The sequence below is a fragment of the Saimiri boliviensis genome, chromosome 2 (assembly GCF_048565385.1).
Source record: "Saimiri boliviensis isolate mSaiBol1 chromosome 2, mSaiBol1.pri, whole genome shotgun sequence".
NCBI classification, from domain to species: Eukaryota; Metazoa; Chordata; class Mammalia; order Primates; family Cebidae; genus Saimiri; species Saimiri boliviensis.
Genome location: NC_133450.1, coordinates 59,411,110 through 59,483,198, shown reverse-complemented (window position 1 = coordinate 59,483,198; position 72,089 = coordinate 59,411,110). Strand labels below are relative to the sequence as shown.

Below are 72,089 nucleotides of genomic sequence, written 5' to 3'. Positions count from 1 at the left end.
CTCTTCACTCTAATGGTAGTTTCTTTGGCTGTGCAGAAGCTCCTTAGTTTAATTAGATCCCATTTGTCAATTTTTGCGTTTGTTGCAATTGCTTTTGATGTTTTTGTCATGAAATCTTTGCCCATGCCTATGTACTGAATGGTATTGCCTAGATTTTCTTCTAGGGTTTTTATAGTTTTGGGTTTTACATTTAAGTCTTTAAACCATCTTGAGTTAATTTTTGTATAAGGTGTAAAGTTTCAATTTTCTGCATATGGCTAGCTAGTTTTCCCAGCACCATTTATTAATTAGGGAATCCTTCCTCCATTGCTTGTTTTTGTCAGGTTTGTCAAAGATCAGATGGCTGTGGGTGTGTGGTCTTATTTCTGAGATCTCTATTCTGTTCCATTGGTCTATGTGTCTGTTTTTGCATCAGTGCTATGCTGTTTTGGTTACTGTAGCCTTGTAGTATTCTTTAAAGTCAGGTAGCATGATGTCTCAGGCTCTTTTTTGGCTCCATATGAATTTTAAAGTAGTTTTTTCTAATTCTGTGAAGAATGTCAATGGTAGTTTAAAGAGAAGAACATTGAAACTATGAATTACTTTGGGCAATATGGCCATTTTCACAATATAGATTCTTCCTATCCATGAGCATGTAATGTTTTTCCATTTGTTTTTGCCCTCTCTTGTTTCCTTGAGTAGTGGCTTGAAGATCCCCTTGAATAGGTCCTTAACTTCCCTTATTGGCCGTATTCCTAGGTATTTTCTTCTCTTTGTAGCAATCAACACTTGTTAACTTTTAAAAATTATGGCCAAACTTGTGGGCATGAAGGGGTGTCACATTGGGTTTTGATAGATGACTAACATATTGAGCATCTTTTCATATGCTTGCTAGCTTTTTGTACATCTTAATGAAATGTCTAAAGTCCTCTGCCTTTTTCAAATGGGGTTGTCTTTTTGTTGAGTTATGGGAAATATTTATATATTCTGGATACTAGACCCTTATTACATATATGATTAAACATGGTTTGCAAATATTTTTTTTCCATTTTGTGAGTAGTCTTTTCATTCTCTCATAGTGTCCTTTGATCCACAAAATTTTGATAAAATGCAATGTGTCTTTATTTGTGCTTCTGGTGTCATATCTAAGAAACTGTCTATATGTAAGGTCATGAAGATTTACATCTGTTTTCTTCTAAGAGTTTTCTAGTTTTAGCTCTTTATTTGGGTCTTTGATCCACTTTGAGTTAATTTCTATATGTGGGTAAAGGTCCAACACTGTTATTTTGCATGTGGCTATCCAGTTCTCTCAGCCCCAATTTTTGAAACAACCGAATGTGATTTTTGAGGACATAACAGGATAAGAGTATGATTTGATGTGTCCCTAAATCAGAGGTTACCATATTTTGTTAGTTCATAATGCCCTCAATGTCTCAGTAATTTTTTCATGGTGCTCTGAGGCCAAAAGAAATAACAGTTTCATGTAATATAAATAGTTAAGGTCAAACAACTTAAGAAATATTTATGCTCTAACGACTTAGTCATTTTTTGAAAAATTATTACACATTAATTGAAAAAAAGTGTTTATTTCATTTTTAAATAACCAACAACTACTAAGTGTACATGTTTGGCACTGTACAACTTCTCAAACTCTGGACTCAGATAGGACACTGCCACCTTCATTTCCTGCTCTACATTGATTTTCACATGACACTTGCTTTTTATGAAGCAATCCGAAAACCTAACGGTGCAAAGATATGTCAACAAAAGGAACAGAATGTGATCTAATGCTGAAATTGTAAACCATCTTGAGCCAGTAGTTCTTACCATGTCTGACATATGTTGGTATCCAATCCCTGTATTTTCCTCTGAACTCTGCTGTAGTGTCCAGGGCATCTCAGCACATAGTTTTGGAGCCATGGTCCTATTCTTAAGGAAAACTGATTTTAAAGTATAAAAGGGCAAAAAAGGCATAGTTCTATCACACAAAGCTCTAAAAAGGAAGGTTTCTTAAGAATGTTGAAAATTCTAAGAAATGCAGTTGTTCAGACCCTGACACAGAAGAATAAAGGGGAGTTGACAAAGAAACCCTGGTAAGCCCAGACTTGAAAACATGTACAAATCATAGAAAGTCACCGCAAAGGGAGACATAATATTAAACACAACCTTAAGAGGGTGGCACAGACATGTAATGGCAGGACTGGAAAAGCTGACATTCCCAGTGAGGCAAGTCTGGCAAAAAGTATAGAAGATCACTAAAAGGGAATTTAACTTTTAGAACTAGGAGGAATTTTTGGAGCAAGATATGAGTAAACGCAACAGTTGGGCTGTTGTCATGTTTCTCAAGATCAGAGAGAAATAACAACTTCTAATTGTTTCTGTCTCCCTTGTCAAGGAGAATGATGTTCAGACTGAAGAGGTTCATTTTACAGGAGCATGAAGGCAGGTACCAATCAAGAGAGTCTAGGTGCCAGGTGAGGTGACTCACGCCTGTAAGACCAGCACTTTGAGAGGCCGAGGCAGGTGGATCACAAGTTCGAGAGTTCAAGACCAGCCTGAACAACATGGTCCACCCCCATCTCTACTAAAAATACAAAAATTAGCTGGGCATGGTGGTGGACACACGCAGTCCCAGCTTCTCAGGAGGCTGTGGCAGGAGAATTGCTTGAACCAGGAGGTGGAGGTTATAGTGGGCTGAGATGGCACCACTGTCCTCCAGCCTGTCACAGAGTGAGACTTTTTCTCAAAATACAAAAAACAAGAGAGCCTAGGTATGCTGTAGTAACAGTGTCAGAACATCAGTGGCTTAAACAACAAGGGTTTACTTCTCACTCATGCGAAATCCTTTATGGGTCCCATCACTGCTCTAGTAAGTTGTCCTTTGCATGGTTGCTCAACATTCCACGTTGCTTTGATCTGTGGCCTTGCTGCATTAACATGGTCTCCCATACGAGGGATGAGGGGCACTGAGAATCTCACAGAACTCATGAATGTTTCCACACTGAAGTTATATTCTTCATGGCCTCTCACATTTTACTGGCCTAAGCAAGTCATGTGGTCACTTGACTTGCAGGGGTTAGGAAAGGGCAGTCTTCATAAGCCTTTGGAAGAAGAGGAAACCTGGAAAAATCACAAGTAGCAGTAGTGTCTGCCATAACGTATCTCCATTTCTGCCTCTTTTTTCAAGTCTGCTACAAACTTACATTTCCTGATGCTTGGAACAAGTTTTTAGGTAATGTACAATGCAAAGATACAGTAAACAGAGGGTTCTAATTCCCACTGTACTCTTTTCTGCATGGACAGATTGTGTCCATGGCTTGCTCCTCCAGTCTGTTCTGAAGTCAGCATGGTCTAGTTGAGTAGAATGAAGGATATTCTCCTAAACCATGCCAGGGAAAATGGGGCCGGACTCTGGTAGGGTTGTGGGTAGGACTGGGGCATAAAAGCAGAACACATGGCCAGCCAGAGAGAGAAGGTTCTTGCAAACAGGCTAGGCCACTTGATATTTTCTGTTCCCTGAGGATTTAAAAATATGCCTTGGTTGAAAAATGGAAACTGCTATTATTTGGCTGACCCAGTAGCTGTATTATGGGTAAGTAACAAAAGCCAAATTTATGGGCAGTCCTTATAGAGTTCTAATAAATGCTAATAATCTGTTAAGATTAACCATTGTAAGGTCCTTTTATGACTAGAAACAGTAAAGAACATTTGCAGCTCTGCAAATATCTGATGCTTCCTTCACTTCTTAATGCACTGGTACCTAAAAAACTTTTTGTGGTCTCCACTATACCTGGCTTCTTGCCCTGCAGAGGCCTGACCCAGGAGTGGATTAGACTTTGAATGAGGCTGTAGATTAGGCAAGGAGTCTTGGGCCTCATCTTCAACAGTAACCCTGAAAGGGCCTTTGTGTAAATTCTAGGCATCTTCAAACTGATCTCATTCAGTGTTTGGGTTCATAATAGGTCACTATCAACACTTTCATTTCTGGCATACATTTTCGAAATAGATCACTACTGTTTTACACTGCTGTTTTATCAATAGCAGGAGTCCTCATTAGGGAAAACCCCAATTGAACTGTACTGCTCTTGCCCAAAATGGAGATTTTGCCAGAGTTAAGGAAGATGCAGCTGGCACAAGGCATTTTTGCCACTTTCCTACAAACCGTGCTTTAGATCTAGACCACCAACTAGCAGATTGGACGAATCACAGCTTGGTTGTGGTTCTGCGGTAATTCAGAACTAAAATATAACTCCAAAAGAGAGACTGAAAACATAGCTCCACTGCTCACTAAGCTGTTAAACTTACACTTAGCAGTCCTCTGTTGCTTTGGCAGTTTTGTAGCAGAGTTCTTAGTCTGTCATGGTGAGGGAAGGGAGGGATTTGGTGCACACATTTCTTGGAAGTGACACAAGAAAAGATGCTGGGATTACTTTTTATAAGCATTGGCTCTAGAAATTAGAACAGATAATCCTCCTTAGTGCCACCGTACAACTTAATCAGAGGAAAAACATTTATGGAGTAGAAGATTCTTTAGAAAAATTGGCCCCTTTGTCCAAATAAATGGTGTGGATTTTACTTCAAACAGCTGAAAGCCATAAACAGGAAGAGTTGGGAGAGAACTCTGGAATAAATGACTGAGTTGAACTCAATTGTATCAGAATATGTGTGTGAAGCAAGAATAGAAGGAATGAATAATATACTGCACAAAAAATGTGCCTTGGACTTCAGGGAGCTGCCAGCCTCCAACTCTTAGTAAGGGAGCCTCTCGTTTGGGGATTTTTATATTAAATCCATGCAGTTTTCAGGCAGAGCTCTAGAGGGCAGAAAAGATACATGTTCTTTGATGAAGAAAATCATATTCACAAATTCAGGGTACCAATATTTTTTGCATACCATGCCTTTTTTTTTTTTTAAACTAAGGACTCAGTTTAAATAGACTCTAGTTTATTATAGAATCACAAAATTTGAGGTCTTGGACGCCTTATAGTGTTGACAAGTTAGTTCAGTCCTCTCATTTTATAACAGAGAAAGAGGCTCTAAGGGGTAAGTGATTTTCCTAAGGTCATCCAGTTAGAGAGTAGCAGTTAAGACCAACCCTACTTCCCCAGCCCATCCCACACACTTGAACTCTTGCACATTTGGTCAAGCTTTTAGAATGCCAATGTCTTTTTCATCCTAAAACAAGCCTGTCATAATGGAGACTTGAGTTCAAACTCATATTCTTGTCCTATAAAAAAAGGACTGACTGGATTGGTAAGCCTGAAGCTGGTGGGTTTTAAGTGCTGTAATTAAGCTTGGACAGACATTTCTCCAAAGAAGCAGATCTATTTAAATTTCCTCGGCCAATACTTCCAGGCTTTGGACTCTAGGTGGCGACATAGGACCTCTGTTTGGCTTTCTAGGCAACTTGGACAAACCCTTCAGGAAGAAACCTGATTATTGCGGTTCTTCTTGACCCTAGGTAGAATGACAGCATTTTCTCTTAGCCAAGCTAATGATCAGGGCCCGGATGCTCACTTCTCAGATGCTATAATTATTTTCACTATCATCCTGTTACAATGACTGTTACTTAAGAGGACTTCCAGTTATGTCATATGTTTGGCAGGGTCATATCTGGGGAGAAGAGCATTTTCATTGATTTTTAAACCTCACAACATTCTTGTGACAGCTGCCCCTCCTTTTCACTGGGCCACTTCTGCCTCTTCCCTACTCTCCTCAGCCCAGCCACACTGCATGACCTTACCTGCCTCCAACCTCCACTAAACATATTAATCTAGTGGAACTGGCTTTAAATGAGCATAATGAACCACCCTGTAAGAAAGAAGGATTCAGAGGGTGGTCTGGTAAATTGAGAAGGGGGAGAGTGGCACTTGACACATTTGATCTCTGGCTCTGTGACATCTCTAAAGCAAGGTGCTTCTAGAAATGGTCTAAGAATGACATGGGACATTTCCTTGTAAAAATGCAGAATTTGTGAGAACACTCCAGACATCCTGGGTCCCAGTCTCTAACTGAGGGTAGACCTTGGAATCCATCGGTTTCGTTCCTAAATAGATCGTGTTGTGAATCACAGCTGCAAAGAAGTTCCAGACCTTTTAAGATTAGCTGATGGTTCTGTCTCCCTCATCACCTGATTTACTGGCCTGACGCCTGATTTCCATTGCTGAACTTGGAGCCTTACTGTTTCTGAATAAAGACAACCACCCCATCTCCCAGCCCCTGCTCTCCCCTCCTTTTTCCCTCGCAGTAACCTGACCCCATAGCACCAGTGACTAGATAGGCACTACGGAGTGGAAGGAATGTGAACACTGTAGTCATTTCCAGTACTTTTTCTCCCTTCCTTCTCCCACTCCATATTTTTCAAATGTGATCTTAAATTTCATAATATACAAATATATTCTTATTACAGAAATTCAAATTATACAGAGGACATTATAGCTCCTTTAAACTTTACCCATTCAACATTCCCCCCACATAGGATTGTGCTGTACGTTATTTTGTGCTTTCATGATGTGATGTCAGCTTTTAGGAATCGTCCCATATGAGTAGTTACATTTACTTTATTCCTTTGAACTGCTGCAGAGCAGTCTTTTCTCCAGGACTACCAATCGTTAACAAATTATACGCACAATTTCACACACTACTTTTTTCATTTCATGGTGTCATGAACATTTCCTATCTCATACGTTCTTCAGAAGAACATGGCTTTTAATGATTACATAGTATTGCAGCATATAATTATACTGAAATCAATAATTAATTTAATAATTATCCAACTCCTACATTTTTAGATTGTCTCCTATTTTTTTTTTTTTCTTTCTCGACAGGGTTTCACTCCATTGCCCAGGATGGAATGCAGTGATGCAATCACAGCTCACTGCAGCCTCCATCTCCCCAGGCTCAGGTGAACTCCCTACCTTAGTCTCCCGAGTAGCTGGGGCCACAGGTGCACACCACCACACCTGGCTAATTTTTTTTTTTTTTTTTTTTTTTTGAAATGGAGTTTTGCTCTTGTTGCCCAGGCTGGAGTGCAATGGTGCGATCTCGGCTTACCACAACCTCCGCCTCCTGGGTTCAAGCAATTCTTCTGCCTCAGCCTCCCTAGTAGCTGGGACTACAGGCATGTGCCACCATGCCCAGCTAATTTTTTTTTTTTTGTATTTTTAGTAGAGACGGGGGTTTCACCATGTTGACCAGGATGGTCTCGATCTCTTGACCTCGTGATCCACCCACCTCGGCCTCCCAAAGTGCTGGGATTATAGGCATGAGCCATCGCGCCCAGCCAATTTTTGTATTTTTTGTTTTAAATAGAGTTGTGGTTTTCCCATGTTGCTTGAACATCTGGGCCCATGCAATCTGCCTGCCTCAGCCTCCCAAAGTGTGTCTCTAGTTTTTGATAATCATTCCTTTTATATAATAAGCTCAATGTCTCCTTACACTCACCTTCCCACTACTACCTTACTTAGGGATTGTAACCAAAAACTGAGGTCCCTGAAAATTGGCTGATGCGGACAACATTATTCTGCAGGTTCTATGCTCACCTCAGACACGAATTGCTGTATTTATGACTGTGAATGGGTGCTGAATTTTAACTTCTTAAACTTCTGCTGAAACTCTACTCTCCTCACTTAAATAACTGAAGCAAAATGAAGGTATCTTTCCTAAACTGTTTGCTTTGAGCAGGTGACCATTTTCACAATTAGAAGGGAAGTTTGCAATCAATTTCTTTAATGGGAAAGGTGCTCTTATAGAATTAATCCATGCATGGCTCAGGGGAAGTAAGACTCTCTGCAATTGATTGGATTAAAGGGGCTCCTTAAAATCAGAAATACTTGGGCACTCATCACCTCTGTTGGGTGATTGACAGGGGTCTTCAAACCATCCTCCTTTGTGGGAGGTATGTGACACAGAATTGTGATTTCAGAGCCTTCTGGATTAGAATCAATTAAATCCATAAATAGAAATGAGCTGCCATTATTGTCCCCAAAAGTATACACTAATACTTCCACCCAGCATGTTCCTGTGTCAAGCTGGAGTTTACAAACAGGCCTGCTGCACCTGAAGGGACATAGCCAAATGCAAATTCTGGGAATAGTTGTCACAGGAAGGCATGTGCTGGGTTTTATGTGAAACATAAATTTGGATTTCCATTTTGTCCCTCTAAAAATACAAGGTGAGCCAAAGATGTAGCCTCTGCTCTTGATGACATTTTAATCAAACATCACTGCACTACAACATTTCTAGCACTAAACTAGAAACCTTTACAGGCAAAATAAGGTAGCAAAGGTAGCTGCAAATTAAAATGACATTGAGAAGGAAATGAATAGCATTTCTATCTGTCACACGAGAAAGGGATGTGAATATTCCAAGTACCCAATGTTTCTCTAGAATTTCAATGCTCTTTGACTAGGAAGTATTTAGAGAATTTGCAGTTCGATTTAGGCTGCGGGGTTTCCATTCTATAACATCTGCTGTAGCTGGGAGTGTGAGGAGAGGAACAGGTATCTCAGCAGAGAGGACACTGATCTCTGGTTTTTGTCTCTGCATCTCTCTTTCCCTTCACTGCACTCCCACCAGTTCCACCTGGCTTGAGAAGTAAGAAAAATAGGCCTTTGGACATTGGATTATATAGCACCCTCACTCATGGCATCTGTGGCTCTCCTAACACCCTCCATGATGTAGTGAACAGGCACTGCTGTCACCATTTTACTGAGAGGAAAAGGAGGCTCAAAAGCGTGAATGGCTTGCTGGCCACCCAGCAAGACCATAGCAAAGCCAGGATTAGGACACAGCACTTCCTGAATTCCACAGTGCTCCACTTTTTTCTTTACCCCCTTTTATATTTTGGGCCCAAAGCTTACTTGCTTGCTTTCCAGTTAAAATCATTTCTTTCACTTGTTTTTAAGCACAAGTCAAAAACCTACCCTTTGGCCATGTCCTGGGTGGAACTTTGTTTTAAGTCATTGGTTTCTAACTCTACAGGGTGATAAGACACTGAGTCTCCAGGGAGTCTGTGCTGGGAGCCCGAGGGTGAAAGGTCAGCCCCCCTCTAGCCTCTGTTCTTCTTTGGTGAGTTGTCAGGCAGCCTCTCAACCACTGATCAATCAACCTCCGACCCCGACTGCCTACCATGTGGCCGGAGCTGATTTCTGTCAAAACAAGGGTCTTCCTCCCCAGTCCATGGCCTCTCCCAGCACTGCCATGCCTTTCCCACCATTCTAATTTCTCCTTTCTACTCCCAACTGCACTAAATCTAAGCTTAGGAATTGGTCACTATCTTTCTGCTGATGTGGTGGTTTCTATAAATTCGCACCCAGCACCTCATGAAGTGCTGCCAAATTATCTTTAATGAGGGTTTTATGCATCTGAGATAAATAGTGGATGCATCAATGGATAAAGTCCTCCTGACTTTTTAGAGTCAGAAGGAAACTTGGGAATCATCTGACTTAACCAGTTTGTTTTTACAAATAAAGAAACACAGACAAAGAGAGGTTACATGACTCTCCTGGGTTATACAATTACTAACATAAATATTATTAACCACATCGTCTAACATCTAATATGCACTTTACTCCCTATAAGACAATCTAGTTTCTACTTATTTTAACTGTTTTTATGATACTCATCTAATTCCATTCATTTTTAAATATTAGATAACGGTATTGTTTAATTAAGAAATTACATGCCATCTTTCAGCTTTCTTTATTTATAATATATCTCATACAGCATTTTTAAAACCTAAATTTGTTTCCTAAGTACTTAAACAATATGCATTCAATGTGTAATATTTGGAAAGTAAAGGAACTTATACAGAAAAAAAAAATACTCAATTTCACCAATCAGAGATAATCACTATTAACATCTTAGTACATTTCCTCCTGGTTTTCTTCTCTTTCTTCTTTCTCTCTCCTTCCTTCCTTCCTTTCTTTCTTTCTTTCTTTTTTCCTATCTTTATTTCTTTTTTTGAAAGGGTCTTGCTCTGTCGCCCAGGCTGGAGTGCACTGGTGTGATCTAAACTCACTGCAGCCTTGACCTCCCAGGCACAAGCAATCCTTTCACCTCAGCCTCCCAAGTAGCCAGGACTATATATAGGTGTGCGCCACCACATCCAGCTAATTTTTGTAGATTTTAGAGAGACAAGGTTTTGCCATGTTGCTCAGGCTGGTCTTGAACTCTGAGCTCAAGCGATCTGCCCACCTCAGTCTCAAAGTGCTGGGATAACAGGTGTGAGCCACCACGCCACAGGGATGAGCCACTGCACCTGGCCCTTTCCTCCTAGTTTCCATACACCTTTTACATTGTTGCAGTCATGCTGTTGACAGAATTTTATATTCTAGGTTTTGTTTGTTTACCATATCTTAAGCCTTTGCTGTGTCATTACTAATGCTTTGTACACACATAATGCAAACAGATACAAAGTGTTCTTCATTTGATGGTGACACAGGTATCTTAACCATGCCCTAACCCTGGAATTTAGATTGCTTCCAACTTTCCATTCTTTGAAGTACTGCTGCAGTGATATTTATGCCTACATATTTCTATATATTTCTGATTTTTCCTTGGGAAAAAACCCTAGAAGTAAATGGTTCAAAAGCTATTACATTGTTAAGGCCCTTGGTATATTTTCCTCAATTGCTTTCCAGGAAGTCAATGCTAAGACACACCAATCAACAAGTGCCATAGTACTTTTTAGGGTATTTTTGTACAACCAGTGTCTCATTTCTATAATCAGTTCAGTCTTGACTGGCCTATTGTCTAAAATAGTTGTTGCTAAACACCATTTCTGAATTAAGATTGCACACCAGACCCACAGCCCACTTTGTCTTGCATTTCTTTAGTTTGCTGGTGCTTCCTATGGGTTAGACATGTCCCTTCCACTGAAATTGTAGGTCAGCAGCTTTATTTATTTATTTATTTATTTTGCTTTCTGACTACACAAATTTTGGGGTATTAAATGTTTTGAAGTCCTACTAAGTGGTCCATGCACTAGAAACAAGAGATAGAAAATAGTTTGTAACCTCAAGTTGTTCTCAGCATAGAGGGAGAGGTAGCCAGGAAATCCATGGTAGCTCATGCTCCCCTGACTGGATGCATGGAGTGCTACAAATGCCCAGACTTGGCACATGAGACTCAGCCTCTGGAGGCATTGCCGGCTTTTTAGGAGACACAGTACCAAGCTCTGGCTTCCAATGTGATAAGTACACCAGGCAGAAGACCTCAGGTGATGGTGTTCTGCACAGAGGAAACATCCTGGAGTGAACTGCACACTCCTGGGAAGCCTTGGAGACCTGATTTTGGAAAAGCTATTGAACCTCTCTGTTACCTCAGATTCCTCATCCATAAAAATACCACTAACAGGAACTACTTCATAGGACTGTGAAGAATAACTGAGATAACACAGGCAAAATGCTTAGAAAAGTGTGTGGTACATCCTAAGAGCTCCAAAGATGTTAGCTGTCATCCTCATCATCACTATAGTTGAAGGACCGAGTTCAAGCAAGGACATGGGGGGAATGTGTGTTTGGCAGGAGACAGGGTGAGCTCATGAAGACCCTCTATAACATTCTGAGAAGGACATACTTTCCCCTCACACCCGGAAGTCCCTTAGAAGTATGTTTGGAGTTTTGGAGTTAAGTGTCTAGAGGCAGGAGGCTGAACGGATAATATCCTCAAATTCCTTCCAGCTCTGAGACATGATTCCCACCTGACAGCAAACAAACTCAGTCTCAATCTTGGACACACAGTCTTAAATAATACAACTCCTTCCATTCAGCCTTGGTTCAATAACAAAAGACAAATACCTTCCCTGTCCTCTGGAATTTTTAATGGTTTACACTCACCTTGTGGGAATAATTCTTTTAATAATATTAAACTATTTCACCAGAGAATAAATTCCTGGTTGGGGGTGGGGAATGTATCAAAAAGACACCCAGCCAAAAATTAAAAAAAAAAAAAAAAAAAAAAAAAAAAAAAAAAAAAAAAAAACCTGAAAAGCATCTTGGGAATTTTCATGCATTACAGGGCTGGTTTTCACTGGAAGGGGATGTGAAACCAGATGGGCTGATTTTGTCCAGAGGAGAGACAGTCTGCTCATTTTCCCTCTTTCCTCTTGCAACTTCAAATAAGCAACAGGGAGATAGCCACAGCCCAGCTGCTCATGTCCACAGCGGCCCCCATCCTTCCATTTGGGTTCACCTCTGGCAACCTGGTTAGTATATAAGTCAGCCCAGATACTGTTCCCTGCTCCTTCATTCCTGCCCCTCTGTCTCGATCTGTCTGTGCCCCAACCTTCACACTCGTTGGCTATGCCCATTTCTGTGAAGGCAAATGTCTCCAGAGAGTCATTGTTTTCTCCTTGAGCAAACAGGCTGAGAGATAAGGGAAAGCAGCAGAGAGTAGAATAATCATCTATCCCAGGTGGCACCAGTTGTCCTGGTATAATTATAGCACCTCTTTTCCTTACTAAAAGTGTCCTGGCTGGGTGCAGTAGCTCATGCCTGTAGTCCCAGCACTTTAGGAGGCTGAGGTTGGCAGATCAACTAAGGTCAGGAGTTCAAGACCAGCCTGGGCAACACGGCAAAACCCCATCTAAAAAAAAAAAGTACAAAAATGAGCCAGGCATGGTGACACACACCTGTAATCCCAGCTACTTGGGAGACTGAGACAGGAGAATCACTTGAACCCAAGAAGTGGAAGTTGCAGTGAGCTGAGATCATGCTACCGAACTCCAGCTTGGGCAACAGAGCAAGACTCTGTCTCAACAATAACAGCAAAAAGTGTCCTGTTAGGATACAAAGTTATATGCAAACTCTATAATTACATGCATATTAAACATTTAGCCCCATAAGTCCAGGCCTGGGTCATTTATCATTACTGAGTCTTCAGAACAGTGCCAACAGAAGGCATCTAATAAGCTTCTGCACTCATTCTAGCTTAATCTTGAATGACAGTCCTATCCCCGTAAAGTCTTCGGGATCTGAACCTCAGTTTTTACATCTGTAAAACAGAGATAATCATGCTTACCTTATAGAACTGCAAAAAATAACAAAGAAATTAGTGCATTTTATGTTCTGGAAACTGCAAAACATCAAGCAAATGTCATTTTTCAGAACACATAGCAAGCATGCCACAAATGCTTGTTTATTCAACAAATAGGTAAATAAGCCAGTAATAATAAATTATCAGCCCTCAGTGGATAAATGACTGGTTCTCCTTAAATTGTAATGCCATATCTAGCAACCAAAGCTTTGATTTATCTATAGATGAGCTAGCAAAATAAACCTCTCCCATAGGCTTGCTATGAGGACTAGGAAGGAAATAAATAATTGAAAAATATTAAGGTAAATGGTGCATGCAGCTGAAGCTCAGCTAAAGGTAACAAGAGGAGACAGGTCCCTATAAACTAACCCTTCCTATAACCCCAGAACTGACAGGTGACGAGAGGTGCAGGACCTGTTCTATCTGGTTTTCTGGTAAAGATCATAAGTTTTAGACTCTGCTGAGCCTGGGTGGTGATTCAAGCGGGGTTTCTTAATTCTTGTTTCACTTGGGACAGCTTAGGACCCAGGGGAAGTTCATTGTTATGCCAGGGTGGAAATTCCTCTGCCTGGTGCACTTTTATGACTTGACTGGTCCCCTACTAATAGACACCATAAAATGCTAATTCATCTTTTTTTCTGATTGGAAAAGGAAAGGACAATTAGAAAACAAAGCATTGAAGTAGGTTTGTTTTCAGCCTGGGTTTTAGAATATATGATTTTGGAGTCACAGAAGTCTGACTTCCACATCAGATTCTATTGTCAATACCTAGAACTAAAAAAAGAGAAAAGAAAGAAAGATCCTGACAAAGAAGCAGGAATCTCAACTAAACAGCACTAAATACCAATTCTGCATATATCTCCTAACAATGGAATTGGCCATGAACCAGTCATCTGGCATTTGAGCTTCACATAAATTATAAAGTCTGTGAGATCTTTTATTGAATGACAAGATGTTGGGTGTGAACAAAGCATGTCTTTTCATAGCAAAGCAAAATTTTTAACTTGGATAAAATTACTCACCCAGCTTGTCAATAACAAATTTCCCATTCATTTGTGCTCATCAGATGCAGCCCTCTCTGAGTGTCAAGGACTGGGGATTGAATGAAGAGCTCTACAAGCATCTTTGGCAACACAACAATATAGTAAGAGAAAGACCCTCCTCAATGAGCTTGCTGTCTAGTTGGGCTGACAGGAACATACATAAGATAACCATTCAGCTGCTTTCAGAAAACCAGTGAGAAGCAGAGAAGTCGCATGATAAAGGCAGAGAAGCAAAACCTTACCCAAACAAGCTGAGAAAGGATGCAATACTTTTGGGCCATGACAGCTACAAATTTAGGCATGGGATTTTCAGTGCTTCTTTCCTGCTTAATCAGTATCATCAGCCACCTCCTGGTGTAGGATAGGCCCCTAAACTGCCACTGCATCTTAGTACGATTAACTGTGAACAAGATTTCTGGTCTTGCTCACAGCAGTCTAAAACTAACTCCTATGCCTGTGCGCAGACTCCAGGGCTTGTTTTCTCCTATCTAAACTACTATGGAACCCCTGCTTTGGTTTTCTCAGGGAACCCACTTATAAGGATTTTTTAAGAGATGATGCATTCTGCTCTCTCCTGATCAATGCAGGTTTCCAAGTTCTTAACCGAGTCATGTGGGCAATGCATCTTCCTAGGAACCAGAATTCACTTAGTAGAGGTATAGAAACATGACAAAATCAGCAGAGTTAAAGTGGCACAAAAAGCATTCCTGGACAGGGCAGGGAGTAAGAGAGCCAAGGAAGTAACAGTATGCAGCCAGGCACACTGTGTTTTCTTCCAAAAAGAGGTGCTTTAGCAATAGGCACATGTGGATTCACATTCCGGGTCTACCACTTAATGGCTGTCTGATTTTGGACCCTTTCAGAGTATCAGTATTTTCACCCATAAAATGGGACTATCATAAAACGTAACTCCCAAGGTTATGAGGTCTGAATGAGCTACCTTTTATAAAATGTTTACTATTGTGCTTGACAAACAGTAGTTTCTTTTCTGAAAACATGGAAGAAATTGCATAAAGGAATCAGCAATTGACCCCTAACCTCAATGAAAAGCTGCAGAAAGAGATTGAATTCCCCTGGGAAGACTTGTCCACAATTAGTATACCAAAAATAGCAATTGATCCTTGAAGAAAAGCACTAATATCAAGGAAAGATTATAAACTTTTGCTTGTAAAAAATAATGGAAGAATGAGGTGCTGCTCTGTTTAAATGGATAGTCTGGTTAAGAGAGAGTCCTCTTCACATTGTTTTCATATAATAGAAATTGAATAAATATTTCTTGAATATACCACACAATAATGTTGTATATACCTTTCTCACAAAGGAATTCTCAATTTTTAAAATTATGTAATATAATATTGTCTGTAATATAAAAATTATGTAAAACACAAATTACTCTTGGAGGAAGGGCAATTCAGGTATTTCAGAATTCTTTAGTAGTCAGGAACCGTACTTTGATTATTAGTTCTCACTGGGTGTAGTGGGATGAACTGTGTCCCCCCAAAATATATATTCAAGTACTAATGGTGTGTACTAATGATGTGAGGGCAATCTGGCTGCGACATCTGTGACCCCATTGATCGCCAGGGTTGATTTGGCTGATCTGGCTGGCTAGGCGGGTGTTCCTTTCCTCCCTCACTGCTCCATGTGTGTCCCTCCCGAAGCTTTGAGCTGGGTCAAAGAGGAGGACCATATCCAATAGAGGAGGCCCGTCTTCGGTCAAGGGTATATGAATAGCTGCACTCCCCTGCAAGAACCCCCAAACAAGTTCTCAAGTACTAACCTCCAGTGCCTGTGAATGCTGACCTTATTTTGAAGTAGAATCTTTGCAGATATAATTAGTTTGTATGATGTCATACTGGATTAGGGTGAGCCATACAGGAGACACAAACACACACAGAAGAAGGCCATGTGAGAGACCATACAGAGACACACGCACAGAAGGCGGCCATGTGAGAGACCATACAGAGACACAAACACACATAGAAGAAGGCCACGTGACAATGGAGGCAGAGATTGGAATGAGGCAGCTCATGCTAAGAATACCAAGGATTGACACCAACCACTAGAAGCTACAAAGATTCTTCTCTAGAGGCTCTGTAGGGTACAGAGCCTTGCCAAAACCTTGATTTCAGACTTTTAGCCTCCAGAACTGTAAGAGAATATATTTTTGTGGTTTTAGGCCACTAAGTTTGTGGTAATTGGTGATGACAGCCCTTGGAAAATTAATATATCAGATAATACCTTACTGGAAGTTTTGATATCCACATTTTATAACTTGCTTTCATAAATGTAGAATAGTTATAATTAAGGAGAGTTGTTTCTTAGTACACTTGGAAGCATACTCATTTGGTAATTCTACAATTAAAAAACAATGATATATTATTGAAGAATTATGTGTATATCAAATTGTAGTACATAGAATATATGAAAGAATTCACCATTAAACACTCGTGTTCAGTGAAAACGGTTGTAAAACAATTCATCAGCAGAAGTGCTTTACACAGAAAATTTTCAGGAGTAAAAGCAGCAGAGTAGTATGACCTCTTTTATTATTTCTCAGCCAACCACTTTAAAAGTTTTGCTCTTTTCTTATTAAATTAGTGATTACTTGAACCTGCTAGAACTATCAAAATTATGTACTGCTTTCAACAAAAGGCTCTTTTTCTCTGTATGGTAAAAACTTAGCATAAAACTCTAAGCATGAGAAAGTTCATGTTGCCTTTTATTTACAGTCTTTATCAAGCAAATAATATTCATATTTTGAATTATGCAAATAAGCATTTACATGATAAATCGTAATTGCTCTCAGACAGCTGTTTATAATTGGGTAAATGAGACACACTTTTAAATTGTCTAAATACATACTTACCCATGTGTACATATTTATACACTAGACTAACTATTCTCAATCAACTGTTATCATCTATTGTGTCTTATACAGACCAAGGGTAAACAGCAAAATCCCCTTTTACTTGCTCAGAGATCAGAGGGACTACCATTTCTTTCAAATAAAGGGTGACCTCTTTCAATGTACCCTTTGCCCATGGCATTCCACAATACCTCTGGCAGGAAATGCTTTAAAACCACTTTGCTTGGGTGGGAAGCTAATCTTTGTCCCTATCTTTATCTGATTAGATGCCCTATGGCATAGAAGAAACATGTTCCTTCTAACGAGACATTTTTACACTCGAAAAGTCCATTTGTCATATGTTTAGCAATATATTCTGTGTCAACCCCCCCCCAAAAAAAAAATCAAGGTTTTCTTTTGAGAATAGAGAATAAATACAGAGCACATGGTGCCTACCCTGGAGAGGCTTACAGTCTAACTAGGGAGATGGAATTAGCACACTTGAAATGCTTAGAGGGCAACTAAGAGGAAAATCAGATGATTTTGATTGTATGAGCTAAAGAAACTTGGAAAACAAAATAATGTGACCTTGTGTTGAGGACAGACTGGGAGCCAGCTGGCTTCTCCCTGCAGAATGGGGACTATCCAGCCACTGTCAGGCAGACACAGATGACGAATGCAGGAGCCTGCCCCCCACCCACCACATTCACACTGTCTTACAGGTAAATCCAGGGGCCTGATGTGACACAGCTTTCCTGTAACTTGCCATTCTCTTTTCTCTATTTTCTCAGTAGGCAAAGAATTATACAAATAAATAAATAAATAAATAAACAAAACAGAAAAACCTCAACGCATTTCCCTTTGCTTTTCTAAAGCAGTCAACATTTGCCTGTTTCTGGTCCTTTCCAGCAAGTGCATTTGTTTCTTATTCATCTGAGTCTGTTCTTATGTCGCGTTTCACATGTTCTAAAGAGAGAGAACTTTTACAAGATGCTCTGGCTGAATTGAGAGGATTCAAATGCTACTTCAGGGACTCACATGCTAGAAAGAATGAATCCTGAAGCACAGAGACTCCAGGGGGAAAAAAAACCTGAAGCAGCAATGGAGCCACCCAGAAATGAAAACATTAGGGCTTGGGAGCATCTATCCTTCCATTAAAGTGTGATGAGAGCCTTTGCATTGACAGCAGAGATTTGAGAGCCAGGAGACCAAAGCAGGCCTGAGGCCAAAATCTGAAACTGGACTGTCTGAGTTTAAAGACACCTCTTCTATAGGCAGCTTTCTGTTACACTATTAGGAGAAGAAAGGCTACTTGGGGACTCATAATGGAGGGTATGCTGAAGTAAAAAGAACCCTAGATTAGGAACATCTGGACTCCAAGCCAGGCTCTGTGAGATTCTGGGCAAATCACCCAACCTCCTTCTGTGCCTCCCTTTCTTCTGTGAAAGGAAGGGGGTTGAACTAGACAAGTTCTCTTCAGCTCTGTGACTGATAATCCTAAATGTATTATAGGACATCTCCCAGTTGGTTATATGGGGGTAAAACTCATAAGCATCTCACTTCTCCCAAGATACATTATTATTACAATTGCCACACGAGTACCTACTAACTGTGGGCAAGCACTATGCCAAGCATATGAAACAAATATCTCATTAATCCTCACAACCCCTGTATGAATATTATTTCCATTTATACATGAGGAAACCATAGTTCAAGGAAATTACAAAACTTGATCAAGGTCATTTAGGTGCTACTGGGAGAGTCAGATGACAAACCCAGATCTGGTTCTGTCTATTTGATCTCCAAATCTGGTACATGTTGGAAAGAAAAATCAGGTTGCTTATTATGAACTGTTAACTATAGTTGACTAGATCAGCCTCAGTACTAGCTCAGTGCCTGGTGCTCATGAGTTACTTAGCACATATTTGTGGATTATAATTTTCTCAAAATTCTGCCCGTTGAGAGACCTGCATGCTACTAATGATAAAGCAAGGCATGTGGGCAGTCGTGCTGGGGGTTGGAGGGGGCTGTACATTTTGCATAATTCTGTGACTCTAGTTAGTGCTTAGTCACTCTCATGAACAGCCTTCCGGATCCACCAAGAGTGTGCTTGCTGGCCACAGAAGCCAGAGAGCAGACCTCCTGACATTTTGGTACTTGGAAGCAGAAAATTGGCTGTGGATATAGTGTAGCTTGGAACAAGAATATGACCATTTCCCACCACCTCAGCTCCCTCCTGGGCAGAACTCTGGGTGGCTGGCCTGGCCCCCAAGCTCCAGGTCTCCATTGGTCTCCAGGACTGACATGAATCACCTTGGGTGGTCGCTCCCATGTCCATTGTGCACGTGCAGCTTTCTGCCTATTGACATTAAGAGATGTGCCCCCACCTTCCCTTTGTTCCATCCTCAATTTAAGACACATTTGTTCTCACTGGCTTTTAACTGACTTTCAATCTGTGTTCATTGCTGGGGTAAGTTAACTTTTAAAAATATTCGACTTGCAAAGGGGTTTCTGTGCTACCCAATTAGCATTGTAACAGACTAAGTGTTTGGAAACAAATACAACTTAAACCAGATGAAGCCACACTGCTAGTCACTGAGATGCTGAGAAAAAAAAAATACCCACACACAAAAAATTCCAACCAAACAACCAAACAAACGAAAACCCAAATCACAACAGGATCCCTACATATCAGACTTTGTTTCCTCTGTAGACTTTTAAAATGTACAGGCCTTCAGGTCCCTTAATTGGCAGCAGAACAAACCACCAAGCCCTTTCTCCTCTACACTTGGCAGTGTGGTATTCTAGAGGTGACAAAACTGACTCCCTGCCAATTGCCTTCCCTTTACCACCCTCCAGCTGGTAAAAGCCCTGGCTGGCTGGAGATGGGGGATCCCTAAGCTGAGACAAGCACTCACTCTCTCACTTTCTCCTCCCTTTCTCCTTCCCTTCACCCAGTCCCGCCCTTCTCCTTTCAGTGTAAACTACCTCAGATTCAGTTAGAGACAGTATCTCCCCTCATCCCCACCCCCATGCTCCCCCTTAGAGATGCTCTTGTGATCCCTCAGCTGCTGGGAGAATCAGGATCTCACCTGGCTTCCCTAGGATTTGAATGATAGAAAATCTCAACAACAGAAAAACACAGTGTGATTCATGAAAAGAAATATTCATGTACTTTTCCTAATGGTTCTACAAGAGAGATAATTAAAATGATAATTCATGGAACTTGAGTAGTTTTTGTTTTATTTTCATCATAGAAAAAAACAGAAGGCTAAATTCACCAGGGATGACCTGCTAATAATCTTGGATAACCCCTGCATTCTGACATCTGAGCTTTCACAAAATTCATCATTATAAAATCATTTTAATAATGCATAAGAAATAGAATGTCTAACTTTAGGTAAAAATTTATACCTTTGATTTTACCCCTCTAGATTTGCCTTATAGCCCAATCATTTTGTGTAAGAAAAATTTTAAAAAGGAAGGTTTTGTTTTGTTTTTGAAGTAGCCAAACCTAAAGAAGCAACTACAATAGAATCTGTGACTGTCTATTTCTTTCTCATACTACAAACTAACCTAACATATTCACATTTCCAGTGCCCAAGAAAAAAAAAAAACTGGATTTTCATTGTGTATAAAAATATGCACATACTGATGACATAGCCATTCAGGAATATATGAGTCGATTTATGTAAACTGACTTGACGTGAGGAGCTGCTAATGAAAATGAGCACTGGAAACACGCTGCTCATGGGTGGATGTGTCAGGCACAGATGGTCTTCACGGTTAGTTCACGTGGACCATGGACAGAGGAAAGCTGGAAACAGACTTGCTGGAAACCGTGAGGAAGTAACCTGGGGTTGGTTATAAATTAAATGAAAGCTTGACAAAACATGGAATCCAAAAAATACAATGAAAGTTCTCTGAAGTGCTCTCTTGTTTCCTCAGGTTCATGTTACAAAGCAAAATGTTACATTTAAGAATAAGCCAAGGACACTTTAGGATGGCGCTTGTTGACAAAAGAAATGTGGTCAATATAGAAAAAAATATGGGGCTTTCTTTTCTCGTTTGTTTGTTTCACCTAATTAAAGTCCATACCTGATTAAAAAATACAAACATATATTAAGGATGAATTTCTTATCCTGGGAATACTGAAGCTACCATTTAAAAATACAGAAAAGCACAGAAAGCACAGCTTTACCATACTTGTTATATTAAACATGGCATATATATTTTTGTGTCAGAGAATTTCCTCAGATAAAGTCATTTCTTAGTTGTTTCCCAACTTGAATAAGTTCAATTTATGGGTTTTAAGATTCAGAGCAAGACAAATAGAACAATAAATTTCTCAAGAAATTCTAAACACCCTTCATCATACCCTGTCGCTAAACCTAAAATGCCCAGCGTGGAGCTTTGTCATTTATATATTTGTCTGATGACTCCAGAGGTAGTTTCCATGGTAAGCTCCCTGTGCACAAGAAGCAGGGTGAGTGGAATGTCTCCTGCCAATGAAGAACTTTTCACTGACAGTGATAAAGGCCAGGAACCTCCTTCACACAAATGATTGAAAAACAGAACACGGAGGACATTTTTATTTTGTTTTGTTTCCTTTGTGTGGTATGTGACTTCAGTGCAAATACCCATTTAATCAAGAATACAAAGACAGCCACCTTTGCTGGGTAAGGGATTTCCAGAGGCTGCAGTAAACATATACAGTTCTTTTACTTTTTTGTGGGGAAATTCCTGCAAGTTGTCATTTCTTGCTCCTGCTGTGTATTTTTGCCTCCTCTTGGAAGAGGGGAGAAGATTTTTCCAAAGGAAAATTTAAGAGTAAACTAAATAGGATCTAGAAAAACTTGAAGTGTTTTAAAAACTTATCTATTGTCACGAAGTTTTTGAACTACAAAGATTTTGGGATAGAATATAAAAGCCACTATCAACTGGAACTTTTCCATCAATGCTTTTATCCTCTTTGAGTTGATGAGACCAAATTGAACTGATAGCTTCTAAGCTAGCATTGCTGTCTTTCTCTTTCGCTTTTTATCATTCTTTTCTAATACCTTCTATTACAATGGACTCTCTTTCTCTTCTTTACGTCCTTTTCATCCTCCCCACTAATTTCTTCAATTCTAGGGATATCTCAATTTATCTTGCCTTCAAGTCTCTCTTTAAGTTTTGCATATTCCAGACATCTATTGTGACTGAGGCTGAGATAAGTGTGAGTATACACTGTAAACGTTCTCAAATGTGTAAAATATAAAGTGATATTTTTATTACTATTATCATCGACATCAATAAGAGAATTGAACATCTGATTCTTTGGCCATTTGAAAGACTGCAAACCCCTGCAATCCCAGAATATTAACAAATACTTCTACAGAATGATTGCTTTAGTGTTTTGTTTAAATTGTTGTCAAGTAAGACAAAAATAATATCTCACCTTAATAATGTGATTCTTTTAGAATTCCAGAGATGATCTAAGAACAAAGTAAAGGTATATTTTAAAAGGCCCCATTATAATGCTTGGATACTTTAAAAAATAATAACTGGCTTGAACTGAAGTGTTGGTGGTTGGTTATAAGCACACACTATAGGTAAACCCAAGTGAGATACTGGGGCTGAGATCCTTGAATATGTTCCTGGGGTCACACAACCTGTTAGTGTCTGTGTGTAGCATTAAATGTGACTTAGGGCCTGGATCTTTATTGTGTAAACATAAATAAGAATCCTGTGTTATAGAAACTACATCTATATCACTTGAGCAAAGGAGTATAAAATAATACCTTAAAAAAAAAACGTAGACAAAAATAAGAGTTTCAGCTCTGGACAAATAAGATCTGACACTCCTCCTCCAAGGTGTGTGATATTTTTATTCTGCTAACTTACATATCATGCCAACACACTTATCCATTGTAAGGCATAAGGAAGACCAGAATATTTAATAAACTAATTAAAATTTAAAAAGTTATTTGCTGGCTTTTAGCAAATGAAAGTATGGATATTTAATAAAATAAATTTATTTTTCAATTAATTGAACCATTTTATCCTCTATATATTTTTTCATGTACATATTTAAAACAACTAGATAAACATATTAGGAAAGGAAAACTTGTCCTCTAGAGATCAAGAACAATAACAAAGTCAATGCAGAATCATTATTTTAAGAGACCGAAGGTAGGATCATTCAAATCTTGTCATTTGGCATTAAACAATAAAATCTAAAGCTGTTTCAAAAAATGAACTAAATTCCCAGCCTGAAAGTAATTGCTGTTCTTTGTCCTATGTATGTATATAATCAATATAACTAAGAAAGAATCACAGGCAAGCCTGGGCTACTGTCAAGCAATTGATTATTAGCCATCAGAAGGGAAATGTTTACTGGCTCATGGCAACTAGTTTCTAGAGAGAAAGGCAAAGAGATCTGATTTTAAATGATGCCTTTTCCTTACATCCTATGACCAATCAAGATCATCCACTTCTTGAAAGTGTCAGAACCCCATTTTTATTTTCCTTTTGCTGTTTTAACTAGAATACTGATAAAGAGGGGAGAGCAGTTGCTATAAGGCAAAGAAGTGTCCTGGCAGTTGAGGGCCCTCCATTTATCAAGGGGAATTTGCAATGTTGCCTCTCTTCAATACCGTATAGATTTGTAGGATTTTGTGAAACACTTAACCAAAATTGAAGGATTTTAAAACAGAATGCAAGATATAGACACGATCACTTTTTCAAAATCAAGATGTTTTAGTTTTAGTTCAGAATTTTCTGGTCTTAAAATCTTAAGCATGCAGTAATGACAATCATCTCTGGAAAATACGTCTGAAAGGATGATTACTGTGGACAACTTAAATATATTCATATATTATAGATGCCTAAAGATTAAAAACTCTTAGTAGAATTGAGACAAACTATATCCAATTACAAGAAAACAAATACTTATCTAATTAAATAATAATATTCACAAGCTTTGTTAAGTTGCAAATAAGTTCAAGTGTCCAGAACATCAAACAATATATGAAAATCTGGAAATAATGTCCAGTTAGATGCTTACTTGCGATTCTAAGAATCTCCTGGGAATTGGAGGCAATTCGTACATATCTCCAATGTGTAAAAAACATATGATTAGCTTGACTACCTTTTCCTATTGACCCAATATCAAAATAATTTTCCCCCTCCCATGTCTATGAATTTATGTGATGTGAAAAGGCAATACAGAAAGTACCATTCTCTAATTCTGGCTTTCCTGCATTTCTTCAGAAAGCACAGTTTATATGGAACAATTTATTGGAGACCCTGGGTTCTAGCTCTCAGAGATAATTCAGCTAAATCTGAGGAACACAGTTGAGAGGAAGTTTGGCCTATAACAGAGGCACTTACGGTAGAGGAGGAGGGAATCCAAGATCAAGCCAGGAAGTTGCAGCCCTTTTTAGAACCAGGAGCTACAGGGTTTTCCTGGGACATCTAAAATGCAGACTGAGGCCCAGGAATACTCTTCCCCAAGCCAGGGAACATGAAACTAGAAGTAATATTTGGAGCAAATCCCAGGGCCAAGTCTTCCCCAGAGCACAAATGCTAGATGGTGGATGTATCTCTGCTTTAGGAGCCAAACACTAAGAGTAAAAGCAAATATTTGATGCTGAAGAGCTCTTAAGAGCTGAAGAGCGCCATTTACTTATTTCTACACGTCAGTGTGGGCTTAGGATGTTAAATAGATTAAAAGGCTAAGAGAGGTCAGTCACTCAAGGAAAGACTCCTCTTTTTCTTCTCCTGACTTGGTTCTCTTCCCTAAATTGTTATCCACCCCACCCTACTCCTGTGGAGGATCCTTGGGAAACTGGAAAGATAACAACTCCTCTCCTAGAACATCCTAGAGAAGGAGTCAGTGCTGGGGCTAAGAATTCAAGAACCAGAGGGAGGAAGGAGTCTAAATGTCCAGCTAGTAAATGTTACAATGAAGATAGGTTTAGAAAAATTCCTGAGATACAGAATCATAAAACTGGCAGGGTCCTTAGAAATTGCCAAATGTATTCTCCTATTCTCTTCCGTATCAGACGAATTAAAAAAAAAAAAAAAAAAAAGAAGGAAGCTTAGAGAAGTGAGGTGGTTAGAGTTAGGTAGGGGCAGAGCGAGGATATAAACAGATTTCTAGGTCAGAGCTCCTACTACCTGACACAGCCTCATAGTTCAAGACCTCATAGTTCAAGAATCAGTCTTAACGCTTGCTTCCCCAGGACGGTCTTTGACAGTGCCTTATCTTCTCACTAGGGAGGCAGGCTGGCAGAGATTGTCAGGCCTTGGGCTCCGGCCAGAGAAAAGTCCACGAGGCCTGAGCCAGTCTGCGACCTACCCACTCTCTAGATGCTGGGGGATTGGGAGCTGGGACGCGGTGAAAGGCGGGTTTCCAGACTCCGATGCCCCCTGCCCACTCCACGCTCCCGCCCGGGCCCCGTCTGCAGAGAAGACAGCCAAGTCATTTCAGTTTAATCTTATTTAAAAAGACATAACTAATAAATCTATTGCCGGGGACACGGAAAGACGGCCAGCAGAGTCGATCGTGCTCCCAATCCCATTGAACCCCATTGAAAACCATGACAACACCGGACAAGCTCCGATTTATCCCCGCGCGCCAAAGCGCATTGTGAGCAGACGTCAATCACGCATTATTCCGGACTGAACAAATGCAAAATCTTGACTGAAACAAATGCTTCCAACAGGTCCGGGGCGTCGAGCTCCATTTCCCCTTTGTCCGCGGCCTAGCAGTTGGCCTGTATTGGGGTTGCCTCCGCCCGACCACCCAGCGCGCGGTGCAGCCCCGGGCACCTCCGGCACGCTTGATCGGGAGGCTGCTGGGGAGGGTGTGCGGGGCTTGGCGGGGCTGCGGCCGCCGCATCCGAGCCAGGTTCGAGTTCAGCCCGGGAGGAGCCAGCACTGCTGGTGCAGCCACCCAAGTACAGAGACCTTCGCTACAATTTAGCAGCTAAATATCCAAACTACTAGCTTCAGGAGGAGAGGCCTCTGAGAGGGCGTTCCTGAGCTGTAGTTTGAAGCGAGGCCAGGGCGAGGCCATGGGCCAACAAAATGTATCCACGCCTGCCGGTTCCCTGCGCCTCCTACATTGATCGTTTTCCAGGGTGAGGCTGTGGAAACTAGAAGATCCCAGAGAAACCCCTGGCCGGTGTTATTTTCTGCCAGGTGAGCCCTGTCCCAATTCTCCGGATAGGTCCATTCCCCGACCAGGCCGGGCGGCAGCGCCAGAGTCTGTCACGCTACGGAGAGGGGAGCTCAGGCCATAGGCTGGCTCCTGAGCAAAGGCCAAAGCCCAGGCACTGCGACTGAAGTTGAGGCTATGGGGACAAGGCGAACAAGCGGCGCCAAATCATCTGGCGACTCCAAGGAGGCCTCAAAACCCTCATAGGACACCTTGAGAAACGCAGCCGTCCGTAGGCTCCAGAATGGGCCTGAGCCCAAATTTGCGAAGCACATCCTCGGAGCCTGGGCCCTGAGACCCGCAGCGGCCGGGAGAAGCTGGGCCAAAGAGACAGGCACTGTAGACTTAAGAAGTTTGGCTACATGCCCCCTCCGTTTTTGAGGACAGACTGGGAGCCAGCTTTGCCGGCCGTTTTGCTGGCCTGTGGAGACACGGAGCTGCGGCTCGGCAGGTTGTCCCAGCCCTTCCTCAGCACCCCTGAGGCTGTTGGGGGAGGTATGGGGTGATCTGAGGCTTCCAGTGGCCTTTGAAACCCTTGGCCCAATGCTGGCAGGGCCAGGCTATCCTCTGTGCCCTCCTGAAATTTGTCATCCTGAATCCTTAGAGGGGCCCAACCAAAAAGAGAAAGGGAGCCCTTCAGAGTTTAACGCCGCTTTGTAAATCACTTTCTGGATAATTGCGGGAAACTAACAATCCAGCCAACAAGCTCGAGGAATAAAGCAAATAGGGAATAAATTCCTGGGTGCTCATAAACCTACCCCTGCCGCCCCCACCGTTCTCGGAGCTCCCGCGGGGCCTGGCCTCAAGTCAGATCTGGAGGAGGAGGAGGAAGCTGGGGCTGGGTCGGGCGGGTGGTGGCCACCGCTCGCCACCCAAGATGTTATTCACTGGTAACAATCCCCATTATCTGTCCCCACTTTGGGCTAATCAGACAGAATCGCTAATGCCGAAGGCTGCTTCCTGCCGCCTCTGGGAGGTAACTGGGCGCCGAGGGGCGGGGTGCGGGGCGGGGCGGGGGCGGAGGTGGCACCTTCCGGGCTCGCCCCGGCTTTGGTCCAGCGCTCATTCAGGTACTTAACACCCTGGAGACCCGGACCTCAGCTTTCAAAGCGACCAGGGTGGGAAGAGCTGTTTATATAAACAGGGATTCTGCTGTAAATGCGCTAATATCCCGGCTGCCCGCGCATGGCGAGCGCCTCCCACACCCGTCCGTAGGAGAGGCGTCCCGGCCGCTCCTCGGTTCCAGCCTGCCCTGCCCCCGCCTCCTTCCCCTCCTCGACCATGGCCACCTCTGGACGCCAGAGCTTCACTGTGCGCAGCCTTCTAGATTTACCCGAGCAGGACGCACAGCACATGCCGAGGCGGGAGCCAGAACCACGCGTCCCCCAGCCCGACCCCTGCGCCGCCTGGCTGGATTCGGAGCATGGCCACTACCCTTGTGAGTGCGCGGTGGACTGCGGTGCGGGTGGGAGGTAGGAGGCGTGGGGCAGCAGAATCAAGGGCCCGGCCCACGCGGGGCCAGGAAGCCGAAATCCCAGCCCAGGATCTGGATTTCCTCAGTCTTGAAAACAGGAGCCCTATCCTGGAACCCCTAACGCATTCGTCCCAGTAGGCACATCCTGAGAGCAGATCCCTGCCTGGCCCCGAGATTTGAGGTTTTTGTGTCTGGCGATTCCTAGGGGTCGGAATATTTAAATGTTTAAAACATGCCGTCCCCCTCCCTTCTGATCTCAAGCCTGAAAACGCTGCCACGATCTCCAGGCCTTGGTCTTGGATTGCAGTGTTGGCGAGTTTACCCCCACCCCTTCCCACTCAGGGCTCCGCAAACCTCGGCTCATTGCAGTGCAGTCGACCTGGAGGAGGCCGGCGACGGTGACCCAGCTTGAGATAAACAGGTCGGCCAGCGCAGCTACCGGTGCGGACATGTTAAGAGGGCCCCGGGGTGGGTTTCTTGGGGGCACGATCTCAGGCCCGCTGAGACTGCTGTGGTATGAACGCAGTCACTGCATTCGGAGAGGTGGGTTTCCAGACGTAGACTCAGGAAATGGCCTCACCCCGAAAGTCGCGTGCTAGTGGGCGTGCCCTCCAGCCGGTGGCTCCACGCCCGCGCCAGACGGGCAGCAGGCCCTCGGAGGGTCCAGCATCTCACCCGCGCATGTCTCCTTTGCCGTCCGTAGCCTCAGACGAGAGCAGCCTGGAGACCAGCCCGCCAGCCTCGTCGCAGCGGCCGTCCGCTAGGCCAGCGTCTCCGGGTTCGGACGCGGAGAAAAGGAAGAAGCGGCGGGTGCTGTTCTCCAAGGCGCAGACGCTGGAGTTGGAGCGGCGCTTCCGGCAGCAGCGGTACCTGTCGGCGCCCGAGCGCGAGCAGCTGGCTAGCCTGCTGCGCCTCACGCCCACGCAGGTCAAGATCTGGTTCCAGAACCATCGCTACAAGCTGAAGCGCGCGCGCGCGCCGGGGGCCGCAGAGGCGTCCGACCTGGCAGCGTCCCCCGAGCTGCACGCCGCGCCCGGCCTGCTGCGTCGCGTGGTGGTGCCGGTGCTTGTTCGCGACGGGCAGCTGTGCGGCGGCGGCGGCGAGGCGGGAACGTCCGCGGCCCAGGACAAGTGCGGCGTCCCTCTGGCAGCCGCCTGTCCTCTACCGGCCTACCCCGCCTTCGGCCCCGGCTCTGCGCTTGGCCTCTTCCCTGCCTACCAACACTTAGCGCCCCCCGCCCTGGTCTCCTGGAACTGGTGAGGCTGCTGGGGGGTACCTGGGGCTACCCCGGACTTTGGAGCGCGCTCTGCGGCTGAAACAGGGCTGGAGCCGAACACTTGGAACGCTCCCCGACCGCCTCCCTGCAGCCCCATCTCCCTAGGCGTCAGGGTCCCCTGGCGCGCCCTCACCTGCCGTCGCGCAAGCACACACCCGGGACGTGTGCCAGAGCCCCTCCCCCTCCCTCGACAGGGGCTGCCTCGAGAGTTAGATTTTATGTTTGGACCTTATTTGTATATTTTTAAATAGCGATTTGTATGTGAAGCAAGTTATTTTTTAAAAAAAATAGAGTATTTTTCCTCGTGGTTCGAGAATAAAATGTGTAGGGTTGGGTCTCCTGTGCGCCTGCCTGGAACGTAGGCAGGAACTGTGCTCCCCAGACCGGTGTTGGCAGCGCCCGCTCACCCCTTGACTGGCTAAGCGGGGCCCAGCCCCGGTTGTGTCGAAGGGAGGATTACAGCTCCAAGGCGGCTTTAGGAAGATTCGGGGCTGGGGAAGGGCGGCGGCGGCGGGAAGGGCGGTGGTGTCAGGATTGGGCGCGGGAAGGAAAGGAGAGGAGGAAGCTGAGGCAACTTTGGGATCCTTGTCAGCGGGAGGCGGCTCTGGCCCCAGAGTGACTCCGAGGCTCCGCTGGGCTCGCAGAGCTGCTGGCGTTCCAAATACCGAAAAGTCAACCCCGCGGACCGCGACAGGGCAGGAGTTTCTCCGGAGGTGAGCCGGCAAGGCCAGGTGTGCGGCGCACTGCACCGGAGCAGCCCAGGCCTGGCTGCAAGCTGTTTCCACAGCGCAGGAGCCAAGTACTCGGGACCTGAAGAGCACCGGGAAACTTGTAACCCCTAGTTAAGCCTGCAGGTGCCTCTTTTGGCTGTGATTTCATGTCTCCTCTTGGCACAGTACCTGGCAGGGGTGGGGAGCCTGACGTGGGGACATCAAAGGGTCGGGGGAACGACTGGCACAAGGCACGCCTCCGAGGAGCTCTGGGAAGACGCGGCTCCCAGCTGAGGGAGGACCGCCTGAGGGAGCCTTGGGAGTCCGAGGTTGGGGTCAGAACCGCTGGTCGGCGTCACTTCACCCCTGCCAGTGCACACTAGCACCCCTTGGGTTTGTAACTGCCCCCCAGGGCCTCCTGTGCAAACAGTCTCTCACAGAAGCGATGACCCTGGCACCCACTGCTGGGAGATGCGCCAGAGGAGAGCAGTTGGGGCATCAGGTGCAGGGGAAGGGAGCAAGGGCCCTGATGAGGTCTGTGAGGAGGAGGCATGGGCCTGTTAGGGACTTTAGCTTTCTTGTCCAAAGAGGAGGAAGGGGAGGAGGAAGGGTGGCTGAGGCAGTGTTATCACCTGGGATTTTTGGGGGGTGGAGAGAGAAAGAGAGGAGGGGAGAGGGGGAAGAGAGTGGGGTGTTTGGGTCTCAGCTGCCAGCCACCTTGCCTTCCATATGGATGCGGTTATCTTAGAAGAATCTCCATCCTTAAACCTCCTTTTGTCTTGGGAACTGAAAAGGGCATTGTCGGGCCTGAAAAGGACCTAGACAAAATCCGCACTGTTTGGATCCAGGACTCTGTTTAATCAGTCCCTGGTGACAATGTAGTGGGGTGTTAGGCAGGACAATAGCATCTTTTTAAACCTTGTGGCCTTCAGGAAGACAAAGGGCTTGAATTTTATGGGCTTACAACTTCAATTAGAGCAGTGCCAGTGTGCATGGGAGATTATCAAATTTGTATCATAAAACCCCTTTCTAATAAATGATTGCTGAGGAGGGAGCCTGAACATTGTAAGACAGATATTGGGACCTGCCAGGGGGCTTCTCAGTTAGGCCCGGCAGAGCAGGTGGAAAAGCAAAGGAGGCAAGCCGGAGGCTGGTGCTGGGACTGGCCTCTGCTCAGCTGGCCGGGTGTTTGGATCTTCCGTGCTTTTCCTACATAGATTTTCTCCAAGAAGGGGGATAAAGATTGGTAGCTTGTTTTCTACTATTGGTGGTCACAAAGATCACCTGAATATTCTTAGGGAGAAATTGAAAAATCGCTACCTGTCCAATTCCTTGACTCTTCCTAGAGCTCCAGAGAAAGGTCTTGGAGTGTGCTGTGGAGAGGGCCTATTACATAGGAGGCCCTAAGGATGAGGGGGTTTAGACTATGGAGACGGCCTCCTTCCAGGAGGCTCTTTGGGAGAGTCAAATTCATCCTTGTTCTAAATGGTCAGTAGAGGTCTAACCAAGAAGCCACATTCAGCTGCTTGCCAGTGGGGTGGTCAGAGCCACGGCAAGGTGCCCACCCAGGAGCCAGCTTGTGTGCTGGGCAAGAGGAGGGCAGCCGTTCCCTGTGACAGTAGCGCCAGCAGCCGTAAGAGATAAACTGTGGTCCACTTCCTTTCTCTCCTTTTCTTTTGGGCTGATAAGGTCCTTCCTTTTAAAAAGGAAAAACCCTTAGGGGAAAGTTTAAAAAGCACTCTCATTACCACCAATCCATTTTAGAGACCCAGGCTGTCAGATATTTTTGATTTGTTTTCTTTTCACTCCTGTGATAAGCTGGAAAAGATGAATTTCCTTGGTGGTCTAAAGATCAATTCTTATAACTTCTGACAAAAGCTGAACCCAAGGCCTCTCTACCAGCCACTGTGAGAACAGTTAGGACCTCCCGTCCTGGATGAAAGTACTTCAAACCTGTCACCCATTATCAACATCACAAGCCAGATTCATACTCAGCCAACTTTTATCAAAACTACTGTGTTACAGGCATTTGTAAAGGTACTTTCACAGTTGATCATACAGAAACCTTATACACTGTATACATAATATCCCCATTTTATAGATGAAAAACTGAAGCTCAATGGGTGGGGCCAAGTGACTTGCCCAAAGCAGTTACAAACCTCAAGGAATGTTGCTGTTGATCTCAGCCTTAACCCATATTTAGTCACCCTACAAGCTGCCCTTGAGAACAGTTATAATCTGGAGATGATTATAATATATATGTATATCACACAACCCTTATAAGCTTTCTTATGGATAGTCTGGGAGGATAAGAACACACTTAAAAGCCCTCTACACAGCTCAGGGCCACTCAAGAGGATGGCCATGTATCACAATGGTTGCTAGTATGTACTGATGTTTTCCGTGTATCGGGTGATATTCTAAGACATTTATCTCCTATTAACTCATTCCCTTTTCACAACTCCACCAGATACTACTATTACTATGAAGTGAGAAAATTGAAGGCCAGAAAGGTTAGAAGAAATTTGTCCAGGGTCATACAGCTGGTAATTGACATGGAGAATCTGAACCCAAGCAGTCTAGTTCCAAATCCTACAACTTTGACCATATGGTGGGAATTATTTCCCCCTTTTCGTGTTATTTCTCCCAGTTAATAGTTCTGGTTACCTTCCTCACAGGTGCTTCTCTAAAGATGTGCTCTTTAGCATCTCTGTCTCTCTGTCTTTCTCTCTCCCCATATCTATCGGAACTTCAGTTTTGGGGACACAGCTTCTGTGTTTCTGCTAAGTCTGTTTGTGAGCATTCTTGTCCAGCTGTCAATGAAACACAGCTCTTGTCTGCAGCTTACAACATTCTCCTGTGACTATCATTCCACCATTCTTCTTCCAGAAAAACATCTGCTGCTGCTGCCTTGACACCAGTTGTCCACTCAGTGTTCCGCAGAGTTGCTGCTGACTCCGATAAGCTCCCCTAAGCTCTTTCCCAGCCCCAGGCCCAGGTCCCTGGGGAGCTTTATGGTTTGGGCTTTCCTACCCCTCTTCCCAGTCATCTTTTTCCTCCCTAGGTCTCCAGTTTTATCTTTATTATTAAACATCACCCTCTTCTCATTTTCTGTCTCTTCTTCCATTGTAAACATTTTCACTTCATCTCACTTAAGTTTCTTGCAGGCAGAGATTGCAATTTTCACTTCAATTTTCTTTCCTCATTGTTCAGAGGATCTTACATCTCAGCACATCTCTTATCTGACCAATTTAGCACTTTAGGATCTTAAATAATGTGCTCCTGATGGGAGAGAAGAAGTTATTTGAGCCCAGGTTAACCTATACTTTCCCTTCTAACAATGGTATTTAGACGTTGTTTATTCTCTTGCCTTGTTGACACCATTAATTTGTCTCTATCTTTCTCTCTCTCTCTCTCTCTCTCTCTCTCTCTCTCTTTCTTTTCACTACCTTCAAAACATCTTTGACTTATGAATAAAATGCCCAGGCAATATAGTTGTGGGCTTAGCATGGCTCAACATTTTGTTAAACATGTTTATCTGTTCTGGGTGTATCAGTTAACCAGCCTAAGCAGGTTATCTGTAAACGTGAATAATAGTCAAGAGAATTTTCTGAATGCCGAGAAAGTAGTTCCTACCCCAGGATAAGATGATTTCTGTAACTGTGATTGCATCAATTAGTATTCAAAATCTGCATGAGAAATTGTATCCTGGTCACTCATCATTTTTCCAAGCCATGCTGTGGGAGAGGGTTTTCTAGATGGTACCTTCATTAGTTTCAGAATTTCAATTCTGTGCCTGTTTGTTTCCCCCCACCCCCTGCCATAACTAAAGGTGTATGGCGTTTCCCCTTCTCCTTTCTACCCACCACTCTTGTTACACAGTCTGTAAGTCCGCCAAAGAATTGAACAGTATTCTCTGGATACTGAGCCATAGAGTGGTGACTTAACTTTAGAGAGAAACCAGAAAGAATTGCTTAGTATTAAACAGTTGAGTTCTCCTTCCATCCCATATTTTTTCCATATCTCCCTCAAATTCTCAAGCACAGAGATTCTTATTTGTTTTCCAACCATGTCCAGTGGAGAGTTTTATTATTTATCCAGGAAAACAACATTATCACATATTAGATATAGAGATCATTTCTCTTCAATAACCTGCCCTATGGACCAATAAAAAATTTCTAGGTCTTTACTGAGGTCATGTAATTTCAAAAGCTGCTATAATTTCACAGAGCTTCTCTGAGTTGGGTGCTATGGAAGAAACCTTTGAGGGGACTTTGGTCATGCTTTATTTCCTCTTGTATACTGACTGGGTGGTCCTTTATGAGTCAACAGGTTTTCAGATGCTTTTCCCTAGCTAAAAGCTCTGAATTGAACTGGCCCTTTTCTTTACTCCCAATACCAACTGCATTTTCTCTGTCTCTTTTCCTAGGGACTGGAAAGGCTATTTGGCAGAATTCACCAGGAAGAGAATGGAGTCTGTTTGCAAATTAAAGTAGAGACAAAAGGTTCAGAAAAAAATTCATGAAACAGGTCCTTGAATCTCTCACCTGAGATATCTTTCTCCTGATATATCTTACTCCTCCAGCTTTGCTGAAGGATTGTGTATTAAGTAGCTATTCTTCCAACCCTAAAGAAGTTATCAGCTGTGGTTTAAATGATCCCTTGGTAGGTAAATTCTCAACTAGAGGCAACCCCAATTCACCATAACATGTCAGGGTCAGTGGCAATCAGATAAGCATCAGTACAATGGCAAGAACGCATTTTTACAACAAAATTGAAATACAGAGTAAGAGACCCAAATTATCAGGAAAAGACAAATCTGGTATGGTGAGTAAAGAAAAAACTGCTTTTCTGGGACACTGTTTTTACTGCCTCATCACACTGATAGATTCAGTCATCTATCTGACTAAGTGTTAAGTTGTGCTCCTGATTCACCGAGAGAATGTTTCAAATTTAACTCAAGTTAAAATGTGGAAAAAGGGAAGGGTTTTCTTATTTCTCATATTTGTGGATGGAACATTATCTTCAATAAGGCCAGTCATTTCACCAATTTGGGGCTGGTAACAAAATAAAACAGATCCTCCAGAATTTTGATGTTCAGGAGACATTACAAGAATCCTCCCTCTCCTCACTGAACTTGTCGCTGATTAAGACAAAAGTGAATATATATTCAAATACTGCAGATATGCACAACAACAGGAGGTCCTAATTCTACAATTGCATTTTAATTATGTAAATATATGAGCATGAATGTACTACCCACATAAGTTGATACAAAACAGATTTTGGAAATGTTGGGTTCTTTTAATAAGAAAGAAAAATTCTGATTTATATTCCCATTTATCAAACCGATAGCTGATGGATATTTTCTTTGTAAGATAATATGGAGAGCACAGAAATGTGTAAATAAGCTATGCTCTTAAATTTACCTGTTTTCATAATGACATTTGCTCTCTCATTAATAGAATAGTATTGAAATGAATAGGAAATCCAGGTAAACCATTAAAACATAAGGGGGGATATCTCATTAGTACCTTTGTAAACTATAACCACAAAGAGAAATGACTGAGACCATACTGACTTGGTGGAAAGAACAATTCCCCCTTTATCCTTGCTTCCTCTTCTCTGCAGCCTCTGATTGTTGCCCTCTACCAAGAATCATGCATTGGAAACCACAACCATTTCTGCCATTAACAAGGTTAAAACTAGACTATGGAGAAGATCATAAGGATATAGACAGAAGGAACTGGCTGCTTGTTTCTTACTTGGCAGGTATGAGTTTGGGCAGGGCTATAAGGTTTCCAGGGAAGTTCTACCTCACCAGCTCTGGTAAATCATGGATATCTGAAACCACCACTACCTAAAGCTTGTGTCAATTAAGCCTTAGAACATATGAGAATGATTCCTTCTAAACTGATTTCTGTTTAGTTGCCTTCAATGCTTCTGAAAAGGCACCATTACAGTTTGTGTAGCATTAACTTTCTCCTATCATTGCCACCATGTGATATCTTAGCCAACTGATTGGCAGCTACAAAGGAGGACCTAGAACTTCTTAGCAATTAATGATGTTGTGGAGCCACAGGCATATAAGTAAATTTTCTGATCTTACTCACTCAGACTTGATAGAGGGCAAGAAAGCAATTTCTGTGAAGATAGGATCATAGCTCATTGTTTGCATAGCAAAGGAAGCAAGCAACAAAGTGCAAAGGCAACTTTTACAGAATGGAAGAAAATATTGCACATTCTGTATGTGATAAGGGCTTAATATCCCAAATATATAAGTAGCTCACACATTGCTAAATAGCTAAAATATTATACCCTCAATAGCTAAAATAAATAAGTAACCCAATTAAAAATGAGCAAAGCCATAAAAAACAATGAGTTTGTGTCCTTTGTAGAGACATGGATGAATCTAGAAACCATCATTCTCAGCAAACTGACACAAGAACAGAAAACCAAACACCGCATGTTTTCACCCATAGGTGGGTGATAAACAATGAGAACACTTGGGCACAGGGGAGGAAACAACACTCACTGGGCTAGGTCGGGAGTGGAGAAGAGGGGAGGAGAAGGACAGCGGGGGAGTGAGAAGATGGGGAAGGATAATATCGGGAGAAATACCTGATGTAGGTGAGGGGGGGGGGGATGTGGAATGTATGTACCTATGCAACAATCCTGCAGGATACAGGATGTGCACAGGTACCCCAAAGCACAAAGTACAAAAAAAAAACAACAACAACAACAACAACAAAAAAAAAAAAAAAAAAAAAAAAAAAAAACTTGGTCAAAGCAGACTAATAAAGAAGAAAAGAGAGAAGACTCAAATATAATAAAAAATGATAAAGGGGATATCACTACCAATCTCACAGAAATACAAATACCATCAGAGAATACTATAAATACCTCATGCAAATAAACTAGAAAATCTAGAAGAAATGGATAAATTCCTGGACACATACACCCTCCCAAGACTAAACTAGGAAGAAGTCAAATCCCTGAATAGACCAATAATGAAATCTGGAATTGAGGTAGTAATTAATAGCCTACCAACCAAAAAAAGACCAGGACCAGACAGATTCACAGCCAAATTCTACCAGAGGTACAAAGAGGAGCTGGTACTGTTCCTTCTGACACCTTCAAACAACAGAAAAAGAGGGAATCCTTCCCAACTCATTTTATGAGGCTAGCTTCATCCTGATGCCAAAACCTGGCAGAGACAAAACAAAAAAAGAAAATTTCAGGTCAATAACCCTGATGAACCTTCTATACAGAAATCTTCAATAAAATACTGGCAAACCGAATCCAGCAGCACATCCAAAAGTTTATCCACCATGATCAAATTGGCTGGATGAAGGCTGGTTCAACATATGCAAATCAATAAATCCAACACATAAACAAAACCAATGACAAAAACCACATAATGATCTCAACAGATGCAGAAAAGACCTTAGACAAAATTCAGCAGCCCTTCATGCTAAAAACTCTCAATAAACTAGGTATTGATGGGATATATCTCAAAATAATAACAGCTATTTATGACAAACCCACAGCCAATATCATACTGAATGGGCAAAAACTGGAAGCATTCTCTTTGAAAACTGCACAAGACAAGGATGCCCTCTCTCACCACTCCTATTCAAAATAGTATTGGAAGTTCTGGCCAGGGCAATCAGGCAAGAGAAAGAAATAAAGGGTGTCCAACTAGGAAAAGAGGAAGTCAAATTATCTCTGTTTGCAGATGACATGATTGTATACTTAGAAAATAGCATCATCTCAGCCCAAAAATCTCCTTAAGCTGATAAGGAACTTCAGCAAAGTCCCAGGATACAAAATCACAAGCATTCCTATACACCAATAACAGACAAACAGACAGCCAAATCATGAGTGAACTCCCATTCACAATTGCTACAAAGAGAATAAAATACCTAGAAATACAGCTTACAAGGGATGTGAAGGACCTCTTCAAGGAGAACTACAAACCACTGCTCAAGGAAATAAGAGAGGATAAAAACAAATGGAAAAACGTTTCATGCTCATGGATAGGAAGAATCAATATCGTGAAAATGCCCATACTGCCCAAAGTAATTTATAGATTCAATGCTATCCCCATCAAGCTATCACTGACTTTCTTCACAGAACTGGAGAAAAAATAAATTTCATATGGAACAAAAACAGAGCCCATATAGCTAAGACAATCCTAAGCGAAAAGAACAAAGCTGAAGGCATCACACTACCTGACTTCAAACTATACTGCAAGGCTACAGTAGCAAAAAAAAAAAAAAAAAAAAAAAGCATGGTACTGGTACCAAAACAGAGATATAGTCCAATAGAACAACAGAAGAGAGTCCTTAGAAGTAACACCACACATCTACAACCATCTGATCTTTGACAAACCTCACAAAAACAAGCAATGGGGAAAGGCTTCCCTATTTAATAAATGGTGTTGGGAAAACTGGCTAGCCATATGCAGAAAACTGAAATTTACACCCTATACAAATATTAACTCAAGATGGATTAAAGACTTAAATGTAAGACCTAAAACCAGAAAAACCCTAGAAGAAAACCTAGGCAATACCATTCATGACATAGGCATGAACAGAAACTTAGGGCCTAAAACACCAAAGCAATGGCAACAAAAGATGAGTGGGATCTAATTAAACTAAAGAGCTTCTGCACAGCAAAAGAAACTATCACCAAACCTACAGAATGGGAGAAAAATTTTGCAATCTATCCATCTGACAGGGGCTAATATCCAGAATCTACAAAGAACTTAAACAAATTTACAACAACAACAACAAAAAACCCCATCAAAAAGTGGACAAAGGATATGAACAGAAACTTCTCAAGACATTCATGCAGCCAACAAACATATGAAGAAAAGCTCATCACTGGTCATTGGAGAAATGCAAATCAAAACCACGATGAGATACCATCTCATGCCAATTAGAATGGCTATCATTAAAAAGTCAGAAAACAATAGTTGCTAGAGAGGATGTGGAGAAATAGGAATGGTTTTACACTATTGGTGGGAGTTTAAATTAGGTCAAACATTGTGGAAGACAGTGTGGTGATCCCTCAAGGATCTGGAACTAGAAATATGATTTAACTCAGCAATTTCATTACTATCATTGGGTATATATCCAAAGGATTATAAATAATTCTACTATAAAGACACATGCACAAGTATGTTTCTTGTGGCACTGTTCACAATAGCAAAGACTTGAAATCCACCCAAATGTACATCAATGATAGACTGGATAAAGAAAATGTGGCACATATACACCATGGAATACTATGCAGCCTTAAAAAAGAATGAGTTCACGTCCTTTGCAGGGACATGGATCAAGCTGGAAACCATCATTCTCAGCAAACTAACACAAGAACAGAAAACCAAACACCATATGGTCTCATAAGTGGGAGTGGAACAATGAGAACACATGGATACAGGGAGGGGAACATCACACACCTGGGCCTGTTGAGGGGTGGGGAGCTGGGGAGAGATAGCATTGAGAGAAATACCTAATGTGGATGACAGATTGATGGGTGAAGCAAACCACCATGGCACATGTATACATATGTAACAAACCTGCACGTTCTGCACATGTACCCCAGAACTTAAAGTATAACCAAAAAACAAAATGGACAAAGAACCTGAATAGATATTTCTCAAAAAAAGGATATACAGATGGCCAAAATGTATATGGAAAGGTGATCAACATCAATGATCGTCAGAGAAATTCAAATGAAAACCACAATGAGACATCACCTTGTGCCTATTAGGACGGCTGTTAGCAAAAAGTCAAGCAGTAAGTGTAGTCTAGGGTGAAAAGAAAGCAGAATCTTTGTGCACTCTTGATGGAAATGTAAATTGCTGCAGCCATTAAGAACAGTGTGCAGGTGCCTCAAAAAATTAAAAATAGAACTACTATATGATCAGCAATCCCACTTCTGGGTATACATCCTAACGAAATGAAATCAGTATCTTGAAAAGATATCTGTACCTTCATGTTCATTGCATTGTTATTCATAATAGCTAAGAGGTGGCAACAACCTATGAATGGATAAAGAAAATGTAACATTTTTAATGGAATATTATTCCACCACAAAAGAAGGAAATTCTGCCATGTAGGACAACATGGATGAAACTGGATAACATTATGCTAAGTGAAATACTCCAGGCAGAGAAAGACGAATACTGTATAACCTCACTTATATGTGGAATCTAAAAAAGTCTCAAACTCATAGAAACAGAGTAGAAGGGCAAAGGTGGGGAAGACGGGAAATTTTTATAAAAAGCTACAAACTTTCAGTTATAAGATGAACAAGCTCTAAGGTACAGGATGGGTGGTCATGGGTATGTAAATTAATATGACTGTGGTAATCATTACACAGTGTACCCATATCAAATCATCACATTGTACACCTTGGAAATACAATCTATGTTTGTCAATTAAGTGAAAAAAAAGTAGTTCGTCATTTCATATTTTTTAAAGAAGGCCAAAATGTCTACCAAAAAATTGAAATTAATTCCCTTAATCATTCAGCTGACTCTTAACCTTATTAACATGGCTATCTATGGCTGCTCTATCTAGCTCATACTTTTTCCTAACCTCATGGCTCTGGTTCAAGACTTTCCTTCATCCTGTTTCTAGGAGGTCCTCAACAAGACCCCCTCGATTCCCAGGCTTCATTACATGCTGATGCCTTTGCAACTCTCAGGTCATCTCAGGGAAGTCTACTGTGCTTTCATCATCCAGTCATCACACTTTTATCCTGGACTATACATTTTGCCGAAAGTGTTATCCTCTATAAGTCACAGACTCTTTTCTTCAAGTGTTTTCAATTTCAGAACTTCTACTTTGTCCATAAAGCTTTCCCTAACTAACTGGGGGGCGGTGGGGGGAAGTAAAGAATTCCAGTAGGTCTATCCTGTTTAAAGCTGCAACTAAATTGAAAACTCTATCACTCCAAAGGCAATGTGATAGAGTGGATAGAGCATGGACTTGAGTATTAATGAAGCCTTTATTGTGAAAGAAAAAATTTACTGTTGGATGTCACACTGATTGTGTGCAATTACTTTTAGTCTCAGTGTCTTTGATCTTCATCTAGAGATAATGTCATCTACCACATATGGTTAATACACATATTACATGCATGTATATCTGATACTTGGTGCTGAATAAATGTAGTCCCTATTCCATTCTATAGAAGGCGTGTCTTTTACATATATCCAATATAATATTCAATTTGTTTACTTGATTACAGAGTCAGCCTGGAATAGGTTTCACAGAACTATACAACTCTAAACAGCAGCAGTTTAACTATAAAAGTTTGTTTCTTATTTATGTTACATGTCCCTGCAGCCTTGCTCCATTTCGTTTTTATTCTAGGACATAAACAGAAGGAGCAATCCCTTATACAGGACATTTCAGTCTTATGACAGAAAGGAAAGAGAGCACCGTAGAATCATGAGATAGCTGTTAAAGTTTTTGATTGAAAAGGGCTTGTATCGGAGGCCAACAAACATATGAAAAAATGCTCATCATCACTGGTCATTAGAGAAATGCAAATCAAAACTACATTGAGATACCATCTCACGCCAGTGCGAATGGCAATCATTAAAAAATCTGGAGACAACAGATGCTGGAGAGGATGTGGAGAAATAGGAACACTTTTACACTGTTGGTGGGAGTGTAAATTAGTTCAACCATTGTGGAAGACAGTATGGCAATTCCTCAATGACCTAGAAATAGAAATCCCATTTGACCCAGCAATCCCATTACTGGGTATATATCCAAAGGATTATAAATAGTTCTACTGTAAGGACACATGCACATGAATGTTCATTGTACCACTGTTTACAATAGCAAAGACCTGGAAACAACCCAAATGCCCATCAATGATAGACTGGACAGGGAAAATGTGGTACATATACACCATGGAATATTATGCAGCCATCAAAAACGATAAGTTCACGTCCTTTGTAGGGACATGGATGAACCTGGAAACCATCAATCTCAGCAAACTGACACAAGAGCAGAAAATCAAACACCACATGTTCTCACTCATAGGCGGATGTTGAACAATGAGAACACATGGACACAGGGAGGGGAGCACTACACACTGGGGTCTGTTGGGGGGAAATGGGGGAGGGACGGGGGTGTGGGGAGGTGGGGAGAGATAGCATGGGGAGAACTGACAGATACAAGTGAGGGGGAGGAAGGCAGCAAATCACACTGCCATGTGTGTACCTATGCAACAATCTTGCATGTTCTTCACATGTACCCCAAAACCTAACATGCAATAAAAAAATTTAAAAAAAAAAAGGGCTTGTATCATTTCTCACATTTCATTGGCTAAAGCAAAGCCACATGATCAAACTAGAGATCATATGATAGGGAGGGGCATTACAGATAAGATTTTGAATAATAATATACTTTATGCCATTTGTATTTTTCTTAAATGTTTAATTTATAGCCAAATATTATGCATGCATACAGTGTTAATTATCTCCTAAACTTCCAGAAGAAGAACTATGGCAATGTGATATTTTATACCATAAAGCGTATACTACATGCATTATATACTTTACACTGTAGACTCTAGAAGAACTCAGAAACTATGTCTTTTCCCATTACTTTGAGCAACATCTATGCCACAGGCTCTTGGCGACATTTCGGAGAGTGTACAATTTTACCGGCAGGTTGAATGGCTTCAGAACACAGTCTTCAGGAATGAGGAAAGGCATTGTGTTTACCTGCTCAAGAGGGCTGTTCCTGTGGAGACTATTCTATCATGACTCATCTGTAGGATGATAAAAACCACTGCAAGGACACAATTGCATTCTCATTTGTTTTATTACTTAATCTAGGCAGTTGACTCATATTATGATATGGGTATCAGAATGATGCAAGGACAAACAACAGTAATTCAAAATGAAAGCAAATAAAATTGTTAGTCTAGCTTCCAGATAAACCACAGAATTGCCTGGTGTATTACCTGACAGATAAACACAAAACCACACAAAACCTGTTTTTAATTTAGGCCCATAATTTTTCTAACAAATTCTCATTTGATGAGTATTTATGTAATTTTATTTTATATAATATAAATTTATTATTATATAAAACACTGAAATGAACATTCTTATAGGTGTTGAGCATCTGCATCAATATTTCTGAAGGATAAATGTGGATTGTTGGCTGAAGTGGTGTACACATCTTTAAGGCTTTCAATTCCAAACCATTGATCCTTCCATCTTTCACTATCTCCCATCAAAATGCTCTCACTACCCACCTTACTTAACTGAAGTTTCACAACAAATCATTATTACTCCCTTGCACATACCCTCAACCCCCATATTCCCTCACTTTATGGTACCTGTGACAAAACTACAACTCTTGCTAAGCCCAACTCTCATCTACTCTGTACCTGCACTCAGCTACTCTCCAATGCCCCTCTCTGACATGTCTATTAAGCTTCATCATGTGGCTTTGCTTTAGCCAATGGAACGTGAGAAGTGAGACACACTCTTTTCATTCAGAAGCTTTAACAGCCATCTCGTGGTTCTACCATGATCTCTTTTCTCTCTGCCACAAGATGGAAATGTCCTAAATGGGGAATTGTTCCTTCTCTTTGGGTCCCAGAATGAAATGTCTAATAATTAAACATTTACCTGTGAAAGAAACTTCCAAACTATTTTCCAAATTGGCTGTACCATTTTGCACCTGCAGCCAGGCAGCTGGAGAAAAACGCGACCATATTAACTAGTCTCACGTTGAAGTTATGACCACCAACTTCAAATGAGTCCTTAATGTTGGCAGGTCATCATTCTAGCTGTTTTCAGACCATTCATTCTCCCACTATTTTCCTTGGCTATTTTGCACCATTTTATTTCTTCTCAACTGCTGCCTCTCCCATCCTTACTTCAGGTTTCTACCTCACTGAGAAAACTGAAGCAACCAGAAGAGAGAACACTCAAGGCTCCTACCACCACATTACTGCCTTCGTGGCAAGTGTTCCATTACACACTGTCTTCCCAACTGTTACTGTAAATGAGCAGTCCCTGCTCCTATCTACTCCAAGGATATCACTCTAGTGACCCTGCTCTCTTGCTTCTTTATTATCATTTTTCCTCTACTGTACTGTTCCTATCAGCATACAAACATGCTGCCTGCCATCCCACATCTTAAAAATAAAAGTATTTTCTGTTGATCCTTCTTCTTTTGCCAACTATCATTAGCAAAACTCTTTAAATTCTTTTGTCTGTACTCAGTCTTCGATTTCTCCCTTCCATTCTTTCTTGATATAGTCATCATTGAGGCAGAGTTTGCACATAATAAAATTCAACAATTTGATACATTTTGCAAATGTAAATAGTCACAAAACGACCACCACAATTAAGATAAAAACACTGACATCATCCCTGAAAACTTCCCACATGCCGTTTGTAGTCAGTTTTCTCTCCAAATCCCCAGCCTCTGATGACCACTGATCTGCTTTCCATAGCTATAGTTCTGCTCTTTCTATAGTTTTATAAAAATGGAATCATAAAGCACGTAGCCTTTTTGTTAGACTTTTTTCACTTAGCATAATACTTTGTGATTCATTCTTGTGGTTCTTTACTTCTTGTAATTGCTGAATATTATTTTACTATATTGCTAGTACCATGATTTATTTATTTATTCACCAGTTGATGAGCATTTGAACTGTTACCAGTTTGGGGCTATCATGAGTAAAGTTGCTACGAACATTCATAAGCAAGTCTTTGTGTGTATATATACACCTTCATTTCCCTTGGGTAAATATTAACAAAGGCAATTGCCAGTTTATATAATAAGGTATAAGTTTAACTGCAAAAGAAACTCTCAAACTGTGTTCCAAATTGTTTGTATCATTTTTCAATTTCAATGATGACTAGAGAGTTCTAGTTATTCCTTGTCTTCAACAACACTGAAATTATCAGCCTTAAAGTTTTAGTGGTGTTAGCTGTAGCGGTATCATGTGATGCTTTTGATTTGCATTAATCTAATGACTGATAATGTTGAGCATCTTTTCATGTGGTTATTTGCCATCATATATATTCTTTGGTGAAATGCCTCTTCAAATACTTTGCGCATTGAAAAAACAAACAGGTTGTTGTTTTTTTTTTAAATTGAGTTATGAGTACTTTATGTATTCTGGATAGAAATTCTCTATCAGATGTTAGTTTTGCAAATATTTTTCTCTCAGTCAATGACTTGTATTTGATGAAATCTAATTTATTGATAATTTATCTCCTTGATTTAAGCTTATTATGCTTTGAGAAATCTTTATGAATCTAGGGTCATGAAGATATTTTTCTAGAAGCTGTATACTTTTACCTCCTATGTTTAAGTCCATGATCAATTTAAAGTTAAATTTTGCTGGGAGGTAAGGGTTCATTTTTAAAATCCAGATACTTAGTTGCCTTACCAGTATAAACATTTCCTCATATTTTGCATTCCCAACTGTAACCATAGATAAATGATCCCAGTCCATTATCAAAAATTATCCTTTCCTTTTGAACTATCTCAGTACCTTTGTTAAACATCAACTGATTATCTATGTAGGTCTATTACTGGACCCTCTATTCTGTTCTATTGATCTATATTTCTGCTGTCCCTCCCCTAGCCTCCCACCCCCCAACCTACCCCTGTTTGGAAGTCTTTTTCAGGAGATAATGTAGCTACTCTGACTTTTTTTTAATCAGTGTTTTGCATGTTATATATTTTCCATCCTTTTTACTTTAATCTATGTGCTTTTACATAGATTAATATGTTAGAAATCGATTTTTAAAGTGAATTTCTTGTATACAACATGTAATTGGGTTAAAATATATTTTATTTAATATCAACATCTCTGCCTTGTAATTAGAATGATTAGGACATTTACATTAATGTAATTGGTGTATGGTTGGGTTTAACGCTACCATCTTGTATTTTTTTTCTATTTGTCCCATCTGTTCATTTTTCCTTTTATACTTCTTCCTTTGGATTAACTAAGGATTTTTTAAATGATCTGTTTTTATCTCCACTATCTATTTTTACTTTTTCCAACTCTATTGCAGTGTAATTGACAAATACAATTGTATATGTTTAAGGTATACAACATGATGATTTCTTTTACATGTAGATTGTGAGATGATTATCACAACCAACTTAATACAGGTATCACTCCACATAGCTAAGTTTTTTGTGTGTGTCAAGAACACTTAAGATCTACTTTCTTAGCAAATTTCAGTTAATCAATACAGTGTTATTAACCACAGTCACCGTGCCCTATGTTGGATCTCTGAACTTATTCATCTTATAGCTGAAAGTTGTACCCTTTGACCAATATTTCCCCATTTCCTTTACCCTCAACCCCTGATAACTATAAGTCTCCTCTGATTTTATGAATGTGACTTTTTTAGATTCCATATATAAGTGAGATTATAAAGTATTTGTCTTTCTCTATCTGACTTATTTCACTTAGCATGATGACCTCCAGTTTCATCTATGTTGCATATGGCAGGATTGCCTTCATTTTTATGGCTGAATAAACATTCCATTCTCTCTATATAACATATTCTTTATCCATTCACCCATGAATGGACATTTAGGGTGTTTATATATCTTGACTATTTAAAATAATGCTGCAGTGAACACTGCAGATATTTCTTCAAAATACTGCTTTATTTCCTTCAGACATATATCAAGAATGGGATTGTTAGATCATGTGCTAGTTCTATTTTTAATTTTTTGAGAAATCTTTATACTGTTTTCCATAATGACTACTAATTTGCATGCCGACCAATAGTGCACAAGCGTTCTCTTTTCTCCATATCCTCTCCAGCACTTGTTAGTTTTCATCTTTTTGATAATAGTTATCCTAACAGGTGTGAGGTAATATCTCATGTGATTTATTTTTTAAGATAGAGATTTGCTCTGCCATCTAGGCTGGAGTGCAGTGGCATAATCATAGCTCAATGCAGCCTTAAATTCCTGGACTCAAGTGATCCTCCCACCTCAGCCTCCTGAGTAGCAAGAATAGAGGTACATGTCATGATGCCTAGCTAATTTTAAAATCTTTTGTAGAGATGAGGCGCTACGTCACCCAGGCTAGTCTCAAACTCCTAGCCTCAAGTGATCCTCCTGCCTTGGCTTTCCAAAGTGCTGGAATTATAGGTATGAGCCACCATGTTCAGGCCCTCACTGTGATTTTGATTTGCATTTCCCTAATGATTTTATCTCCACTTGTTTATTAGCAGTACTTGTTTTGTTTTTCAAAAAATTGATAGTTGTTCTAGGGTTTACAGTATACATCTTTAACTTATCACAGTCTACTTTCAAAATATATTATACCATTTCATGTATAGTTTAAGAACCTTACAATGGCATCCTTCAAAATCCCCCTCCTTCCTTTGTGCTATTGTTCTCAGACATTTTGTTTCTATGTATGCTATAAACCCTATAATACAGAGCTGTTAGTTTTGCTTATAGTCAATTACCTTTTAAAGAAATTTTCTAAATCAGAAGAAAATTTTACATGTATTCACATATTTACCATTTCTGGCACTGATTTCTTTGTGTAGATCCAGGAATCCTTTATTTCTTGTTGTATACGGCTACCGGCAATTAACTTTCTCAGCTTTTGTTATCATTGTTCTTTTTTTAAAAAATTGTGGTAAGAACACAACATAAGATCTACCCTCTTAACAAAGTTTTAAGTGTACAATACAGTATCGTTAACTATAGGTACAATGTTGGACAATAGATCTGTAGAACTTAATCATCTTACAGAACTGAAATTTTACGCTTGTAGAATAGCAACTCCTCCCCCCTTGTTGGTCTTAAAGTGGTTTTATTTCACCTTGATTTTTGAAAGATATTTTAATGGGTGTAGGATTCTGGGTTGACAGTTTATTTTATTTTTCTGTCAGCACTGTAAAGATGTTCTGTTGTCATCTGACCTATGTGGTTTCTGGTAAGTCAGCTGTCAGTTTTTAAAATTTTTTGTTTCTGTTTATGTAGTGCATCTCTTTCCCCTGAGAGCTTTAAAATGTTTTCTCACTATTAATGTATTTCAATAATTTGATTATGATGTACCTAAAGAGGTTTAATTTATATTTATTCTGCTTGGGGTTTTGGATCACTATGTTTAATTTCAACAAATTTGGATTTGGGGAGTCATTATTTCTTCAATTACATGTTATATCCGCTTCTCCTCCCCAAGTCTTCTCTCCTTCTAGGACTCCAGTTAAATGAATATTAGGCACTTTGATTAGTCCCTCAACTCACTTAAAATTTTGTGCTGTTTTTTTCAGTATCATTTTCTCTTTGTGCTTCATGTTGGTGGGTTTCTATTGCAGTGTCTTCAAGTTCAGTTGTCTTTCCTGGTATTGCATTTTTTACCTCTACAAGTTGTATTTGGCTCTTTAATTTTTTTTAATTTTTAAAATTTATTTTTGTTTTGTTTTGTTTTGGTTTGGTTTTGGCTCTTTTTAAATCTTCCATTTTTCTCTTCATCAAGTTTATGTTTCCCTCTACATGTTGACCATAAGATTTGTGGTGCTTGTTTTAAGGTTCTTGTCTATGAATTCCATGATGTATGTCGTTTCTGGGTCTGTTTCTATGAATTGCTTTTTATTCAGGTTATGGATGATATTTTTCTGCATCTTTAAAGACCTGGTAATTTTTCATTGGACACAGAATTGTGAATTTTGCTTTCTTTGCTACTGGCTTTATTGTATTCCTTTAAAGATTGTAGAGTTGCCGGGCGCGGTGGCTCAAGCCTGTAATCCCAGCACTTTGGGAGGCCGAGGCGGGTGGATCACAAGGTCAAGAGATCGAGACCATCCTGGTCAATATGGTGAAACCCCGTCTCTACTAAAAATACAAAAAAGTAGCTGGGCGTGGTGGCGCGTGCCTGTAATCCCAGCTACTCAGGAGGCTGAGGCAGGAGAATTGCCTGAACCCAGGAGGTGGAGGTTGCGGTGAGCCGAGATCGCGCCATTGCACTCCAGCCTGAGTAACAAGAGCGAAACTGTGTCTCAAAAAAAAAAAAAAAAAAAAAAAAAAAAAAAAAAAAAGATTGTAGAGTTTTTTGTTTTTTGGTTTTCCTGGCATCAGTTAAGGTACTTAGGTATCACTTAAGGCTGGATTCTAAGCTTTCTTTTAAGAGTGGTCCAGAGAAACATTTACTTTGTGACTAATTGAGTTCCATCACTAGGCATGAGCCTTCTCAGGATGCTAACTAATGCATGGAGTCTCTTGATTTTGGTTAGTGGGACCATGAAGGCCTTCCAGTTCTATGGGATCTTCAGAATTGGTCTGGAAAGTCTTTTCCCAGCCTGGGGATGTTTTCTCTTATTTATATTCAGATCAATACTCAGCCAAAGTCTCAAAGGGACTCCTCCTAAGATATTCAGAGGTTTTTCTCTGGGCAACACTCTCCTTTTTGGTACTCTACTTACAAGCTCTAGCCATTTTGGTATCCTCAGACCTGATTTTGAGCTCTTTAACTCAGCAGGTGTGTCGGGTTCTTTATGTTTCCCTCCATGCACTTTGGCTGAAAGCTGGCTCTCAGTAGTAAGCTAGGACATCCTGAAGTACGTCTCATTTGTTTTCCTTCTCTGAATGATCAGTTCTATGCTGCCTATTGTCCAATGTCTGAAAGCCATTATTTCATCTATTTTTATCAAGATTTAGAGATGTTTATAATTGAGAAGCAATTCCTATTACTGGTAATTCTCCTTGGTCAAAGGAGAAGTCCCTCAGTTAGACTTTGCCCCACCAGTCTGCTGAAACTCTCTGCATGAAGGCCACCAATGATCTCCAGATTTCTAAATCTAATGTTGCCTGTATTTAAGATTCGCAAAAAACAGTTAACTCTCTTCCAGAACTCACAAAACTACTATAGATGGCAGAAGTAGAATGACATGTAAGAGCACTGAGTAATCCTATTTAGCATTTTATTTTTATTTTGGAAGACCATTGAGTACTGTTTAACACTTTAAATAAAATCAGTTAGGGCCGGGCACGGTGGCTCAAGCCTGTAATCCCAGCACTTTGGGAGGCCGAGGCCGGTGGATCATGAGGTCAAGAGATCGAGACCATCCTGGTCAACATGGCGAAACCCCGTCTCTACTAAAAATACAAAAAATTAGCTGGGCATGGTGGCGCGTGCCTGTAATCCCAACTACTCAGGAGGCTGAGGCAGAATTGCCTGAACCCAGGAGGTGGAGGTTGCAGTGAGCCGAGATTGTGCCATTGCACTCCAGCCTGGGTAACAAGAGTGAAACTCTGTCTCAAAAAATAAAATAAAATAAAATCAGTTATGAATTCTTAAGATTTTTGTAGACAGTGTGGGGCTTTCTAGGTGAAATACACTTGTTTGAAAATGTCCTGGGACACAGTTTTTATTCCAGTATGGTGAGGCTAACACATCAAGAGACAGTCACCACTGAAAAGGTAGTTTGTTTCTCACAGTTCCCAGGAGGAGGGGCTTGCAGTACCATACAGAGCCATATAGATTTCGAACTTTGGGTCAGTTGGGAGGTAGAAAAAGAAAAGGAAAAGCATGGGAAAAGCCTCAATTGTGGTTGTCATGGGAAAAGATGGGAGAGAAATGGTAATCAGCCAAGCAGGGTTAGGATTGGATGGTTTGAATCATTTCTATGGGCTCTGGGTTATTGGGATGATCCTCAGTTGTCCACTGCATGGCCCTGGGGTGATTAGAGCAGAGGAATATTGCCTTCTCAAGTGTAAAAACCAGCTAGAGATGGTTTGAAGTAAGAGTTCTGAACTGGTTTGTTAGTTTGCATGAAAGGCATGCTCACAGGCAAGTTGTTTGCTATCTCTAGAAATTAATTAACCCTGGGAGGAGCAGGTCCCAAGTTCTCAAAGCATTATAAAATGCAGGAAAAAAAAAAAAAAGCATGAGTCTAATACATAACTGTAACGAACTGACCAACCTCACCGAGACTTGTCTTCATCAGGGAATGAAAGAGGGGAGACAAAGTGATTCCTGGCAGGCTTGGTCCAGTCATGAGTCCAGAGGCCACTGTAGTGAATGGGCCGCTGTATTCTTGCAGCTGGGTCTCTGCAGTCTTCTTGCTGCTGGTTTTACTTTTCCTCTTCACACTCTAGTCATGGTAATGTTTATATGATGCGTGTCTGATCATGTTGCTCATCTGCTTACACTCTGCAGTGACTACCAATTATTCAAAGAATCAAGTTGAAACTTCCTAACATGGGATTTAGCTAATATTTAGTCTCATTTCTTACCATAAGTCACTTCCCCTAAATGCCCTACATTCACCAAATCCTGCTTCCCCACCACACACACAGTGTAATCAGCTATACTGAATTTCCCCCATTTTAAAAACATCAATCTCCTTTTTCTAATTCTTCACACTTGTTCCCTTTTGTTCTAACTTCGAAGGATCCTTCAGAAATGGACTCAAGCATATCCTCCTCAGAGAAGTTTTTCTTGACTGTCCTCTAACCCAGGCCGGCTCAGGGGACCCACTCAATCTTCACATAGCACTCTGCTTTCCCATCATAGCTCTAACCACACTCTGTCATTGCCTATTTACTTCTGTCACTTGCCACGAGGACAGCTACCATGTAAGTTGCATTCACCTCTGTATTTGTAGCACCTAGTACACTGCATGGCCTATGGCGGTCTTTTAGGAATTGTATCTAAAATGCATGTAAATGAATGAAGTATCAATGCTACAGGACCAGGCCTGGGTGAGATTTAGGTGTTCCCAGAAGAGGCCTGAGCTGACATGGTTTGAGAAGTGCCTCAGGCTTCTAACACTTTTTCTGCAGGGATAACTTCAGTTGGAGCTAGGTTGGGGAGGTCATAAACCATTCTTGACACTGAATTGGAACCAAACTATTCTCCAGAGGAAGAGAGAAGAGGAAATACAGCATTTTGTTGGGAAATTTCTTCTCAGTAAGTTCATTCTGGGCCATTTAGTTCTTTATGCCCAAAAAAGTTAATACACCCATCAGTAACAGTGAGTGCTCTGATCTTAAATTTGTTTAAAATCAGGACTGGGATGTTATTAAGAAAAAATAGGCCAGGCACAGTGGCTCATGCCTGTAATTCCAGCACTTTGGGAGGCTGAGGCAGGAGGATCACAAGGTCAGGAGATAGAGATCATCCTGGCCAACATGGTGAAACCCTATCTCTACTAAAAATACAAAAATTAGCTGGGCATGGTAGTACATGCCTGAAATCTCAGCTACTTGGGGGAGGCTGAGGCAGGAGAGTCACTTGAACCAGGGAGTCAGAAGTTGCAGTGAGCCAAAATTGCGCCACCGCACTCCAGCCTGGAGACAAAGAGAGACTGTGTTTCCAAAAAAAAAAAAAAAAAGAAAGAAAGAAAAAAGAAAAAAATTGTGCAATAATACTTTCTAAACTTAGTGAGATTTATTTTCATTTTCGGCATTAAACAGAGGTGACAAATATTACATGTCCATTTTTCTGAACCTATGGCTTGAATCATCTTTTCCAGAGAAAGAATAAAATTTTGAAAATATTTGAGAAAGAAATCTCCAAATGCCGAAGATACCTCTCTATAGGAAAGGAAGTTACTCACACATCTACAAAAAAAAAAAAAAAAAAAAAAAAAAAAAAAAAAAAAAAAAAAAAAACAAGAGATCAGAAAGAAGCTGTGAAGGTGCTGAGTAGCTCTAGTACATTTTGATTGAGGTCTAGACTAGAGAAAATAGCCTAAAATTACGGTAGAACATATTAGGTTAGACAGCAGAGGAAGCGATCAAGAGATCCAACTCCCCCGCACCCTCTGTCTCTGCCTCTCTCTCTCTCTCACACACACACACATACCTCATACACATTAGCAGATTGTTGTATACTGAGTTTGTTTAAAAGAGGGGGATATCCAGGCTACTTTTTCCAAGGCAACTTTAAGCATTAAATAACAGATGTTTTTCTTCCTCTAGCAGTTCCTTTTGTAAAAGGAGGGGACTCTACACTTTTAGATTTCTCTTGTTTGGAACCTTGTCAGCATTGCTTTTCCCATTTCAAGAAAATGTTTTCAGAAATTGTGAACATTGCTGATAACATCAGCTCCCTCATCAGAAAAGCAATCAAGCTGGTGCGCATGCCCTCTGTATGGGGGTGGTCACTGGGGATGGTAAGACTCTTCCTTGATATTATGTGTTACTAACCAGAATTTGGGAAATACATTTGACTATAAATACTTGATATCAAATCTGCCAGCACCAGCCAGAGATAGGACTAATAGATGTCAAGATAAAGGTAGATTTAAGTGACTAGTTTAGGCAAACACTTGCTAAAAGTTAGAGTGGGGTCCCCAACCCCCAGACCCAGACCAGTACCAGTCCATGGTTTGTTAGGAACCCAGCTGCACAGCAGGAGGTGAGTGGCAGGAAGGTGAGTGAAAGAAGCTTCATCTGTATTTACAACCGATCCCCATCGCTGGCATTACCACCTGAGTTCTGCCTCCTGTCAGATGAGCAGCAACATTAGATTCTCACAGGAGCATGAATCCTATTGTGAACTATGCATTCGAGGGATCTAGGCTGTGTGCTCCTTATGAGAATAGAATGTCTGATGATCTGTCAGTCACGGTCTCCCATCACCCCCAGATGGGATCATCTAGTGGCAGATAACAAGCTCAGGGCTCCCATTGGTTCTGCATTATGGTGAGTTGTATAATTATTTCATTATATACTACAATGTAATAATAATAGAAATAAAGTGCACAATAAATGTAATGTGCTTGAATCATAGTGAAACCACCACTACTACCCACCCTCCCCCACCCCCAAGTCCATGGAAATATTATCTTCCACAAAACTGGTCCCTGGTGTCAGAGAGGTTGGGGGCTGCTAAAGAAGATTACTAAGGAAGGTCAGGCAAGGATTTGTGCATGTTAGATAGTTGGATGAGAAAACCAGTTGGTAAAGTCCTTTTCAAATCTAAGATGCTGCGATGCTATTATTTATTCACGTGTGTTTGTGTGTGTGTGTGAGAGTGCGTGTGTGTTTGTAGAGGGCACAGTGTGTGGAAGGTGCCAGCTGCAGCTGTTTATTACTCCAAGAATGGCTTCTGTTCTCTGTGCTGTGGCTTTCCACACCACAAACTCTCCACTAACACAGCAACTGTAGCTGCAAGGAGGGTTTTATAGCCTGCCCTGACGTTTTTGTTGCTGATGTTGTTTAGTGTGGGCTAGAGGTGTGGTAGAGGGGAAAGGAGAAGTGTTGTGGCTGGGAGCACCCTCCAGGCAAGGAACACATATCCTACCTGGAAAGGTCTAAGATTCTCTCGTCTGTCCTCCTATGGCATATTAAACACCACAGCTGCAGGAAACCAGAATTTTACTGTTCATTTGCTGCTGGTTTTCTTGCAGTCTACTGTGTCTCCAGTTTTATTTCCTATTATTATAAGTTTTTCTGGTGTACTCCCTGAGCCTTTAGGACTTTAATTTCTCTCTGGCCCTTGGCCTGTACTATGATATGAATTTTCATATTTGTTTTTCTCTGTACGTGTGTTAGCAAAATTGAAGTTTTGAATAAAAGTGTTGCCAAATGATAAAATGTATGGTTGTCATGTATTTATCTATAAGTCCTTTCCTTTATTAAAAAACTGAATTCATAATTATCGTAGAAAATTGGAAGCACAGAAACAGTCAAACAACCAGTTATTTGAAAGGCTAAGGGAAAGCCATGTGTGTTTTGCTGGTGGCAAAATGGAAGTTGTACTGATTCTGGAATAAGAAAACATGGGTTCAAATAGAGGTTCTGCAGTTGCCAAGCTTCATGGCCTTCAACATGTCGGTAAAATTGAGGCAAAAGTTAAATGCCTCAAAAGCCTTACTCTGAAAAGGCATGCACACAGGAGGGCCTACACAAAGTAGCCACCCAATACAGGTTAAGAGACATGCACTGAATAATCAGAAGAGGGAGAATTAAGAGTTTTTAACATGCCTAAATGTTTTCTCTCCATCCTGACCCCACTTCATGACAGACAGCAAATCTTAAAAAGAGAGGAAAAAAAAAGAAAGAAAGAAAGGGGAAAAAGAATATATTGCTCTGATGTTGCTTTAAGGCCTTTAGAATTGTGTATGCTTTATATCGAAAGACTGAACCATTTTTATGAAAACTCTAATCTTCATTCCCTCCACGCACTGTGTCTCCACCCCTAGAGGGCAGCATGCCCTCAAAGAAATTCACCCAGGGCCCAATTAGAATCCATCTAAATGGCCAGTTACCTTCAATTGAATTATTTCTCATCAACCTTAAAAATAACCCTTGAAACTCATTAGGCACACTATCCAGAATTTAAGGGAGTATTACCTGCACTTTCTAATGACTCCCTCAGAAGTATATTTTATTGAGAGCGTTAAATAAATAAAGTGCCCAAGAAGTTAAGAAACCTAGTGACCAGACATCACCTTTGTGGAAGGACCTCTACTCCGAGGAAGCCCTTGCTGGTTTCCCAGATGAGGCTGCTCCTTCGAAAATGATTTCCTGCCATAACCTCTCTTCTTCCGACTCTCTTCAGAGCTCAGAGTGACAAGGTGAGAGCTAGAGGTCCTTGCTCACCTCCCTTCATTCCTGGCGGGTTAGGTTAAGGGCGCTCAAGGCACTTGAGCCGGGGGCTCTTAACGATGTTCTTTTGTTTCTAGAATTAGCTTTCACTTTCCCTCACTAACACCTTCATCACTGCCTCAGACATAATGGAAAAAACACAGGCCTCACCAACTTCCAGACCCCAAGTGCTCCCAATGATATGATGAAGCCTACTGCACACTCACAGGCTCTCCAGCCCAGCGCCTCTCAAGCTTTTTGGGTGCATAGCACTGGTGTTTTACACTCAAGTTTCCATGCTGCCTCCTCAGGGTCTTTCTGTCTTCAGGAACTCTGAGTGGCAAACCAGGCCCAGCTGCTAATCAGAGCCAAGTGGTTCTAATATGCAAAATCAAAGAGGATGCCAGCTGCCTTCACCCAAGTTCTAGAGAGGCAGATAGGGATTACCAGTCACTTTGATGCCACAATCATCTTGGAGAAAAGATTACACAGTTTCTTCTATTCATAGAGGCACATCAGTGAGGTTTCTATACTCATTCTGGTTTGACTTTTGGATTTTTGGTGACTATCTTTTTCTCCAAAAATAATGGGGTTTGGGTGGATAAAACCGTTTTCGTCTATGTATGGGATGTTGTCAAAACAGGACACTAGAGTTGTTTTTGTTTTAATGAAAAATAACCCTTCCAATATTGAAAGGCAGTATCCATTAATTCAATCGAAGATTATTTCATAAGCAAATATGTTTGAAAAAATTAGCAAGTAAATGCATAAATAAATTACCTACATTGAAAGCTGACACTGGCAGATATGATAACATGTTTCCTGTTAACTAGTTTACATTTCTTTTGAAGTGAATTTCTGGCTGACAGTGTTCATGTCACAGATGGTATCCTCACCTGCTTCATTAAGGCCTGTTTAGAATACAGTTCTAATGTAGATTTTATTCCATGTAAAGCCACCTAGAGATAATTTTAAATATCATATCGACTAACAAACACGTAATCAAGAAGCTCTTAAAATTTTATTAAAATTCAGGTCTTTCACCATTAGGAAACCTGCTTCATTAACATATTAATAGATAATGTTTCTGCTCATAATTAGCGTGTATTTTCTTTGCATCATTGTAGTTGAAAGAATTCAGGTGGGGTTTGATAGAAAAGTTTTTTTTTTTTTTTTTTTTTTTTTTTTTTTTTTTTTTTAATTTCTGCCACCAAAGCACCTGGGAAAACAACTGAAGCTCCTGACCACCATTTCCATTTTAATCATCTGCTACCTCCCTCCCACAGAGTTTTTCTCCTTAAGCTCAGTTTTATTTATTCTCCCCATATTCAGCCCTCTGTGAATTATAAACATGTTATAATTGCAGTTAGCATTCATCCTTCAGTAAGTGGGCCAAACCCTTGCTCACTTGCATGGAGTCTCCATGCAAGTAGGCTACATCCAAGTGAGCAAGGATTTGGCCCACTTACTGAAGGATGAATGCTAACTGCAAGAGAAACTTCAGATGTAAAAATATTTTCATCCAGAGGTTGAGATAAGCTGGAATCTGAAAACTGAAAAGAAGCTCATCTTTTTCTTTAAAATAATTAAAAATCCTACTTGTTTTATGAGAATATATGGAACATAGAATATAGTCCGTGTCATGTTTTTATGAAAAAAGTGATGTCCATTTCAATGAATGTCTTATAGAGAAGAATAATTGAGGGATCTGCCAAGGGAGACTTTTGTTTTTGTTTTTGAAATGACCAAAAATTAGCTGAGCATGGTGGTGTGCACCTGTAGTCCCAGCTACTCGGGAGGCTGAGGCAGGGGAATCACTTGAACCGGGCAGCGGAGGTTGCAGTGAACTGAGATTGCACCATTATACTCCAGCTTGGCAACAGAACAAGACTTGGTCTCAAAAAAAAATAAACAAATAAGAAATGACCACAAAATTAGAGTAAGTCTATAACTGAGGTCTTTGGAATAAAGTCACAGTGTTATTTTGAAATATTCTCACTGCAGTGATATACTACTCATAACTTATTAGCAATAAAGAATGGAATTAGTACTATCCCTTAAGAAGAAAATCTCAAGTAAAAGGAAAAAAAATATAAAAATAGAAATTATCTTCTAATATGGTCTAAACAACCAGCCAATTTCATTTATCATTTACATTTTGAACAACACTATTCTGTGACTTTAGAGCTCATCTTGACATGAGGCAGAAGCCTCCTACGTGTTTTAGCATATTGGAACCTCTTGGATGGGTCAGAGACTAGTTTTACTTACAAGGAGTACACACAATAGCCCTGCTACACTGTGGGTATGGGTTCAAGTGTCTAAGGTCTTAGAGAACATCTAATTGCCCACTCACCTTATGCAGGAGCAAATGCAGGCCCAGAGAAGTTCAACAACATTCTCTAGAGCTCTCAGTTTGTTAGGGGTAGACTTGAGGATGGCATTAAGGCCTTCTGATTTATTTTTTATTTTTTAGACAGAGTCTTGCTGTGTCACCCAGGCTAGAGTGCAGTGGTACAATCTTGGCTCACTGTAACCTCCACCTCCCGGGTTCAGCTATTCTCCTGCCTCAGCCTCCCAAGTAACTGGGATTATAGACACCAACCACCATGCCCAGCTAATTTTTATAATTTTAGTAGAGACAGGGTTCACCTAACCATATTTCTTTCTTAAAATTTGCCAGCCCTGATTTTCTCAATCAAATAATAATTGAAATGATATCTATGAATTATTAGAATAAAGTAATATAACATGCTGGCTGTGAGGGGAGAGGAAGCTGAATATGATCACAGTGAACATTGTCTTCATCCACTCAGGATACCACCTGGATAAAGGGAGGATTCAGTTACAGTACAGGAGAGCTACTGCTTCTTTGTCCTTTTAACACTGTTCCCAAACTTCTATTTCTACATTTGTGAGTTAATTTAACAGCCCTTAGTATAACATATGCACTTGAACTTTTTGCAGTCATGGAAATGTTAGATATCCATATTAGCCAATACTGGAGCCACTAGCCCCATGTGGCTATTGAGCATTTAAAATGTGGCTAGGGCAGCTAAGTAAATTTAGATAGCAACATAGGACTAGTGGCTATTGTATTGGACTGCACAGATTTAGCATATCCTGTTGGAAGAGCTATTATAAATTCAGATAATGTCAGTGAGCTAGAGACCTCTGGTGGAGGGGACTGTTATCTGCAAGATGCTGAGCACAACTTTTTAAGACAAACATTTCAGGATTGTTCATATATTTTAATACCAGCAACACCACTTAATGTGACATGCAAATTCTCTAGGTAGCAAGAGATGGAATAATAAAGAATACAGAGACTAGCTATTATATTGGTTAATATTCGCTGTGGTGATATCAAGTTTCTGTTATTAGGCTTGTTAACAGGACTCTAGAAGGATAAACCGGTTTAAAACGTTATATTGTGGTTCTTTGGCATGAGAAATGGAATATCCCAGGACCCCAGGCAGACTAAGAAGCATTCTTTATGATGGGAGATGGTCTCAAGTTGTATCAAGTAAGAGGTGACGTAGCTTGGCGGAAGTCTGCACTAAATTCAAGACAATGGCAGTTTGATCATGTTATTAGAAGACAAATGCCAGTGCTGTTTCCACCTCCTCACCGACATACAACCACACACAGGTGCCTCCACAGAGCTAAGGTAACCTGTTGTTCTTACAGAAGGTTAAAAAAGAAAGTTTTGAGGCCTTTCCACCCCTCTTAAATTGCGCTCCCTACAATGGAGTTCACCAATGTATTGGGTTTCTTTCTGGCCCTACTGCTCCCACATTGCTTGTTTTTCTCTCTAGGAAATTTCAGGGCTCCTTTTTCCTCCTCTGGTAACTCTTACCTCTTCTCAAATTTCATATTTGCTTGGCTTCGGTCCTGCTTCCATGACTGAAAGCTGCAAAAGTGCCTAAGACAGAGATTGCTAGCTGGCCTTAATAGTTGTCAAAAGTAGCAGAACTAATTTTTAGCTAGCATATTCTAGGCATTTTCTAAATGCAAACTACTTAAAATAATGCTCAGTATATGCATTGTTTTATTATTATTTGTGAGAATTAGAAAATCTTATGTAGCCATCATTTATGGCTTTTGAATTTCTGACTTATGTAAGTTCCCCCTACTTAGAGGTATCCAAATGTCTTCCTAAATAACTGTGGATGGTTTGACTACACATTTAGAAAATCAGTGAGACTCTATTAAATCTGATTGGAATTAATAACTTAATTTGGAAAAGTAGCTAGATATAAATTTTTTCTTCATGTTTTAAAAAAGTGACATTGTTTTTTTAATATCCGCAGGTGGGGCCTGCATGAGGTGGCTGGTGTGCTGGGCTCAAGGGGTAATGTGTGGGCGGCTGTGGAGATGATGATAGAAAAGCTGGAATGAAATGGGGTGGATTTGAAGGCCAGGCCTAAGGGGTCCTCAGGTCCGCTTCTGGGAAGGGACAGCCTTGAGGGAGGAGTCATGGCAAGCGTAGCTAGGCCACCAATCAGATTAAGAAATTCTAAGAAATCTAGCTGTCCATCACTGTTGGTGTCCAGTTTCTTCATCATGCAGTCCAGGACACTGGGGTCCTTCTGGTTCTTTGTGAAGGCAGCTAGTTCTGTATTCATGAAGCTCAGGAACTCCGTCTTGGACAAAGTGTAGTTATAACCATCTTTTCCAGCATACTTCTGGAAAACAGCAATCAGGTACTCGATGCACCTCTCAGTCTCTGTAGGGCTGGAGATTTTCGCCATGTTGGAGCTGAGCGAGGTGCACAGGAATCTATGGCTGGGAGTGGTGCTGAGAGCTCTTAGATATAAAATTTTTAAGAAAATAGAGTAATCAGCCAGGCACGGTGGCTCTTGTCTGTAAATCCCAGCACTTTGGGTGGCCAAGATGGGAGGATTGCTTGAAGTCAGGAGTTTGAGACCATCCTGGGCAACACAGTGAGACACTGTCTCTAAAAAAACTTTTAAAAAATGAGTTGGACATGATGGTGTGCAGCTGTAGTCCCTAGCTACTTAGGAGGGTGAGGTGAGAGGATCCCTTGAGCCCAGGAGGTTGAGGCTGCTGCGAGGGGTGATGTAATCCAGCCTGGGCCACAGGGCAAGACCCTGTCTCACACCAGATTTACTGGTTGTGTGATCTTGGGCAAGTTACTCAGCCTTTCTGATGTGGTCTCTTCCTTTATAAAATGTATATAACAGCAATCACCTCAAAGAACTGTATGAGAATCAAACACATAAGCACATAAGCCACCAGGCAGTTGGGATACTCTCAGGAACTAATCACAGTACGCGCCATGATTAACAGTAAAACAAAATGGATGATGTTACAAGGCAGTGAGAAATAACACTGAAACAGGCATCAGTATTTGGATTAGGACCCAACTTGTTACTTACTAACCCTAACCTTAAAACGTATACATGGAAACTCTTATTTTCAGTTTCCTCTTCCATAAAATTGAAATATTTATCCCTGTGTACTTCAAATGATTATTTTGAAGCTCAAATAAGATTATATTCCTTGGTATACAATAAAATTTGACATCTCAAATGCTTGGTTTACAATTTTAAAGAAATTTTAAGAAAATGCTAATTGACAACAAGGATTTTTCTTTCCAATTTGCCTTGACGGTTTAAGTTTAAAAATGACTTTATAACCATAAGAGGACCTTTCAGCTTAAAAAGTGGTATTAAGTTGAATAATCACGTCAATGTTATACTTCTTCCACTTGCTTGGGAATGGAAAGATGGAAAGATTATACATATTTCAGTGGATGAATGTCAACAGTAAAAGGACAAAACTGTTATATGATGCCTACTTCACATTATTTTTCTTCTGAAACTGGACACATCTTGCTTCTCTTTTTAAACAGGAATAAAAAGACAGAGCATGCAGCAGATTATCAACAAAGCACTCATTGACAAATTTTCCTAGAAAGGTCCAGATAGTAAATATTTCTGTCCTTGCAAGACATACAGTTTCTGTCTCTACTATTCAACTCTGCTCTTATAACAAGAGCAAACATGGGCAACAATGGGTATAGCTGCGTTTTGACAAAAGTTTATTTACAAAAATAGACAGAGTTTGGCCTGTGGGCCATAGTTCCCCACCACTCACTTAAACACTGGTTGGTTGGCCACCTGGACCCCAAAGGGAGTAAAGATCACTAACCAAGGCTGTTAAACTAAGAGACCAGGAAAGAGTTGAAAAACCGTTGTTCTCTTTTAGATGTAATACAATCTTGGATATTTAGAAATATCAAAATGTGGCAAGATATCTGTAGATGTTTAACTCTCCCCAATTTAGTAACCTTAAATAAATATCTTTATCACATTTTAACTGACAAATAAAAAGGCTGGCAGTGGCTGGGAACAGTGGCTCACGCCTGTAATCCCAGCACTTTGGGAGGCCGAGGTGGGTGGATCACAAGGTCAGGAGTTCGAGACCAGCCTGGTCAAGATGGTGAAACTCCATCTCTACTAAAAATACAAAAATTAGCTGGGCATGGTGGTAGGTGCCTGTAATCCCAGCTACTCGGGAGGCTGAGACAGGAGAATCACTTGAACCTGGGAGGTGGAGGTTGTACTGAGCTGAGATCATACCACTGCACTCCAGCCTGGGTGACAGAGCAAGACTCTGTCTAAAAAATAAAAATAAAAAAAAAAAAATACGTCGCAGTAATAGAGAGGAAAAAGGGCATTTTCTAACGTGGCTTTTTTCATGTTATTTATGCCATGGTAACTAAGATGAAAATCGAACACAAATGCTCAGTACAGACTAAAGAATGATCTCTTCAGGACCAAGAAAATCAGGGATATTTTCGTCACAATGTTCTAAGAGTTATAAGTATAAATCCTTCTGTATCAGGGAAATAATACATTGAGAGGCACCTTAAACTTAAGAAAATGTAGAGTTCAAGGTGAAGAATTGCATCCTTAACTTACTGAGATAAACTGGAATTTTGACAGTATGCTACCACAGAGAAAAAGCAAAATAATTTTTCTAGCACATGAGAATACTAAATATCAATATTGGAAAGTAACAAGTTGGAATTCAGATAAATTTTTAAAACTTTATTCTGAATTAATGTGCCTTTGAAAATAAATACATTAACTACCAAGTATTATTTAATATATATTATATCTTATATAAGTACTTCCCACTTTTGCAGTTGTTTGTGTACTAAATTAAGGCTTCTTCAGACTTACATTTATAAATTGATTCTATTAACTGGACCACAAAGCAAGTTAAGTTGCTTTTATCATCAAATAATAATGCTAAGAGTCTGATTCGTATGCTGTTGTTATTCCTTGATGTTGGCTGAATAAAAGAACAAATATATGTAGGACAGATGTAAGTGGGGTTTGCAGAATATGTACACATTTTGGACTTCTTACAAAACATTTCAAAGGTCGTTGTTACATTTTCCTTATGTTTCATTTGCAAAAAGGAAGATGAAATAAAATTTACTCTCAAAGTAAAGACCCGTCACCCATGGGATGCTGAGTTTTCTACCCAGCAGTGTGCACCCTCTCCCATGTGGGTGTCCACAAATTAGCCTGTCTTTCATAAGTTTTGCCTTTCACATCCATCACTTGTGGGACCAATGACCATCAAGTTGGCCCTCATCTGGCTATTCTGTTCCCTCTCACATGTGGCTGCTAGCAACCTTATCCCTTAAAAAAAAGAAAAAACAGACACTTTGACACTTTGTTCAAAAAGCAGGGGAAAGGTGACATTAAATCTACTGAAATATAAAACATTTTTCTTTCTTCCTCAGTCTCTCTCCTGTCATGGTGTTTCATTAGATATTTGACGTTAATATTAGATATTAATTAGATATAATCTAATACGTATAACTAGATATAAATATTAGATATTTAATGTCCTCCTTTAGGCCTTAGGGTACTCACTGGGCAAGTGCAGATCCCCACAGATATGGAGTTGGGATGGGGTGGTGCCCCACAACTCAGCATTAGCTGATCAGCTGCCAGCTTGGCTGGTCTCTGAGTGGGGGCAGGAAAGTCAATCTGCCCTTCCCAGAGGCTCCCAGCCCCAAACCACATGAACGGAGGATCCCTGAAAGACTGCAACATTCATGCTGACAACACACTGGGCACCTGAAGGGGGCATGGATGAGAGGCTCACTTCACTAAGTCACCCACTGAACAAGTCATGGAGTTGCCAGCCCCCGCAGACAGCTGCTGACATTTCCCACCTGAGACACCAAGAGACAAGTGCCCAACCCCAACCTTCCCTGCAGTGGGTAATGACAAAATCCCCCCTCCCCTGCTGTACCCCCACTGATGTGACCAGGTCAAACGGAGACAGAGAACCCCTGGGGTAGGGGCGGAGGTAAAGAAAGACAAGATCACAAGTGAGCAGAAGCCCCAAGCCTCTGGTGCACGCTCCATTGTCCCACTGGAATTCACTTAAATAACACAAATAAAAAATAATATTGTTAAGAATTTCAAGATGAAGATGACTGAATATGAAATCCCAAGCATGGGGCCCTTTGGAGTCACGGCCTTTAGGACCGCACTGATGGCAAGCCCTTGAAGCCTACCTTGGTGACTTGGCTCAAAATCTGCTCCATATGCCAGCTTCACATCCTATGCACCAGCTTGAGAGAGGAAGGGACTTTTAAGTGTTTTTAGCCGGCATTTGACCCTGCTGTTTTCTACCTGCTCTTCTAAGATGAAGGACAGTTCATATATGGCTTTAAAAATGATCAAAGTTCAACAGGAATTGGATTTACAATACAGCAGACCAATCCTGGAATAGCTGAGGATTTTAGCTGCAGTTTGTCACATAAAGGTACAAGACAACTCACTGGCTTCAAGGTTGTTTTTGTCCAGAAATGCCCAGGTCCTCAATTATTTTTATAATGCTGCTGCAGCGAATGCTACTACAAATAAGCCAGCAAGTGAAATAAGTTGTACTTGTCATAGACTATAGGCACTTATTGTGTATCCTTCGCTAAATTTCTGAATATCTTTTTCCTGTACTAATGAATGGATTGATTCCATGTGATAAATCCTTGTGACTCTTGACTTAGCAATAGAGTGTGTTTGAGAGCATTGATCACCAACCCTTCAAATTTAGCAGATGGGACTCCTCTAAATCCCCAAAGGACACTTCTATGGACATACAACTTCAGCTGAGGTGACCTGGTCACCCAAATCAGAGTGGTAGCTATACTTCAGCTAGGCTATGGGCTGTGGCTTACCCCTACAGACCTCTGTTACAGGTGGGCACTGCTGCCTCCTCTGCGTTGGTACCTATGAAATAAAATGTGTGCTTCCCAGTACATAAAGGAGTTTTGCTCCTATAAACTGCCACCACTATTCCAGGACTAAGCACTGAGGATACACAGCAACTTCTGTCAAATGATTGGTTAGTTCATTCATGTTTAAAAAATGTCTCTTTTTAATTTGTACTGTTGTGAAACAGTGATGTTATGTATAATTATCTAAATAGTTTATCATTTAAAATATCTGATTAAGTCCAAAGCTTGTCCCAGAAATAAATGAGTTGCTTTGGGAACTAATTAAATTATCAATTAAGGAGTCTGTTTATGTTTTAGAATAAAATATTTTGAAGTTGTATCAAAAACAGTAATGTGCAAATAAAATGAATGAAAAATCTGTACTCAAGACCTCCCTTAACTGTTTTTTTATGGTGCCTAATACCCCAAATTAGCAATCACTTCTTAGAATTAAACATTGTCTTTCCCAGGTGTTAAAAATATAAATATCTGTGAGTGGGGTGAAAAAATATGTTTATTCACTAACATCTTTTTTTTTTTTTTTTTTTAGACAGAGTCTTGTTCTGTCACCAGGCTGGATCTTGGCTCTCTGTAATCTCCACCTCCTGGGTACAAGTGATTCTCCTGCCTCAGCCTCTCAAGTAGCTGGGATTACAGGCACCCACCACCACTCCCGGCTAATTTTTGTATTTTTAGGAGAGACAGAGTTTCACCATGTTGGCCAGTATGGTCTCCATCTCTTGACCTCGTGATCTCCCCACCTCAGCCTCCTTAAGTGCTGGGATTACAGGCGTGAGCCACCATGCCGGGCCTCATTCATTAATATCTTACTGGTGGTTGGCCAGTCAGGTCTATTTCCCACAGGAAAGGATGAAAACAACTTATGAAGGATAAACTAAAGATGGCCAAGAGAACAAGAGTACAGAAGAAAAAAATGGGAGATGGGGTCCTGCTCCAGCAAACTTTGCCCATTATTCTTTTTTTTGGTAAGTTGTAACTACATCTTACACTAGTTACTGATTCATCATGTTTCTTTCCAAGAGTCCATGAAATCTTTCAGAACTAGATTTCACAGTCTAGCACCCTAAGCTCTGTTCTAATTGCCCATGAAAAGATTCTCTTTCTTGTACCTTTTCTAATTAATTCCTCTACCCAGGTATTCTTCTCAACTACTATTAGTATCAGGCAACCCTTGTACCCTTCAGTGGTTAATCCTACAGTCTGCTTGAAATGATTTCCTCTTTTTATTCAAGTCACTAGGACTTGACTGAAATGTGCTGGTATATGTAGATTTTAGTACTCTTTTAAAAATTACTGTATTGCATCTCTTACATTTCTCAGCGAGACAATATTGAACATCTTCACTTGAAAATTGAAACAAAATTATAAAATTTTCTTTTAAAAAATCAGTGGAGGGGAGAACTGACAAATGATCCAATGTGGATAAACTTCAAAGACATTATGCTAAGTAAAAGAAGCCAGAAACAAAAGACTACTTATTTATGATTCCATGTATCTGAAATGTCTAGAATACGTAAGTCTATACAGACAAAAAGTAGATTAATGGTTGATTAAGGCTGGGAATGGGAAATGGGGAGTGACTTCTAATGTCCAAGGGGCTTCCTTTTGAAGAGAGGGAAATGTTCTAATATTGGATTGCTATGGTGGCTGCCCAACTCTGTAAATATACTAACGCCATGAAATTATACATTTACAGTGGGAAAACGTTATGGTATGTAAATCATATCTTAATAAAGTAGTTTAAAAATAAAATCACTGGACATTAGCTTCTGTTGGACATATATATCTAAATCCAGTTTCCCTTCTTCTTCACCTCTCCTTTTTCTTTTGGTCAGTGTCTACTCTTATTCCTCCTATAGAAGCATTCTGGAATTCATCTGGCCATTCTATAACCAAGAACACAAATTTTCTTTTAAAAAAGTGTTAAATACATTTAATACTTTTTAATTATTTTTTATTTATGAAATAAATCCTTAGTTCTTTTACATTGGCAAGTTTGCTGAATAAACTTTAAGTATGTCTATATGTATGAAAGGTTTATTTAAGCCCTTATTAAAGTACATTGTTTTAGGAAAAACATCCAGGCAGAGGTAGAGAAGGAAGGTGGCCAAAAATAGGGCTTTTAGGGCCAGCAGAGCCAGAGCTCCCCAGTGCTCAGCCACTGGAACAAGGTGCTCCCAACACCAAAGCTTTGGGTACATACGCAGTTCCTAAACATGTATTACTTGGCTGCGGGAATTGAAATGAGAAAAAGTAAGTAGGGGAAAGCCAATTATAAATTAGTGATATTAAGTGCTATTATTGGCCATTACTATGCACTAGGCACTGTGTTACGTGCTTTACACATATTCTAGTAATCCACACGCCATATGGGGTATTTGTATCTCTAAAATACAGATGAAGAAACCGAGGGTCAAAGAAGTTACGTAACCTGGCTGAGGCCTCATAGCTAGTAACATAGTCCCTATGTACTGTTATAAGAAGAAATATATTTATGTAATATGTTATATAATATTACAGTGATATAATATCAAGAAGATGTAAGACCTCTCATTGAGTAAAGAACCTCTGAAAATTACCTCTGCAGTCTAAAGTCCAGAGAATATATGAGAACTGAAGCTCCATCTTGAAACCCACTATTTTAATGTTATAGAATTAAGATAGTGGTATCACTGATGGGCTAGTTGATTTTTTTAAATACATATTTGTTTGTGCTCTTCTAGAGAGATGAATTGCTTCCCCCAGAGTATAAAAATGAGCTTTAACTCCTAACAAAAGGAAATATGTCATATTACTACTTATTTTAAACCTACCCCCAGTGTGTTGTGATTTGTCCATCTTTGATTAAAATTCTTCCCAAGCAGACTGATTTTATGAATTTTCCTGAACTGTGTTAAATGGCATCACATTAGCATCAACATGAATGAGGAGCGAGGAGTGGGCTTGGCACAAAGGCGTGACCTTGTATTAGTTGCTATTCTGATACTTTATTTGTCAGCACTGATTCAATAGCGGGCAGAGAAGGCTCACAGGAGATTATGTACAAAGGCTATGCTACACTTTACAGCCTTTCTCAAGCCATCAGGGCAAAGAATTGACTGCTACTTACATCCATAATTATATGTGGCATTTTGGCTCTGTAATTAAATTCAAAATAAATCACATGCAGCAATTTGTTAAATTTAAATACTCTTACAAAAAAAACGAATAAGATCAGTGAATGAAATGAGTTTCTGAACTTAGGGGCATGATTTGAAGAAAGATTGTCATTTACTCAAACTAGCAGGGTTTGTGGCTGCAAAAATAAACCCAGCAACAATTCTGCTGAATCTAGGATGTGATGAGGCCATTAAAATCTGTGCCATTGGGCTGGGCACGGTGGCTCATGCCTGTAATTCCAGCACTTTAGGAAGCCAAGGCAGGTGGATCACAAGGTCAGGTGATCGAGACCATCCTGGTTAACATGATGAAACTACAACTCTGCTAAAAGTACAAAAAATTAGCTGGGTATGGTGGCACGTGCCTGTAATCCCAGCTACTTGCTAATTTTTAGAAATCAAGCAAATATAGTATTCCAATTTCCTCTCATGGAAACAGTCCACAGAAGGTAAGCAGCTTCTGCAATCAGACTTTTAGAAAATTTAGTTTTACCTAAGAAAACTCAGTGGACACTTACTTTATACTTTTTTTTTAACTAAAGGACTGATTTTGATTTTCCCCAAATGAAAGGAGTCTGTTCTAAAGGTTAATATATAATATATCTGCCATATTCTCTGTAAGAGGCAAGATAGTAAGTCCAACCCACAGGAGGGGATTACACAAGGGAATGAATCTCAGAAAGTGGGATCAGAAAGGGGACCATCTTCCAGGCTTCCTACTACAATATTCAGCCCCACCAACAGTCCAGGAAACACAAGATAACAAAGTACCACTTTAATTGTTTGTATTAGAAGACTTTGGAAATGATAATGTCCAGGAATTGACAAAGTTTTATAAAACATGCTTTGTTAACCACAAATATAAATTGATACAGTGTTTTGGAAAGCAATCTATAAATACACATTAAGCTCCATAAATGTATTCCGGTCTTTTAAATATTGTAATCCTATGGAGTTTCTCTCTTGTTGCCCAGGCTGGAGTGCAGTGGCACGATCTCAGCTCATCACAACCTCTACCTCCTGGGTTCAAGCAATTCTCCCGCCTCAGTCTCCAGAGTACACCTGGGATTACAGGAACCCACCAACACACCCATCTAATTTTTGTATTTTTAGTAGAGATAGGGTTTTTCCATATTGATCAGGCTGGTCTTGAACTCCCGATCTCAGCTGATCCACCCACCTCAGCCTCCCAAAGTGCTGGGATTACAGGCATGAGCCACCAAGCCTGGTTTATAATCCTACTTCTAAGAGTTTATCCTAAGGAAATAATTATAAAAACAAAAAATCCATATGCAGAGACATGACTATTGCATTATTATTTATAATAGTAAAAAAAATGAGGGTAATGGTAAAATACTATCAGAAAGGATCAATTAAATAAACAGATGTTCATCTACTTTATAAAATATTATATAATTGTTTTTAAGATCATGGTATAACTGTGAAGTACTTAGAATTTAATATAAAATTTAAAAATAAAGATATAAAACTTTATGTAAATAATAATTACTATCAGGTAAAAATATATTTAAGAATAAAAGACTAAAAGGATTATTCCCAAATGCCATCAATAATTGAATTTGAGTGGTGACATCATAGATGATTTTTGTCTTTTGCTGACACCTTTTGACTTTTTTTTGAATTGAATTTTTTTAAATTAGAAAAAAATTAATTATATAGGAGTTGATTCATTGATGTACAGCTGTGATTACAGAAAACCAAACCCCTCTGAATTATAGGACTCTTTTGCCCAACTATTCTTTCTGTAAATTCAAGTGTTCCTAAGTCTGCTTTGTTTACCTTAAAAATACCACCTCATGTATACACATTGTATAGTGCCTTTATAGTTTCCCAAACATTTTACAGCTACTCTTCAATTTTATTGTCACTGCATTCTTTGACTTATTCTTCCCATTGCAGTCAGAAAATTTAGCCTTGAAAAGGTTGCTGGCGAGATTGCAAAGCAAATGAAACTCACGTACTGCTGGGGAATCCAAGATGGTACAGCTGCTTTGGAAAACAACTTCGTAGTTTCTTATCAAGTTAAACATGCATTTATCATATGACCCAGCATGCAATCCCATGCCTACAGATTTACCTAAGAGAAATGAACACTCACGTTCACACAAAATATGTATATGCATGTTTCTAGTAACTTTATTCTTAATCACAAGAAAACCAGAAACAACCTAAATGTTCTTCAATTGGTGAATGAATAAACAAACTATGATACCTCCATACAAAAAAAAAAAAAAAAGAACTACTAAAATAAGCAACAACATTAATGAATCTCAAACATGATGCCAAGTAAATGAAGCCACCCTCAAAGGGCTGTGTACTGTATGGTTCCATTTATATGACATTTTGGAAAAGGTAAAATTATAGTGTCAGAAAACAGATCTGTGGTTCCTAGGGGCTAAGGTTGACTGCAAAAGGGAACAAAGAAATTTTTCAGATGACAAAATCATACTGTATCTTGGTTCTGGTGGTGATTGTATGATTATGTCTTGTCAGAACAGAACTATGCACCATGAAGACTGTGCTTTATTGTGTAAAAAGAGAAGATTAAGTGATTTGCCTGAGGCCATTAGACTAGAATGGAACTGTTTCCAATACAGAATATTTCTTGCTCTATATCTCTCTACTTTCACTGCTGTTATTAATAAAATAGAATTATCTTTTATTAAAGATATGTCAGGTACCAACAAACAGGTTGGGGAAATTTTGGTGAGTCATGATTCCCACAAGGATGACCCTAAAAAAATAATCATTTTAATGGGTTTGAGTGCCTGGTGGAATTAAATTTCAGAAGTGTCTGCTTCCTATCAAGGATCTCTTGTGTTCCTGGAGACAGTGGCCTCTATTTGTATTATTTCATTTTATCATTTTATTCTCTCATAATGGCTTTTTTTTTTTTTTTTTTTTTTTGAGATAGGGACTTGCTCTGTTGCCCAGGCTGGAGGGCAGTGGCATGATCATGTCTCACTGCAGCCTTGACCTTCTGGGCTCAAGCGATCCTCCCACCTCAGCCTCTGGAGTGGCTGAGACCACAGGCCCTCAGCACCATGCCCAGCTAATTAAAAAAAAAAAATTGTGTAGAGACTCCTCACTATGTTGCCCAGGCTGGACCCAAACTCCTGGGCTCAAGGTATCCTGCCTCAGCCTTCCAAAGTGCTGTGTTTACAGGTATAAGCCTGGCCTCAGTGTCTGGCTTCAACAGCTTTTCAAACCAAGATATTAATATTTTACATACAGGGAAACTGGAGCTGCTTGGGATTACATAATCCAGTGAGAGTGAACTCGGCCCCCTCTAGTCTTAGCAGGATCCCAGTTTACTTGGGCATAGATAATTGACTCATAGACTTGTTTCTAGTAGTGAATGGACTACTAGTAAACCTAGAATCTCTTACTGGCCTTGACTGCCCTCTTTGCCACTAAGTGATCATGTTGCCTATTTTTGCAGACCATTCTCATCCCTGCAGCCCAGTTTCCTCTGGCTTAGTGGTGAGACTTTTGTCCCACTATAATGCCCAGGCTGAAATGTAGTGGCTATTCATAGGTACAATCATGACACCCTACAGTCTCTAACTCCTGGCCTCAAAGAATTCTCCTGTCTCAGCCTCCCAAGTAGCTGCAACTACAGGCATATGCCATCATGCCCAGCTCACAAGAGATATCCTTACATGATATTTAAAGGACAAAAATAAAGCATAAGCCAATTTTTAAAGTAACACACACATTGTCACTTACCTTCGGGCTCACCTGTTGGTCTGTAACAGCTCCACCTTCCCTTGAATCCTCCTTCAGCTTCTCTAACTCCTAGGCTAGGTGTGTCTTCAGCTCCATGACTAGAGGCACCAATTTCTCCTGCAGGGTATCCATGCCATCAAGATCAGCATCAGTAAGAACTAACACAGGTTTCAGCTTATCCTTGTGGGTTTCAGGACATGCCTGTAGGTTCTGGCTTGTCCTTTCTCTCCTGTGCTTTACATCCCTTCCTAATTGCCTGTCCTGAGACACTTCAAGCTCTAATATCACTTTACAGAGACTTCTAGACCAGCTTTCACAATTGAGGTCAAACCCCTTTAACAAAGCATTGCGTGTGTGTATATATATATATATATATATATATATATATATATGTATGTTAAATATATATCTGGGATATATGTCTCAATATATCTATATTTATATCAATCAATCAGCCATCTCTCTATCTATATTTTCCAGTAGCCCTGCTTCTCTAATTGAATCTTGACTAAAAAAGCTTCTCATCTGATCCATGACCCACTTTGCTTCCTGTTACTTTTATTTCAAAGTTTGAGAATATTGGTTAGTTTCTCCCTTTGATTTAATTTTGTTGTTTTTCAGAAGGGGCTTTCACTTCAATATTCAATGACTTTGTTCAGTCGCATTGAATGTACACTTTACTTAGCAGAAATTTCTTTACTTTTCTCGTACATGTTATTATCTT

At 40.5% G+C, this 72,089-nt stretch overlaps 1 protein-coding gene and 1 pseudogene across 1 annotated transcript; one reads left to right on the top strand and one right to left on the bottom strand.

Moving 5' to 3' along the window:
• Positions 1-27,170: 27,170 nt before the first annotated feature.
• NKX2-8 (NK2 homeobox 8) lies at positions 27,171-29,736 on the top strand. The gene is made up of 2 exons (XM_039469219.2): positions 27,171-27,551; positions 28,291-29,736. Exons 1-2 carry the CDS (start codon positions 27,395-27,397, stop codon positions 28,845-28,847), a joined length of 714 nt encoding a protein of 237 aa, XP_039325153.1. The 5' UTR covers positions 27,171-27,394; the 3' UTR covers positions 28,848-29,736.
• Positions 29,737-57,924: 28,188 nt separating this feature from the next.
• Positions 57,925-63,414, bottom strand: LOC141582637 (protein S100-A11 pseudogene; annotated as a pseudogene).
• Between the last annotated feature and the right edge of the window lie 8,675 nt (positions 63,415-72,089).

What these genes read in the sequence shown, in the direction of transcription:
- NKX2-8 (XM_039469219.2), top strand. Translation starts at nt 27,395, where the DNA reads ATGGCCACCTCTGGACGCCAGAGCTTCACTGTGCGCAGCCTTCTAGAT. An exon ending in GGAGCATGGCCACTACCCTT is followed by an intron (nt 27,552 to 28,290) that starts GTGAGTGCGCGG and finishes TGCCGTCCGTAG; the next exon opens with CCTCAGACGAGAGCAGCCTG.